This window comes from Notolabrus celidotus, chromosome 19 (genome assembly GCF_009762535.1).
Source record: "Notolabrus celidotus isolate fNotCel1 chromosome 19, fNotCel1.pri, whole genome shotgun sequence".
Lineage (NCBI taxonomy): Eukaryota > Metazoa > Chordata > Actinopteri > Labriformes > Labridae > Notolabrus > Notolabrus celidotus.
In genome coordinates, this window is record NC_048290.1 from 3,152,278 (window position 1) to 3,213,225 (window position 60,948).

The 60,948-nt window shown below is 40.3% G+C and overlaps 4 protein-coding genes and 1 long non-coding RNA gene across 8 annotated transcripts in view; 2 read left to right on the plus strand and 3 right to left on the minus strand.

The window, feature by feature from the left end:
• Window positions 1-2,074, plus strand: part of pde8b (phosphodiesterase 8B) — a 39,673-nt gene extending 37,599 nt beyond the window's left edge. The window contains exon 23 of the mRNA XM_034710052.1: window positions 1,891-2,074. The gene's annotated coding sequence lies outside the window, so the exon portion shown is untranslated. The remainder of the gene's footprint in view (window positions 1-1,890) is intronic.
• A 2,639-nt stretch (window positions 2,075-4,713) lies between these two features.
• Window positions 4,714-13,782, minus strand: wdr41 (WD repeat domain 41). Of its 3 annotated transcripts, none has more exons than XM_034710322.1 (14): window positions 13,586-13,782; window positions 13,353-13,406; window positions 10,635-10,750; window positions 9,787-9,835; window positions 9,571-9,699; window positions 9,420-9,482; window positions 7,346-7,457; window positions 7,181-7,243; window positions 6,998-7,102; window positions 6,724-6,908; window positions 6,502-6,623; window positions 5,817-5,902; window positions 5,124-5,257; window positions 4,714-5,040 (listed from the first exon to the last, which is right to left on the minus strand). In XM_034710322.1, exons 2-14 carry the CDS (start codon window positions 13,398-13,400, stop codon window positions 4,900-4,902), a joined length of 1,353 nt encoding a protein of 450 aa, XP_034566213.1. In that variant the 5' UTR covers window positions 13,401-13,406; window positions 13,586-13,782; the 3' UTR covers window positions 4,714-4,899. The 3 variants fall into 3 exon arrangements, with proteins under 3 accessions (XP_034566213.1, XP_034566212.1, XP_034566211.1); XM_034710321.1 differs by having other exon boundaries at window positions 13,353-13,409; XM_034710320.1 differs by having other exon boundaries at window positions 13,353-13,461.
• Window positions 13,783-29,622: 15,840 nt separating this feature from the next.
• On the minus strand, window positions 29,623-42,815 carry otpa (orthopedia homeobox a). Of its 2 annotated transcripts, none has more exons than XM_034709340.1 (3): window positions 42,313-42,815; window positions 34,573-35,021; window positions 29,623-30,892 (listed from the first exon to the last, which is right to left on the minus strand). In XM_034709340.1, the coding sequence occupies exons 1-3, from the start codon at window positions 42,401-42,403 to the stop codon at window positions 30,392-30,394; spliced, it is 1,041 nt and encodes a 346-aa protein (XP_034565231.1). In that variant the 5' UTR covers window positions 42,404-42,815; the 3' UTR covers window positions 29,623-30,391. The 2 variants fall into 2 exon arrangements, with proteins under 2 accessions (XP_034565231.1, XP_034565232.1); XM_034709341.1 differs by lacking the exon at window positions 42,313-42,815 and adding an exon at window positions 35,486-35,604.
• On the plus strand, window positions 40,614-43,491 carry LOC117830965. Its single transcript, XR_004634873.1, has 3 exons — window positions 40,614-40,810; window positions 40,913-41,011; window positions 42,352-43,491. It is a non-coding gene; the product is annotated as an uncharacterized LOC117830965 (long non-coding RNA).
• Window positions 42,930-60,398, minus strand: tbca (tubulin cofactor a). Its single transcript, XM_034709342.1, has 4 exons — window positions 60,159-60,398; window positions 52,919-53,024; window positions 49,271-49,357; window positions 42,930-43,311 (listed from the first exon to the last, which is right to left on the minus strand). The coding sequence occupies exons 1-4, from the start codon at window positions 60,209-60,211 to the stop codon at window positions 43,231-43,233; spliced, it is 327 nt and encodes a 108-aa protein (XP_034565233.1). The 5' UTR covers window positions 60,212-60,398; the 3' UTR covers window positions 42,930-43,230.
• Between the last annotated feature and the right edge of the window lie 550 nt (window positions 60,399-60,948).

Below are 60,948 nucleotides of genomic sequence, written 5' to 3' on the forward strand. Positions count from 1 at the left end.
TATGGTCTGTGGGTTTTGAGTCCGTCCCAATATTTCCTGTGTTTGACTGAGATACTTTGAGATGTCTACAGCGCCCCCTGGTGTCAGCTGAGAGCGGAAGAGATGTGTGAATCTGTGGGGACGTATTTAAAGCTCATATGAGGGGATTTTATCTGGTGATGAAACTGATTGAAACTTTGATCTAAAAGGCAAAGAGGACCATTAGCATGAAGGGTGATGTTTCTTTAAGGCTGTTTTGAATGTCTGAAACCTCTGAGGGGGGAGGCATCAGTCTGAGTGATTAATCAATCAATCAATCAATCTTTATTTGTATAGCGCCAAATCACAACAAACGTTATCTCAAGACGCTTTTACAAACATAGAAGGTCTAGACCACTCTATGTCAAATTATGAACAGAGACCCAACACCAAGACAGGGTAAGACTCAGTCTGACCCCACCTAAATCCACCATGAGCATTGCACATCGCAGTATTTAGCTAGTTACAGCAGCGAGGAAAAACTTCCTTTTAACAGGCAGAAACCTCGAGCAGAACCAGACTCATCAGAGCCATCATGCCTCGTCTGGAAAGAGGGATAGAGGGGAGTAAGAGAGAGAGGTAATAGTGATGAGACGAGTAGTAGAAGCTGTTCCCGCTGGAGTCCAGAACGTCTGCAGCAGGAGGATGTCTACGGCAGCTCAGACGGACCTACGAGACAAGGGAGCTCAGTGACTCCAGAAAGGTCTATGGTTAGTAACTTTAATGGGACAGGGAGAGTTAAAGTAAGTGATGAGGGGGTTGGGGGGAAGGGGGTGAGCTAGGATCCCAGTGTGTCAGTGAGCCAGTTCCCCCGGCAGTCTTTTTACAAGCTGCAGAAACAGACTTAATTTAAACTTTCCACAACAGAGAACAAAAATCTGTGATATATTTAAGTGTTAGAATAAAGCTAGATATTTTTATGGTAAAAAAAAAAATAGACTTACAAGCACTACAAGCACGGGACGAAATCAGGAAATATGGACAACCTCTTTGTCCACAGGGGGGCGCCAGAGTTGACAGTCGAAACACGAAAAACAAGTTCTCAATTGAGCACCGGTTCCGAACCGGCCCTGAAAGTGCCTTGGTCGAAAAGGGGTAACAGCAGCTTCAATGTAGATTTTACACTGTCGTGTTTTGGATTAGACTTCCCACAGCTTTAAATATTTAAATACAGATAAATTGGACGAACTCTCCATAAGAAACGCATCATTCTTTGTTTCCTGAAGTAAGAAATCGTAACAAAGTCGTACCCACATATTGAAACTAAGCGGGCACAAAGATCGTAACGGTCTGCACGACTCTCTCAGCTGACACCACCGTCTCTCTGAAGACGTCCTATGTGAGCTCAGTTTTCGTCACTGTTTCCGTTCAGTCCCCTGTAAAGAGTCAGAGCGGGTCACGTACACGTTCAGTGTTTTCACGGTGACACATGGTCGTCTTATTGTCGACCGAGGTCTTAATCCAAGCCTTAAATCTCGTCATGTCTCAGTGTTTGTCTTCTGTTGTTGCAGTACACTGTAAGCTTCCTGCTGTTGTTGTAAATCTTTGCTTTGTTTACGCTGCGCTTGTGTAACTTTACTTTCAGCTGTTTTCTCAGATTATATTCCTTTTTTTTTTTACAGCGTTTCCAAATCTGAGTGTTTCCTCTGAACATGAGAGGAGGATATTTTTGCTAAATTTTATCCATAGAGAGAATTTAAATATTTGAACCATGCCTTCTGTGTGAGCAGCACTGACAGGATGTGATGATAAAAGATGGCCGCCCTGTAACGCCTCTCTCTCTCTCTCTGAGTCGTTCCACTCTTTGATGGCCGTGGCTGCAGCAGACAACGTGCCAATAAATACTTCTCACACAGTTTAAATGTTTTTCAGAGAGAGGAGAAGACGGCAGATAAAAACTGAAGGATTTCACTGCCTCCTGCATCGTAGTGAACGAAGCTCTTCATCACTTCTGATGTTTGTGTGTATATTTAGTTTGCTCTTCGGGTTCTGACGTTTAATTTAATGTTCTGTCAAAGAAATGTGTTGTTGGAAATAAAACATTCTTATAATAAAATTTCAGTTTGTTGTGTTGATTGCAGGAACACATTTTTGGTCACAATCGCTCTTATTGGTCTGAGTTGGAGTCCCTGAAGAACTACAGGCTGGTTGAGCTTGGATTTTCTAGTCTACACCTCCTCACTTCTGCTGCAAACGTGCATCAAACTCCACTTTTAGAGAGTAGGAACAGCATCACAGAGTACTGGTGAAGTAAAGCTTTGTTGATGGAGTAGGAGCCACATGCACAGAGGCTGCAAACCCCTTGTTGCACATGATTGATTCCCCTCTCTCTCTGTCTACATATCCTGTCTCTCTTGAGCCGTCCTTTCAAAATAAAGCCCTCAAAAATAAGTATCTTAAAAAAAACAAGAGTGTGCGATTCTCGATTCTCCTAAAGTACAGACGCTACAGATTCATGCATCAGCTGCTGGTTTGGCTCTTAGATGCATCTCTCTCTCTCTCTCTCTCTCTCTCTCTCTCTCTCTCTCTCTCTCTCTCTCTCTCTCTCTCTCTCTCTCTCTCTCCCTCTCTCTCTCTCTCTCACTCTCTCTCTCTCTCTCTCTCTCTCTCTCTCTCTCTCTCTCTCTCTCTCTCAGTCTCTCAGTCTCTCAGTCTCTCTCTCACTCTCTCACTGTCTCTCTCACTCACGGTCTCACTGTCTCTCTCTCACTCTCTCACTGTCTCTCTCTCTCACTCACTCACTGTCTCACTGTCTCTCTCTCTCTCTCTCTCTCTCACTGTCTCTCTCTCACTCTCTCACTGTCTCTCTCTCTCTCTCTCACTCTCTCACTGTCTCTCTCTCTCTCTCTCTCAGTCTCAGTCTCTCAGTCTCTCAGTCTCTCTCTCACTCTCTCACTGTCTCTCTCACTCACGGTCTCACTGTCTCTCTCTCTCTCTCACTCTCTCACTCTCTCACTGTCTCTCTCTCTCTCTCTCTCTCTCTCTCTCTCTCTCTCTCTCTGTCTCTCTCTCACTCTCTCACTGTCTCACTGTCTCTCTCTCTCTCACTCTCTCACTGTCTCACTGTCTCTCTCTCTCTCTCTCACTCTCTCACTGTCTCTCTCTCTCTCTCTCTCTCTCACTGTCTCTCTCTCACTGTCTCACTGTCTCTCTCTCTCTCTCTCTCTCACTCTCTCACTGTCTCTCTCTCTCTCTCTCTCTCTCTCACTGTCTCTCTCTCACTCTCTCACTGTCTCACTCTCTCACTCTCTCTCACTCTCTCTCTCTCATTCTAACTGTCTCTCTCTCTTACTCTCTCACTGTCTCACTGTCTCTCTCTCTTACTCTCTCACTCTCTCTCACTCTCTCTCACTCTCTCACTCTCTCACTCTAACTCTCACTCTCTCACTGTCTCTCTCTCTTACTCTCTCACACTCTCTCACTCTAACTCTCACTGTCTCTCTCTCTCACTGTCTCTCTCACTCACTGTCTCACTGTCTCTCTCTCTCTCACTTTCTCACTCTAACTCTCACTCTCTCACTCTCACTGTATCTCTCACTCTCTCTCTCTCACTGTCTCACTCTCTCTCTCACTCTCTCACTCTCTCTCTCACTCTAACTCTCACTCTCTCACTGTATCTCTCACTCTCTCTCTCTCACTGTCTCTCTCACTCTAACTCTCACTCTCTCTCACTCTAACTCTCTCACTCTCTCTCTCTCTCTCTCTCTCACTCTCTCTCTCACTCTAACTCTCACTCTCTCACTCTCTCACTGTATCTCTCACTCTCTCTCTCACTGTCTCTCACTCTCTCCCTCTCTCTCTCTCTCTTTCTCACTGTCTCTCCTTCTCACTCTCTCTCTCACTCTCTCCCTCTCTCTCTGTCTCTCGAGCTGCCCGATCCAAGACGGCATAAAGCCCAGATAAGAATCTTTAAGAGCTACAAAAACAAGGCATAACACTGGACTTCCACCAGATCTGTGTCCAGTCCATCTCCGATCAGTTGCGGTCCGGCTTCGTTCTCTCTCCTCCGTCTGCAACCTGCCAGATCAGAGACGCCGCCGGAACGCAACGGAGTGGATCCAGTGGAAGTTAATATTGACTAGAATAGAAACCTATCAGATCCAGTGCCGTGACAGATCGGAGACGAACCGGACACAGATCTGGTGGAATTTGGCCGTAAGTGTTCGTATTGAGTTGGTGTAAGTTCAGCAAGAAATCTTAGATTAGCTATTGCAGCTCCTCCCTGGTTAAACTGGCTGTGACTATGACGTGAGGTTTGGCAGACCTTTTAAAGAGCAGCATTAAAATAACTCTCGTCAAGAAGGCCAGAAAGCATTCTTCCTGCAACGTCTCACCTTTCTTATAAACCTGAACAGACCCACAGAGATGATTACAGCTTGGAGTAGAGATCTCTCCTGAGTCTAACTGGTCAGATGTTGGTAGGAGCAAATCTAAGCCGGGCAACTGGTGCTCAGGAATCACAGCCATGATGCTGAAAATAAACAGACAAATCTCCTAAAAAAGAGCTGTGAAAAACGATTACACCAAACATGAAGAGGCCAAAAATCAAGGAGGTGCTCACACAGCAGAGTCTGACAAAATACCTTCTAATCCCAGAGAATCCTCCAGAGTATGACCCTCCATCACAGGGGGGAGCTGCACCAGACTTCAGACTCTAATCTGGAATAAAAGGCTGCAAAGGTTTTGTTTTTTTTGTTGAGGTATTTACTGAGTGTAAGTTAAACACTTGTTTTCAGTCATAAGGCAAAACAACAACCAATCACATCATCACAAAGTGCAGACAACGATCATTACAGCAAGTTCAAATCATCGACCCACAACCTTACATCTCCTGTTGTTCTTAAGGCAGTAACTCAAGGGGTTCAAAGGTCAGAGGTCGGGTCAGAGTCCTCCGTTCTCCTCCAGTTTCTGGAAAAGTGCCAGACTGCGCAGGTGGGACTGTCTCTCTCCGTTCTTCCACAGAATGAGCAGGTGGTCTGTGGAGCAGGTGACCAGGCCGTTCTCCTTGAAGTTCACGAACATCTGACACGAGAGCAAGAACAGGAAGACGATCAGAAGAACTGTTTTTACATCATATTAAAATCAGTTTATTTAAAATGATCTACCTGCACTGCTCCAGAGTGTCCGATCAGATCCCCGGTCAGCTCCAGAGTCCGGATGTGCGGGACCTCCAGGACTTTCTTTGATGAAGGACCAGACTGTTTGTTAGACCGACCGAAAGTCCACATCCCAAAGAAGCCTGGTCACATGAGTTATAAAAACAGAGAGAGTACAGTTTGTTATGTGCTGAATTCTTCTTATTCTGCAGCTGTTAATGCATGAACAAAATATATTAGTGCACGTTCAAATGTTGTTGGAAGCCAGTTTGGATTTCCATAAAACAGCAGTTGCATCACTAAAGAAGGTGCTGCATTACTACACATCCACATCACAAACACAAAGGCTCTGCGACACAGAAAAGTAGAGTTCGGGCAGACTCCTTCTGAGATCTTGCTACAAATGTATGCATTTTTCTCTCAGGTTAGCAGATCCACAGGAGGAAATGAGACGGTAGCCTTCTTTCTGGAGCATTTCACCCTTTTGTATGTGATTTGTGAATCAGAGAACGTCTCTTTGGCCTGTTTTCACAGATTTAGCAGGGGCAAAAGCTGCAGAATCCTTTAGTGAATCGGGCCCTCACTGTGTACTAAAATATTAACAGTTCGATATAAAAGTCTGCCTCAAATAAAGGCCCGGTACCTTCTGGAGTTAAGACAAAGATTGACTGTGTATCAGATATTTGTGTGTGCATGTGTCACCTGGAGAGGTTGGTTCAGCAGGTAAAGGCAGGTCCTGGATCTCCCACATCCTCACGCTGCCGTCTTCAGAGCAGGACATGAGCTCGCTGAAAGAGAGAGTCAAATCAAATCAAGCTTTATTGTCATTTTGTTCATACCAGTGTAAAAACAAAACGAAAGAGCGTTTCCAGGAGATCATTGTTAGAATATAGTAATAAAAAAATATGTCAGTAACACAGCATCACACACACTCATTCATCAGAACTTAAAGTGCAGGAGGCAGTATATTAAATATAATAAAGATGCAGCAGTGTATTTTAATTTAACAGTCACACAAACGTCTCATCTCACATCCAAACTGATGAGGCAGACTTATCTGTTGAGGTTTTATGTTGAATTAAGCTCTGAAAACTTATAGTTTGGAGGGTTTTATAGAAAGTTCTCTGCTAACAAAGACAGAGGAGACCGAATCCATCATGACTTGAATTAAATCTTATGACGTGTTTCTTTCTGAATTTAGTTTTAGAAAGAAATGAAACTGAGGGTGAGAGCTCAGATTAGGGATTTATTTTATCTAAGTAGAACTCAAGCCCAGAAACTTTGAACCCTTAAGTTTGGACTGCTTTAAAATGTCTTAAAGACGGGCTAGAAAATTCTACGCATGCTCAGATCACTCATAGAAGCAATCAATGGAAAGTCTCTGTACCTGTCAGATAACAGCATGGTGTGTAAAACATTAGAGTCATGAGCGACCTTCCTGTAGGCCACCACCATCTTCGTCACGATGCTGTAGACGTACAGACCGCTGCCCACCGCCGCCAGGATGAGCTACAGAACACACACACACCAGAGTGACTCATCACATCACAACAACAACAACAACAACAACAACAACATCAACAGGTACGTCCACTCATCCTGCGCTCACCTTCCCGTTGGTGGTCAGGTGCTGGATGGACATCTCGCTGGGTTTGGGAGCGGCCAATCGTATTTCAGCCTGAGTGGGGGACTGTGACTCCTCCCACAGGATGTGCTCATAGGCCAGGATGTTCCAGTCAATCGCATCCCATAATATTAACTCGCCTGCGTGGGAACCGCTGGCAAAGAGTCCGTCTGAGAAGGAGAGGAAAAAGTGTTTAAAGGTTGGTGGAAATGAGGGAAATAAAGAGTCATGGACTGAATCTGATTTATCACAGACAGACCGTTGACGTTGATCAGAGCTCGGATCTGGTCCTGGTGGTCTGACAGACAGCGGACCTCAGACATGGACATGGAGGAGTCAGTGGAGACCGTCAGCCTGTAGATGACTGAAATGAAGAAAGCAATTATCCTCTATTGCATAAACTCAACTTATCAAACAGTATGTATTAAAATGTGTCTCCTACCGATCGTTTTGTCCATGGCAGCAGCCATGCAGTTCTTGGGAAGCTCAATCAAAGCAGTGACTCCTTCAAAACGACAACATGTGTTCAAACAGAGAGGTCAAAGGTCGGCTCGTGTTGGTGCAACAACAAACAGTAGAGCTTTCGTCTCCTCGTGTTCGCTCTCACCTGTGTCGCTGTGGTTCTCTCTCTGACACTGCAGCTGGAAGTCTTTGTTCCACACACACAGCTCTCCCCCGCCGGACACACACACACACAGCCGCTCCAGCACCAGCAGACACTGAGAACACACACAGATTCATGAGAGACACACACAGATTCATGAGAACACACACAGATTCATGAGAGACACACACAGATTCATGAGAACACACACAGATTCATGAGAGACACACACATGAAGAAAATAAAGCCAAGAAGAGAAATCAGACTTAATTAGCCTTTAGATGCTGTAATTAACCTTCAGGAGGAGGCTGTCAGTGTTTTTATCTGAAGTCAGAACTGGCAGAAGATTCTCAGAGTCAAACCTTTTAATTAAGACCTTTTAGATCCAGACCACACAGAGCTAATTACCCTGAGCTGAATGATATGAAGGAGGATCCAAGGAGATATCATCAAGAAGCAACAAGTGCAGAGGAGAGATTTCTCACACGATTAACTTTGAGAGATGTAATGTTTGAGTCTTTATATTTCCTTTACATATATCATTGGATTGGAGGATCATTTTGTAGTCAGGAAACACTTCTTCACACAGAAACCAGATGTGGTTTGAGGTTGTAAATTGCACTGGGCAGAAATGTATGAAGTAGAGAACCATTTTTCTTTTTAACCCTGGACTGCATTCTTATCATTACCACTGTTCTTAATTTTATTATATCTTATTTAAATTAATTTTCATTTATTTAATTTTTCTGGTATTTATCTGATTTTATTTTGTTGACTTTATTGTTATAATTTATTCATTTTTAATTCTGGTATATATCTGATTGTATTTTATTGTATTTTTAAGTAAGTCACATCACTTTCCTCTATCTTGTTTCAGCCTTGTATCATTTTACCTATTGCTGTTGTTTTCTGTCTCTGTTCTTTTGTGAAGCACTTCATGCTGCCTGCCTGAATGTATGAAAGGAGCTTCATAAATAAAAATGAGTTGAGTTTAGAACTACAGTTTGATGTTAAACAGCTCCTGAAGTGAAACCGGCATGAATGAGGACTTCCTCTGCACAGGTGAAGCACCATATATGGACATAACATCACCTCAGTCCCTCATTGGATGCTAAACCTGCAGCAACAATCGTTTTGAAGCCACATGAGAAGTGACTGATGAGTAAGAGGATGCATGTGATTGGATGGTTATGATTTTTTCTGTCTTAAATCTACATTATTTAAATGTGAGAGTAAGAATGAGCGTTAGCTGCCTGAGTGAAAGCTTCAAACCTGATGTCAGGGGTTTAGGGTCAGGAGCAAACATTTGACCTACAAGTGAATAGGAATTGCGTCCACATCTGTTAGGAAACTAGGATCCTCCTCCTGGAAATTTTTAGCTTAAAAACTGAATTTTGTGTATTTTGGTGAATTCTAATGCAGCAGGTTTGATGCTTTGAACATCAGTGACATCTAGTGGCTGCAAACCTTAAGGCAGCTCTCTGAATGATGGTCTTACGCAGCAGTACACCTCTCTCTCATCTTCATCTTTTTAGTCTGATGTTTAAGAAATAAAAGTCAGAGAAATCTGTGCATCATAAAACAAAACTTTCAGGATATCTGCCCACCATGTTTGATTCTTTCTTCCTTTTAAAGATCACACATTTCACCTAAGAGACTTTCTAAACCGTGGAGCTGAATGAAGAGATTTTGAAGCACTGGTGACGTTTGAAGCATCAAACTTATCAGGAAATAATAACTCAAGTTTGGACCTCAGGGACTTCAAATCTAGCAGCCGTCTTTAATAAAGTGTCCTCATGTTTTCACCCCTCCAGGATATCTGTGTCGTTAACTATCGGCTAACAGACGCTTGTTTTGTTACTTTGCAGCACAGACATGAACACAGTCTGCTCAAACGGCTCACAGCTGTCCTTTAAATCTGCAGGTTGACTTCGAGCATGGATTTTTTTAATTTCATGGGTTGACTTTTAAAGTCTGAACATCAAGAATTCCAGATAAATCCAGAAGAATCCCATCCCTGATGAGTGTTTTGTTCTGTCTCATGTGTAAAACTCCTTGAGTGGTGTTCATGTTTTACCTTTACAGAAGACTGGAGGTCTGAGATGGTCTGGACTCTGTTTCCTGTATCAGGATCCCACAGCTGACAGATAATGTTAAAGAAAATGAAAGACACATTTATACAAGTGTTTGAATGAAGCTGTGATGTCTGTGTTTTGTTTGGAGGATACACTCAGACTCTTGTCCGAGGACGCTGTGATGAGCGAGGTGTGCGACAGGACGCCGTTGTTGCTGGTGAAGGTGGTCATGGCTGTGATTTGCTGGGAGTGTCCCCTCAGCTCCTGCAGCCGCTCTCCGGTCTAACAGACGCAGAGAAGCAAACAGAGGAGCTGTAGTGTGAGGAATATCACAACACACTGAAATAATGAACCTGCATTAAGCATTACCTCCACGTTCCACACCAACACAAGGCCGTCATCTCCCGCCGAGGCACACCTGCACGGGAACAGACGAGAGACATGAGATGAGATGTGGAAGTGGCAGCGAATTCACCCGGTTAATCTCTATCTGTGTGAGAAATGACTTCCCGTGGGTTCATCTCCACCCGAGAAACCTTAAAAAATAACATCTGTCCTGCTGGTTTTACACCTTCACTTGCCCTCTGACCCCCCCAGCCATCCACGCTCCCCGCTCCCAAAATCAACAGACAGGATGAGCGGATAAAAAAGAGAGATAAAATGAGAAGAGAGGAACTGTCGAGGATACATTTTTTCGGACTTCAAAAGCAATCTGGAGAGAATTTTCTGGCCTTTGCCCCCGACTGTGGACCTGTGCGCTGAGAGGACCAGACCCAGAGGAGGGGGTGATTACTGGAGGAGACCAGGCGTGAAGCAAACCCCCACCTCCTCGAACACACACACACACACACACACACACACACACACACACACACATACTTAGATCTGTTATAAATCCCAATCTGAGCACTTATGCAGACGCACTGTAGCATGCCGATGTGCAGCAAGCTTCCACAAAGGAGAGCAGGTGCAAAGAGCTTTGAGTGTGTGCGTGCATGTGTGGACAGACAGCAATAAGAGGCTTTGGCTCTACTGTACTGTGCACACACAATCACACCGCGGTGATGATTGGGCTCTTGTCATGCTCTGTAAGTTTGCAGTAGGTGAGGATCTCCTGTCAATCACAGAGGGGATAGAGGCCAGCCAAGGGTAGAGAGGAGAGGGGTTAGAGGGGGGGAGAGAGAGAGAGGAGGTGGGGGGGAATGTGGTCTGCTTACCTGAAGTCATCAATCTGCACCAGAAATCGAACAATGTCAAAATGTCCTTTCAGCACCTGCAGCTCAGTGAACCAGTTTTTGGGCTGTTCCTCTCCGATGCACAACACAGGGCTTTTCTGCAGACGTGAGAGAGAGGAGTGAGACAAACAGGCCGCGCTGCAGAGGGAGGATGGAGGACTTAGGTATCTCCTTTTTCTACTACTTTACACTTCTACTGTACGACACACGAAGGGAATGAGGAACTTTAACTGCACTGCATTCACAACACTCTTTATGAATCTTACAAACCCAGCTTTTTTTTCAGAGCTGCTGACGTCAATTTAGGGCAGAAATGTAGAAAATGCTGCTTTCAGTTTGTCACATTTGAGGATTTAGTGACTGCTTTGTCATTTCAGATACAACATGCAGAGTTTTTTGTCCTAAAAGGTGATTTAAAGATGTAACACTGCTCTCTAAGAAACACCTCAAAGCTTTGCTACGTTTTTATTTGAAACACTGCAGCATTAATCAGCTGTCCATAAAGAAATCATTGTTATTGCAGCTCTAACAGGCTTACTGAATACTGTACCACACATTTTTGAAGCTTAAGGCATTGCTCCCAAACTTTTCTGTTTGCTGCCTTGTTTTAAAAACGAGTTTGGCTCTACATAGACGTGTTGCAGATATCTCTACCTGCAAACTCCTCAGGTTACTTTATTTCAGATGCACGAAAAGGCACTAAATCACTAAAAGAATATCACATCAGGGAGATTTTGAAAACAGACTTTCAGCAACCTGGAATGGAGTCTAAATTAAAGATCCCAGTGAGGACGATGTCTTTAGAATATAGATTACAGAATGAGCCAAAAGATGACGGCAGAGCACGTGGAAAGAACCTCTCTTATGATGAAGATTTATATCTATTATATTTTATCCTAACATGAAGACAGAGACCTTCTTAAAGCTGCTGTGAGGGTTTATAACTTGTTGTCAAACAGGCTGCTGCTTCACTATGAGCTCAATGACCACCACTGTGCCTTCTGAGTTTTAATAGTTATTTATTACTGCCTCACTTATTCTGTTTTATCTATTGACTCATTGTCCATATTCAGTTTATCCAACATAGTCAGCCAATGTTCTAGTCTGTCCTCATGTTGTTGTTTTGTTTTTCTTTTGTTTTGTTTTTGTTGTCCGTTGTATTCTTTGTCTGTCGTTTAATTGCACTTGCACCGCTTTGCATCTACCATGTGGGAAACGCAGTTTTGCTCAGTTGTATACAAGCTATTCAGATGAATTAGAATAAAGTTCGAGTTGAGTTGAGCTATAAAAGTAAACAAGACCATCAGAAACAAGACGAATGATTTCTATGTTATCATTTAAAAGCTAAGGGCCGCTTTGAGGGGTCGGTGTCAGAATAGACGATTGACAGTGCTCTGAAACAGCCTTTCTTTACATTTTCAACAACAAATATTCACAACAAGTGACAAATTTGATTGTTCAAAGAAAGAAAGATGTTGTTTTTTAAAGAAGCTACTACCTTGGTATGTACAAAGACAAAAACTCTGATTCACTACCCCTCTTCAAATCAAAACTCAAAACCCATCTGTTTCAAACTGCATTCCCTGCTTAATTTCCACTGCTTCATTTTTAACTTGGTGTTACTTTGCTTGTTGTTTTTATTTATTTTATCGTGTTGTTTTATTTACTGTGTTTTTTATCTGTCTGTAAAGCGACCTTGAGTGCTTTGAAAGGCGCTTCTAAATAAAATGTATTATTATTATTATTATTATTATTATTATTATTATTATTAAAGAGGTGTAAATCTTTGCCTTCATGGAGCGCCAACATCTACACAAACCTAAAGTTCCTTACTGTAGCTTTAAGCGTTTAACACCCAAAAATAAAAGCAGAGATTTAAATTTAGTAAAATGATTATTATCACTTATGTGTAAGGGAGGTTGTGTCTACACTATGCAACATGCAAGGTAAAGCTCACATTTCCTACACTTCACTGTCTGGTGTCTACATTTTCTGCACAATGCATACTATAGACACCCTAAACTGACATTCATATTTTATTTACTCCATTTTCCTGTCATAACAAGTTCATTTCAGTTATTTCCTCCAGATTTTGCCCCGTCATCTCATCGCTCATATCTCACAGAAACAAAACAACAGGCTGCTAAGACCTCAACATGTCATTCTGCCACACTGATAATGCAAGTTTAACCTATTTCTGTGTTGGTTTGGTGCTTTTGATGCTCTGGGGTTTGAGTTATGGTCTTCTGGGATCTCAAGAAACAAATGGAATCACATGATAAGGGATTAATGTCCACTTTGGGCTTCCGTAGAATTCAATACAAGATGATACAATGCATTTTATGGGACTATTATGGGATTTTAAGATCCCAAGCTGCAAAAGAGACACTCTGATAGCTAAATAAGAAGATTGTTTCACTAACAGGATGATGCACAAGTTCAAATATATATATTTAAGAGGCATTGGCTTCATTTTATTTGTCCTACTGATCACATATTGCTTTGCAGAGGTGGTAAAAGCTCAATGAAGTGATAACACCTGTTTGTATCACCTGTTTCTGCAGACACATGCAGCTACAGACAGTTTGAGTGGTGCAGTAAATGCACTTTAAATATATAAGGATTAATAATGTAAACACAGAGGTAAAGGCATGTACAGCTAACACATATATAAGGGTTTTATACACAGTTCCACCTTACCTCCACTGAACCCTGAGCCTCCCGACCTCCAAGAATCCACCGAAACATGGCTCCCTTCTTTAGTGATGCACGTGAGGACAAATAAATAAAACCTGTTTACATATTTCTCCTAAAATTAAACAACAACAAACAAGCTAACGTTACAGGCGCGAGCTCTTCATTTCACCCAGTCATTGGCGTAAACAGAGAAACGCGAAACGCTTCCGCTTACTGAGATATCCTCAAATAATCACCTTAAAGGACCGTTTTAAAATTTGTTCTTCACTGAGATGAATTAAACACGGCTGAGGAGTCTATAGTTGAGAATACACGCGGATGTGAGGAAGCTACATGTTTTTAAATCGCGTATTTCAGTCAGGAGGATCACAACAAATCATTCATGTGACTCGGACTACGGAAGCCGTGGTGGGACAAAATTCATCCAGGACGAGAAGTGAGCAGCTGTGAGTACAACAGCTGTAGGACCAGATATTTAGATGATTTGGGACTCAATGAGATACATTTGTGTTTATAAATCTATTAATCTGTATTTTGTAGATTCCTTTATTTATTGGACTCTTTTTATACATTTTACAGCACAGTATATTTATTTTACCTCAACACCTGCTACCGTATTGTGTTTAAAGGCACTATGAGGAGTTTTTAACTGGCTGAGAAACAGACTGAAACTGATACTGATGCCTCTTTATGACCTTCAAAAGCAAAGAAGACCATCTACAACAACACTGATAGCTTCTCTGTTGTCATTTTAATGTCTAAAACTGCTCTGAGGGGGTAGGTGTCAGAACAGATTATTGACATCTTGCTTTAGAAACACCCTTTTTTGGCTGTTTTCATTGCAAATAATCACATTGTGTGATACATCTAAATGTTAAAAGACAACAGGAGGAGGTTATTGTCTGAGGACACTAATTTTGCTTGTACAGGGCAAGAGATAAGAGGTATCACTTTGTCCACAAGGGGGCGCCAGAATCTATACAAGCTAAAAGTTCCTCACAGCAGCTTTAATGCCTTTTTAATGTATTTAATTTTATGTCTGATTTGTGGGGCACAATATTACGCCTCCATGTTTAACCAATGTGTGTACTTTCAAATGAGTCTTAGAATCAGAATCAGTTTAATGTCATTTCAAATACTTGAAGATATTCCTCTCTGATCATGTGTTGCCTTCAACAACATATGTTCAATTTAAAATATCTGATTATTTGCAGACAAAGTTGCTAGTTAACAATAAAATCAGACCAATGTCAAATATTATAATCTTACATTAGATAAAATATCACAATCTATAAGAGTACATGTGAGGTTTTAGAGGCTTCATATCACACAGCTGAGATAGAATACCATTTTAAAATAAAATAAGTTTCAATACTCAAAAATCAAGTGGCATTGAGTTTGTATGAGTTATAGGTTACTGTGTTCAAAGCCAAATCTACTGAGCTTTGGTGCACAGCTGATATTTTTTTATACAACTTGGAGGAGAAAAGAAGCCGAGGTAAGAGCATGGACTGGAGCCAATGAAATAAAACAAAAGGAGATTAAAGAAAGTAGAAGAATCAGATTTATTGCCTAGCACATGTTTTATCTTTAAGGGTTAATATTTAAAATGTGCTCAATTAAAATCACAACAAAAAGATGAAACCAAAGCTCTGCAAAAATCCCCAAAAATTACTGACCAAAAGTTAGGGTAAATGTTAAAACAAATATGTACAATTACATTTTTTTTAATGATTGAGCTGTTTATTTTTGTGCACAAATATGCACCGAGGAGTTAGCTATGATTAAAGTTCATGTCACTAATTTTTGTACACATATATTATATTATGCATGGAGTCAAATGTGTAGACCTGACAGTTTTATAAAGTGTTGTTTGTACTGTATAATATAAAGAAAGAGCTGAACCCTAGTGATCAATTCTTTATGAAATACAGGGGTTAAGCAGAGTCCACATCATAAAGTCAAAGATGTTTGTTTTTGACATTTATGGGTCAGATATGTAGACTTGACAGTAGTGCTGTGCGATATTACGATATAAATCGTAGTGCAATATAAAAACGTCCACCGTACGATATAACCCTCTGTCGTTTATATCGTTATTTTGATGTGTAGGGTATTGGTCTAGCTCTGTTGCTTCACTGACATTGTATGAACGATGATGAATGCAGGTTAATGTAAGCTGCAGCACCGCTACTACTTTGCGGTAGCATTTTTACGTCACTCACAACTACTAGTTTACGGCACTGATAGAGCATGGATGTCACAACATGGCAGAAGCGGAGAGCTTAGCGGAAAACAAAGTGGAAACAGAACCGAAAGAGGAGTTGGTGCCGAAAAGAGGGAACCGCAATTCCATGGTTTGGCTTTGGTTTGGTTTTAAAAAGTCGGACACCGACCAGAAAACGGTAATCTGCAAAACATGTCGCCAACAAGTCGTTACGACCGACTCGAACACATCTAATCTTTTCTACCACTTACAGAGGCGACACGAAGAACAGTACAGAGACAGCGTGAAGCTGCGACAAAGCACTAACGTGACATCAAAACCACCCAGTGATGAAAAGAAAAAAACACACCAAACGAGTCTGAAACAATCGTTGGTCAACGGCATCCCGTACGACAAGCAGTCCCGCAGACACCGCGAAATTACAGATGCCATCGCTAAATTCATATGTCAAGACATGGTTCCAGTATATACTGTCGTTGTATATACTGTATTTTATTATGTTTTTATACATAAAATATGTGTTTCATAAATAAATTGAAAAATATGAGAGAAAACTGCCATTCATTTCATGTAATTTTAAGGAAAAATACTATATCGGGATATATATCGTTATCAGGATATAAAATCACCTATATCGGGATATAAAATTTTGTCCATATCGCACAGCACTACTTGACAGCAGTTTCATGTTTCATGTAGTTATCAGATTAAAACTCATATATGAAACACACACCCACATCAGGTTTGTGTTATATATTGGACCATGAAAGTCCTTCAGATTAGCTGTGATAGAAAGATCAGAGTCAGAGTCAGGTATTCCTCACTGTGTATCCTCTTTAAATGTGTGTCATACTCCTTTCTGCAGCTAGATGGCAGTGTGTAACAATCCCATGAGATCAGAGGGCGTTCAAACCTTCATTAACCATGAAATAACACAGATTTACAAATGTTTCCCCTTTATTTGTATATTTGTATCACTGTGAGAACAATGAATGATAATATATGTTTAATTCTCTGATGTGATTTTAACCCCTCTGCTCTATATTTGTTTTATTCCCCACCTCTTCCCTTCCACTTCTGTCTTCATGTTCTTCCTCTATATCATCCTCCTCTGTTTTTCATTCTCCTCTTCTCTGTGTCTCCCCCCCCCTGTTAACACACAGATACACACTCACCAGACTCACACAGTCACACATCACCCTAGCTGTGTCTACTCCTGCTCCCCCGATTGAGACGACACGCAGTGTAGGGCCTGTGACCTTCATGGTGGCTCAGATCTGCGGCTGGCACTGATTTCTGATTTAGTGTCGATCCGCCGCGCTTGTCAGGGGCTGCGAGGTGCTTTCCATGCGGTAATAGAAAAGCTCAAGGGCAGCTGGAGAAAGGAGGAGGGTTAGAGAGAGGGATTGGTGGAGGTGCTGTGAATGGGTTTTAGATTTGGGGATGGGTGATGCTCTGTTTGTTTAACTATGTGTCAGACAGCTGAAGGCACAGGTCAAATATGTAGACAAAGAGAAGTGTTTTGGGTCAGTGGATGAATATTTTAAAGATCTGGAGGAATGTAATTCAGGTACAGGAGCTGTGAGACTACAGTCATGGTCGCAGCTCTGTGAGGCTGCATTTAAGAACATGCTGCTTTGAGCTGAAGCTAATTTGTTAAAATGCTCACACTGATTAGTCATACACCAGATTCAAAACAAGTTCTAAGTATAATCTATCAGCTGTTCAACACGTATAAGCTCATGACTCTGGAGTCACTGAAGAATAAATGGGAGGATGATTTAGGTCAACAAAAGTCAGAAGAACTGTGGCAGAAAATAATTGACAGAATCTGTTTTTCTTCTATTTGTTGTTGTTTAAAATTGTGCACCGTCTGCACCGGACTAAAGCAAGACTCTGCATAAGACAGACCTTGATCCTGCATGTGACAGACGTCTACAAGAACCTGCCCCTCTCATGCACATGTTCTGGACTAGTTTTTGGGAGTCCATCTTTAACACCTTGTCAAACATTTGTAACACCTCATTAGAACCATGTCCCTTTCTAGCCCTGTTTGGAGAAACTCCAAGGATCATTAGTTTGACTAAACAACAGACCAACATGATAGCTTTTTGTACTCTCTTAGCCAGAAGGATGATATTACAAAAATGGAATATGTATGTGGACACTGGGTAAGAGAGGTCATGTACTATGTTCAACTATAAAAGATTAGATACACTATAAAGGGGTCAATTAAGAGTTTCTTAACTTACTTTGAAACTCTAAATGCTGAAGAAATTGATCTTAGTGTGTAATATGTAGATGTATGTGCGTATATATTGTGTAGGTATGTATGTATATATATATATGTACTTGTACTGTATATGTAGGAGTGTTTATTTTTATTATTATTATTATTATTATTACATGTATATATGTTTTGTCTTTTAATTTCTGGCATTCTGGTGCTGGAAATGAGACATTGAGAGGAAGGGAGAAAAAAGAAAAAAGTTTGTACGATGAAAATGAATGTATGTTGAGAAGAGAGAGGGAAGGAGCATGGGAACAGTTACTTATTCTCATTACAGATAAGGATAAAGGTGTATCTTTCATTTTTCATTTTTGGTTACAAGCCAGAACATCGGACAACTTAAAACCCTAACCTGAAGGTTGCATCACAAAAAAATCAAAGCAACATCAATTTCATAAAGATGCATCCTCTGGGAACCATGAATTAAAATACTCATGCACCTGTTAAAAGTTGTGCCTTTGCATTTCAAGATATTTCACTTTATAAGTCATGTTTTATCAGGAAGTGATGATGGATGAAAAGTAAAGGTAGAACCAAATTTGTCAAACCATAAGATGGTTAACCCTTAAAGACCTAAACCATTTTTGAGGGTGCCAGCCTCTCCTGAATTTATTTTGAATATACTGAATGAGATAAATGTTGTATCAATGGAAAACTGAGAATGTGGATGACAACTACTCTACTTAAACTCAACAGTAAAAAGACAGAGCTCATGGTTGTGGCCCCCAGGTTGGAGATCTCCTCCTCCATGTGGATGACTCTTCCATTTCCCCATCTCCTGAAGTCTGCAACCTGGGTGTCATTCTTGACTCCACCCTCACACATCAAATCTGTCACCAAGTCTGCCTTCTACCACCTGAAGAACATCTTCCGTCTGCGTCCATCTCTTTCTGATTCAGTTGCAGAGACCCTCGTCCATGCATTCATTACCTCCCGGCTGGATTACTGCAATGGAGTCCTGTTCGGGGTACCCAGCAATGCTCTGGGCAGGCTCCAATATGTGCAGAACTCAGCTGCCAGGGTAAAGCTTGTTGATAGGATTAGTGGTTCAAAAATGATCAAACCTTTAAGAACAAGTAGCCGCCGCCGGGTATCTTGGTCTTTGCGGGCTACATTTACACACTTTAAGTCACTGTTTTCAACTCCTCATGACTTGGATTGAAAGTCAAAGTGTTTTGCAAAATGTCATATTAATCCAGGGAACAGTTGTTGAAGTATTCCTGTGCAGAGACATGTGGCTATCATGGATAAAGATGATGTGGAAGCTGCAGTGAGGTTGAGATTTGTCCCAAGAAATGAGGTGGAAAGCAATTTGTGCAAACACAGAGAGAGAGGGTTTATACTTAAAAAAGGTGAGCACAGAAATTCAAGACTCACAGGTTTACTGGAGAGAAACAGGAAATAAAAAAGTAGTCTTCCTGAGTGTTGCAGCCTCAGTCTGGTGCAGACGAGGTGTCACATTTGACCAATGGCAGGAATCAGCCGAGAGGTGAAGTCATGATGTGATGGCCGCCATAAACACTCCCCTCACTAAACACCGAGTCAGAGCGAAGAAACAACTCCGCCTCCACAGAGCCTGATCTCATCCCCACCGTCTCCTCCCTGTAAGGAAAACAAATGGTTATGATGATGGAAAAGGAATTAAGCTGTGATTTAACAACGGACCAACAACAGTATTCAATAACAGGCTCCCTCCACCGCCGCTCAGAGGGGTCTGTAGAGGAGAGAGTCTCATTCTTGACCAACACACTTCACTGTCCCTCTTCATCAGGATTTCACTGTGTTCTGTTTTACCTACGGTGGCCTCTGCATCACACGGGTCTGTGCTCAGACCTCAACACACAGTTCAGTACTCAGATCAGGAGGAGGAGGATTCGTCCTTTATCTGTGTTTGTCTTCTTGTGGTCCACAACATTTCAAAACCAGTTCTTTTTTTTCAACTCTGAACTCTAAATTTATTGGGACTATAAATCTCTTTGGTTAAATGATGCACAGCCCAGTCTCACCACTATCATCTCACTCTCTTCATCTCCCTCTCTCCAACCCAAACACAGCTTTAGCAGATGTGTGTCCAACATGAGTCTGGTCCTGCTGGAGGTTTCTGCCTGTTAAAGGAAGTTTGTCCTTGCCCCTGTAACTTCCTTTTTGATAAAGCTTATAGTTAGAGCTGGATCAGGCTTGGACAAGCTCTTAGTTATGCTGCTATAGGCTTAGACTGACACACTGGGATCCTGTCTTTCCCTCTACTCCTCTCTCTGCCTGTCTCTTACTTTAACTCTTCCTGTCCCATTAAAGTTACTAACCATAGACCTTTCTGGAGTCCCTGAGCTCCCTTGTCTCGTAGGTTCCTCTGGATCTCTGCTGCTGTGGACGTGCCAGACTCCAGCTGCTACAACTACTACTATCCGTCTCACCACTATCATCTCTCTCTCTCTTCATCTCCCTCTATCCCTCTCTCCAACACGGTAGGTCTCAGCAGATGTGTGTCTAACATGAGTCTGGTCCTGCTGGAGGTTTCTGCCTGTTAAAGGAAGTTTGTCCTTGCCACTGTAACTTGCTAAATGCTGCAAAGTGCTCTGCTCATGGTGGATTAAGATTAGATCAGACTGAGTCCTATATGTAAGATGGGACTGGATCTGATCCTGCCTTGATGTTGGGTCTTTGTTAATAATGGAACATAGAGTACGGTCTAGACCTGCTCTGTTTAGAGTCTTTAGATCCTGTAGACACAGTATTGGGAGGCACTCTTGCTTTAAGCCTCCGCCCTATGTACTGAGGCCTCATCAGAGGGGTCACTGGTCCAGGTTTAGGACCAAGCTCAAAAAGGTCTGAACTTAATGCTTTCCAAAAGTGGCATTAATATTTTGAATGTACACAAAAGTGAAGTGCATGGACTAAATGATGATGTTCACACACAAAGCTAGGAATAGAAATGAGAAGAAATCAACCCTTGTATGAGAACTGTCCTCAAAACAGCATGAAAGCTCTCCCTGAGACTTCAGGTGATGACACTTACACCACCTGAGCTAATGAAACAAAGTGGATGTGGCTCTGATTCAAATATACGTGGTACATATACCAAAGAGGATCATGGTCTAACGCTGACCAGGGAGGATGGCTGGGAGCATTCAAGCTTGTCACTTTGATTTGTCACATGAGTCTGACTGTAATTGGTGTGTTTCAGTCATCATGGGTTAATTATCAGCCCTGACCTATTACACACACACACACACACACTCACACACACACTTTACACATGAGGATAAGAGGATTATTTTGCACAGATTCAAAAAGTTAAAAGCAAGCAGCTCAGTGATTTTAGAGCTGCCGTCTCTCTTTTACTCTGTATCATCTTCCTCTCTCTCTCTCTCTCTCTCATCACTGTCTGTCTCCCCCTCCTCCCCTCCTCCCCTCCTCCCCTCCTCCCCTCCTCCTCCTCCCTCCCTCATTTAGTGACCCACTAATGTTCTGTTCATTTTCTCTTATGAATAGATAATGGGCAAAAATCAAATCTCTTCATTTGCATGTAATACAATTAAGACCTTTTCAAACAATGACAAATGGAGGGAGCAGCGAGGTGTCAGTCAGCGGCGTCAGAGAGAGAGAGCACAGACACAGACGGGCCGACCGCTCCGTTTTAAACTAAATTAATAAAACCTTCAAATGGGATTTTCTCACCGCCATCTGGAATAACAATCTCCAAGACACTCCTCGACTCTGCCTGTCAAATAAAATTAAACTTCTCATGAATTTAGGATTCATAACTCTGGTGTGAAGCCACCAATATACCTCTTAAACCTCAAGACAGAAGACTGTATCCTTTCTTCCATTAATTAAAACTGAGTTTAAGGCCAAAAATAATGTCCTATTTTCTACAGAGCCCCTAAATCCCCATAAGGTAATATTATTTTATCATGTTTACACAATATTTGTCAGTATTGCCTTTCTATTCTGATTATTTATCATGTATTTTGATGAGCGTTACACTGTGACTGCTGTTTTTAGTGTAGCATAAGCGCCCTCTGCTGGACAGAGTTGAGGGGTGCGCCCCATGTTGTGTTGATATGTGATAAACACTTCTGAAATACATTAACTTAAGTCTGGTTTTTGGGTGAAACTGATATTAATCCATGTGATATGTTTGAGAGAACCTCTTCATTTAATATCAAACACTTGTGTGATGATGTGGATGTACTGTGGATTAACTTGGCTAACCATGTTCTGCTTTTTTAGCTTATTGTGACTACAAATGTGTCTGTAAGAGATCTAATATGCTGCCGGCTGATTTATCCATCTATCCTAAGCTGAGACTAATACATTGTATCTAGATCACCAGAAAATGATCCTTTCATTAGGAGAAAACAAGCTTTTTATCCTAAGGTATTGAGATAATCAAGTTGAGATCCCCAGAAAAATAGTCAAATTAATTCAGTATCACAAAAACCCAGAGCTGCTTAAGGCTTCAAAAACATTTAGCTAACGCCGCTAACCCACTATCATTTTCCACTGGGTCTCATTGCTCCTGAACTATATGTGTCCTGTGACCATTATCATTATTGGTTTTTTTTAAGTTATATTTTTTGGGCTTTTTGCCTTTATTTGACAGGACAGCCGAAGGAAGACTGGAAATGTGGGGAGAAGAGAAGGGGGAGGACATGCAGGAAATGTTTGCGGCAGGGAGTCGAGCCAGCAACCCCTGCAACGAGGACTGCAGCCCCTGTATGTGGGGCGCTTAGACTGCTACCAGCGCCCCAAACTGTGACCATTATCACTCCACATCCTGTGTTGTTCCCGTTGACTTCTAACAGGCACGTAGTTAAAAAATTGAGGTCTGTCGTATGCAGATGTCGAAGCTGAACGTTTATTTATTCAATTTATTTGTAAAGGGACCATGTACAATATTTAACATAAATGTCACCATCTGATGCATTGTACCAGAGTTAGCTTAAAGCTAATTTACATCTGCAGTCCCTTTGCAGGTCACAATTAAAACATCACATTGTAAAAACACTTGCTTGCACACACACAAGCGCACGCGCGCACACACACACACACACACACACACACACACACACACACACACACACACACACACACACACACAATTAAACAAACAAACAAACAGTATGTATGTCAAGTTAAAAGTATCAAATCAGTGGTTGCAGTGTTGAGTGTCCTTTAGCAGACTTTTCAGTTTGGTTTTGAAGCTGCTGAGAGATTCACTGTTCTTAATGTTAGCTTAACCAGCAGAACTTCCTTACGCTATGTTGTCTGTTTTTAACGTGGGAGTAAAATAAAACTTGCAAAAATGACACTAGTAACTACTGTTGTGTATACATTTATACAGTTCATTGAAAAAAAACTTTAAATCTCAGCAGAGTTGAAGAAATGTAAGAAAACACTTTGTTTACCTTGTCAGCTATCTCAGGGGTTCCCAAAGTGTGGGTTGGGACACCCTGGGGGATCGCAAGACACAAATGGGGGGTCGTGAGATATCTTCCAGAATGGTTTTTTAAAAGTTATCTAAAAATATTACATTTTACCCGTTATAGTAAAAAATATCAACAAAAATAGTAGCTATACTTGAAATAAAACCTTGAAAATAGAAAATGTAATGAGTTTTCTGCCTTTCTTTGTTTCCTGATGACTCCTAAGTTTAGTGTTAGTGAACAGTTATGATCAAAAGCATCAGTAGCAGCAGGTTCATTCATAACAGCACAGGAAACACAGACACATGCTCATATAGGTAGGGTCATTTTCTGCAGACCAGCTAAATGAAGACACATTAAATCACTTCAGAGGACAGTGGGGGTCATGAGTCTTTGGCATCTATATTTTGGGGGTCGCAGGCTGAAAAGTTTGGGAACCCCTGATCTATCTGATTTGAATGAAGGAAGTTACAGTTTCTGTGTTAGTAATAGTTCAAACAAATTAATTCACATGTTTCTCTCGAAGGCCAAGCTAAGTGACTGACTTCATACCTGACCAATAAGTGTATTTCTTATTATAGAGCAAAAACTTCAGCCTTACTGCAGCTAATTATTAGATTTTTACATGAAGGAGGTTTCACATTATCATATAAATTATATAAAAATAATGTAAATGCTTGTTATTCATTTAGACCAAGACAAAACACGAAATTCATGAACAAACACATGTACATGCACACAAACACACATATTGCTTTTTTATCCTACACACACACACACACACACACACACACACACACACACACACACACACACACACACACACACACACACACACACACACACACACACACACACACAGAGGGAAATTAATGAGCTCTCATTCATAATCCAGGAGAGAGAGAGAGAGAGCCATATTCACCCTTGGATGGTTTATTGACTGATTTCATTTATTTGTGTGGAATAAATCGGAGGTAAACATTGGCTCGCTCTCACATTTTCTGCGACACACTCGCTGCACAGCATTCTGGGAGAAATGATCCCACCAACAGCAGGGTCACTGATTGGCTACCTCGTCAGTGTGTGACAAATTACCCAATGAGAAATAGGTTACACATTTCCACAAACTAATTAACCTGGGTGATAGTGAAACAAATTATTACATTTATGTAATATTATTTCACATCTGTCTCATGACTACAAAAATCTTTATCCTGGAGCTTCCTCCGCCTCCTGATCGCGTCTTCTTTGTGGTTAAAAACCTGCAGATATTAAACACAATGTCTGCATGGAGACTTTAAACCTCAATGAAATTTAAAATGAGTCTGATACTGATGCTCATTTCTGACAATTACAGCAGGTTAACAAGCACTGACAGCAGTGTGATCCAACATGGGGATCAAGACTGTATCTAAGGTCACAACATCACAGGAAATATGAGAATCATTCATGCTCTTTTTGTCTTGAGGCATCAATTACTTTATAGAAATTCAAGCTTTATCTTAATCTTCACTTTTGACAAGTCAGGACTGCAGGGAGGCCAGATTAACACCAGGACTCTTCTACTACAGAGCCACGATGTTGCAAAACGTGCAGAATGTTGCCTTGCTGAAATCAAGGCCTTTATTGATAAAGCATAAAATACAATATTTTTTAAAAAAGATGCCTTTACTGGAAAATATGTTATCTACTTGGCAGCTCTAAATATGTTGCTCTAAAACCCCTCCACTTTAAAGCAGAGGATGCAGCGTCCATGACTACAAAAATCTTTATGGAGCTTCCTCCGCCTCCTGATCGCGTCTTCTTTGTGGTTAAAAACCTGCAGATATCACACACAGTGCCTGCATGGAGACTTTAAACCTCAATGAAGTGCTTCAAATTTAAAATGAGTCTGATACTGATGCTCATTTCTGACAATTACAGCAGGTTAACAAGCACTGACAGCAGTGTGATCCAACATGGGGATCAAGACTGTATCTAAGGTAACATCATCACAGGAAATATGAGAATCATTCGTGCTCTTTTTGTCTTGATGCATCAATTACTTTATAGAAATTCAAGCTTTATCTAAATCTTCACTTTTGACAAGTCAGAACTGCAGGGAGGCCAGATTAACACCAGGACTCTTCTACTACAGAGCCATGATGTTGCAAAACGTGCAGAATGTTGCCTTGCTGAAATCAAGGCCTTTATTGATAAAGCATAAAATACAATATTTAAAAAAAAGATGCCTTTACTGGAAAATATGTTATCTACTTGGCAGCTCTAAATATGTTGCTCTAAAACCCCTCCACTTTAAAGCAGAGGATGCAGCGTCCATGACTACAAAAATCTTTATCCTGGAGCTTCCTCCGCCTCCTGATCGTGTCTTCTTTGTGGTTAAAAACCTGCAGATATCACACACAGTGTCTGCATGGAGACTTTAAACCTCAATGAAGTGCTTCAAATTTAAAATGAGTCTGATACTGATGCTCATTTCTGACAATTACAGCAGGTTAACAAGCACTGACAGCAGTGTGATCCAACATGGGGATCAAGACTGTATCTAAGGTCACAACATCACAGGAAATATGAGAATCATTCGTGCTCTTTTTGTCTTGATGCATCAATTACTTTATAGAAATTCAAGCTTTATCTAAATCTTCACTTTTGACAAGTCAGGACTGCAGGGAGGCCAGATTAACACCAGGACTCTTCTACTACAGAGCTATGATGTTGCAAAACGTGCAGAATGTTGCCTTGCTGAAATCAAGGCCTTTATGGATAAAGCATAAAATACAATATTTTTAAAAAGATGCCTTTACTGGAAAATATGTTATCTACTTGGCAGCTCTAAATATGTTGCTCTAAATCCACTCCATTTTAAAGCAGAGGATGCAGCGTCCATGACTACAAAAATCTTTATGGAGCTTCCTCTGCCTCCTGATCGCGTCTTCTTTGTGGTTAAAAACCTGCAGATATTAAACACACAGTGTCTGCATGGAGACTTTAAACCTCAATGAAGTGCTTCAAATTTAAAATGAGTCTGATACTGATGCTCATTTCTGACAATTACAGCAGGTTAACAAGCACTGACAGCAGTGTGATCCAACATGGGGATCAAGACTCTCTCTAAGGTCACAACATCACAGGAAATATGAGAATCATTCGTGCTCTTTTTGTCTTGATGCATCAATTACTTTATAGAAATTCAAGCTTTATCTTAATCTTCACTTTTGACAAGTCAGAACTGCAGGGAGGCCAGATTAACACCAGGACTCTTCTACTACAGAGACATGATGTTGCAAAACGTGCAGAATGTTGCCTTGCTGAAATCAAGGCCTTTATTGATAAAGCATAAAATACAATATTTAAAAAAAAGATGCCTTTACTGGAAAATATGCTATCTACTTGGCAGCTCTAAATATGTTGCTCTAAAACCACTCCACTTTAAAGCAGAGGATGCAGCGTCCATGATTTCCAAAAAGAATGTCAGATTCTGATTCCTCAGATTTCCGGACAGTTTTCCACTTCCCTTCAGTCCATCTAATCTGGACTAGATCTGGTTTTTGCATGGTTCTCTGTTTGCATGGGCTCAATTGAACCTGAATTTGTGGATGCAAATAAAAACACAGAAACATTTTGTTATGCTGTTATGGCCTGCTGACATGTAGACATTTTTTTTTTTTTTTTTTAAACATATCTTTATTGATCATTGTAAAGTCAATATGCATACAGAGATATAGAAAATTTTTCCATTTTTATCACCCTCCCAACCACACAAAACACAAACACTCCCAACCAGGTTGAAGGTCACAGCACAGTCCCAGTTAACAGGCAGGATGAGACATCATAAGTAACAAGAGAAAAAAACCCCAAAAAAAACCCATCAATTTAGCAGATATACAAATGAGATGGAGGAATAAACACAAACACAATAATATAAATATTAGAAAGAGAAAGAAGAGAGAAAAAAATAAAATAATAATAATAATAAAATAAAATCAATAATAATAAAAAACACAGACAACAAGACCATCTAGCGGCACTCAGAGACTATTTCTTGGTCTGGGGAGGACCTTCCAGAATATGTTAGCTATCCTTGGTCCCACGTATTCAAGGAATGGAGTCCATACAAGATAAAAAACACCAATTTTGCCCCTCGACCAATAAGTCAGATACTCCATGGGTAGAAGATCAAATACAACTTTATGCCACTCTAAAATAGTTGGTGGTTTATTTGAGATCCATTTCAGCAGTATGCTCTTACGTGCAGCGTAAGTTAACACGTTCAGCAATTTTTTACTATGAATCCCCTTGACTTGAGGGTGTGGTGTTCCCAATAGGAAACAGGCAGGGTCAGAATCCAGCTCTTTGTTGAAGACCAAACTTAGTTTCAAGACTATATTCGCCCAGAAATCCTGTATATGTACACAAGTCAAAATCATGTGTAAAAAACTTCCAACCTCTTTGTTACACTTTATACACAATGCCGACTTATCAGGGTTCATCTTATGTCTGAGTTGAGGTGAAATCTGAAGGCGATGGACATGTAGACATTTGCAAAGAACCTTCCTTTCTGCAGCAGTTTTAAACACCTTAAGACATTATTCTACAGCTGAGACTGCATGACGCTTAAGAAGTATAAAACAAAACATTAAATATCAAGCTTTTACCTCCCTATTTGGTTAGAATCCTTGAAATATGTCTAGGAGTTCTCAACTTTTTAAAACTGTAAGTGTTTAAGAGGCATTTTCAGTTAAAAATATCTCCATATTGACACCTTAGGTCCATGATGTGTGCATATCTGATATATTACGGGAGTAAATCAGAAGAAATAAATTCATGAATTCCTGAAATAAAGGAGTCTCATGGTGGGTTGCATACTCCCGGCATTCTGTGGATCCACCCAGAATGGAAGAACTCAGCAATAAGACTTTCTTAAAATGTATGCTTTTTTCTTTCATATACTGTATATCTTTTTCTATTACTGGATTTATCTCATTATTCTGAAGTGTAAGAATTGTAAAGCTGCACATTTGTGTTTCCAGCTGATGCTTCAACTCACTAGAGATGCTGTTTTCAGTTTGTTTAAGGTTTCATATTTGTTTCAAGGTTCCTAATTTTGTTTGTTGGATTAAAATATCCCAAGACGAAAGAGGAAGAATAACATCTGATATATGATCATTTATATTGTGTGTATTTTTATAAGGATACACTCCAGCCAAACTTGGATTATTAGATATGTATGGATATGATCCAGTCCAGTCATTTGGAGGATGACTTCTCATAATCATCATTCATAAATGTCGAAGCACAGTGGGACTCGGGGCAGGAGTGGATTACAGGTATGAGTCTCAGTAACTTAAATAAACAGTAGTGCGTTTGTCGTTCAGTCACAATTAAAATTGTGGAGTTAATATTCGTTCAGTACAATTCAATCTAGAAAGTATGAAGTGTTGTAAAAAGACGGTAAACGTAAGTATTAAAGCTCCAATGAGGAAGTCTTTGTTTGTGTTGATTCTGGCGCCCCCTGTGGACAAATTGGTACCTCTTACATCTTTGTTTATTTATTCCTGTACATGAGTAAGTTGTATTTTCTGACAAAAAATCTCATCTTGCTCATTTTGAATAATAAGATGTGACACTTACTTTCAATATTTGCTGTTTCTTCAGCGTGCTGTCAATCATCTGGTCTGACACTTACCCCCACGCTGTGTTTTCAGGCGTTAGAAATGACAAATAGAAATGAACAGTCTTGTTCCTGATGGTCTTGTTTGCTTTTATAGTTCATAAAGAAGCATCAGTGTTCATTTCAACCTGTTTGAAGAACTCCTCACAGGAGCTTTAAGCAGCATAAAATATTAATACACTGCACATACAGTTTGCAGCTCCGACCAAATTACTAATTTTCTGCTTAAACAAAAAGGGATGACTGCACTGAATCCTCATGTCACCAGGTGAGGTCATACATTGTGCAGAAATGGTGATTCACTTTAAAGCGGTAAACACTGAGGAGTTGGTACATGCATGTGTTGGATTCAATTCAAGTGACATATTTTGATTTGAATGATGTGCAACTGCAAAAACAAGTGAATGAGAAAAGTTCCTTTATGCTGCAAGGAAATCTTGTGCACAAATAATATTAAATAAAACATTGCTGAAAAGGATGAATTTCCTGAAACACAGTGCATGGTCACATGACTGAACACTGGGTTTTTGTCTTCAACCATAATAACTTGATTTAAGGAGGAACAAGGTTTTTAAAGGAAGGGAAAGATGGTGCCGTGTTCAGTGCTGACTTCAAACCCTGAAACCGTTTGAATAAAGGAGGTTTGATTCGTGATGTGACATAATTGAAAATGATTTTTATTTGATCATTTACACTGAATCCATATTATAAACATGTCCATGAAACAAAATGGTTCAAACATTTAAAAAGTCAGATTTGATCATAAGCACAGACAGAATCTTCAAACTGAAGTTTTTCACAAACTGACCAAAATGGGAACAAGAGTGTTTCCGCTACACAAAACATCCTATAGAACAGATTATAGTTAAGTCAGTGTCCAGGTCTTCATTTAGAGTATTTCCCTTATTTTTATTTTCATTTTTCTTGGGTAGCACATGCAGTCAAGTCCTCTTCTTTATCCTCCAGATTCTGTCAATCCCTACAGTCTCCTGGTGTTTGTTTTGCATGTGTCTGCATGTCCACTGTGCATCCCTTTAGGCCCCTTCAGAGTGGAAAAAGGGGATCTTCAAGCTTCTTTTTTCTTTATATCCACACAATTTGTCCTCAAAAAACCGACAGTCAGTCACCAAGCAAATGTCAGTGAAGCCCCACCACATAAGGGCTGCATGTGCCAAACAATAAATAAATAAATACAGAACAAATCCATAAGTTAATTTAAATAGACAAATAAATAGCTGTCATATGCTACATGCCAAATCATAAAATAGAGCTCAAACAGACCCAGTCTATGCAAGATCAGCAGCTTCAGTTTCCCTCTGCTTTGGAGCAAAAAAACACCAGGTGTAATATGAACAAGAATCCTGGTTGTGTCTCCTGGTGCACCGTGGATGGATGAAGAAGAACCAAATAGAAAGATGTGGTTTACTAAGTGAAGCTCATGGACACTGTGTGCTCCAGCGCTTTGCGGCGCAGCGACGCGATGCTTGTCCCTCTCCAGACGTCACTGTCCGGGGAGCTACACAGCTGAGGAGAGCCCGTCACGTTGTTCACCATCCCGGGGAAGGTGGGCTGGTAGAGGTGAGACTGCAGCCCGGAGCCGTTGGACGACATGTTGGACAGACCCATGGAGTTGGGTGGAGGTCCGGCTCCGAGGGCGCACTGAGACAGGGACTGCGCCATGGCCTGCTGGCGGCCCAGAGACGGCGGGAGCTGCAGCTGAGACACGCCGGGCATCCCCGCCGTGGCCCAGCGGGTGTCGTTGGCGTGGAAGGAGCAGAGGCTGTCGCCCATGGCCGCTGCAGCTGCGGCGGCGGAGGGGAACTGAGGCAGACCGTGGTGCGTGGGCAGAAGGGTCCCCGGAGCCCGGAACACGTTGGTGGTCTTCTTGCGCTTCTTCCACTTGGCGCGTCGGTTCTGGAACCAGACCTGCAGACAAGAGAGCGAGGGGTCAGGGGGGCTGATGGTGCACTGACAGGGCCGTGTTTTCAGGGCAGGAAGAATGATCTCACACAAGACTGTCATCCACCAACAATAAATCAGTGCCAACAGACACTGACACACTTCCATGACGTATCAGCACAAAACATGCAGGATGTATTTTAGCCTACATATTAGTCATGCCTATTTGTTGTTGTTTTGTATTTATAGCTGATGTTATTATTATTTTTATTTTATTTTTATTTGTATGTCTTATTCTTATGCCTTGTACAAAGAGAGCACAGTTTACCAAAGTCAAATTCCTTGTGTGTTCAAGCATACCTGGACAATAAAGCTGATTCTGATTCTGATTCTGATACACGTTTTTCATGGACTGTTTATTTGTAGAACAGTCTCTATCAATAATAATCAAATGAAAATTAGCCTAGTTTCTGTTTTAATTATAACCTCTATTACCTAGCTTGACATTAAACAATATATAATTTAAAGATATAACATCAGTTATGACTCATAAAATATTTTTATTTTGAAGGCCAGATTGTGGAACAGTTTTTTTTAAATGTCATATTCACTCTGATTACACCACTTCACTGCACTGTTTCTTATCCTGTTAATTGTATTTGTATTTATTAATTACACTGTATAATGCTTTTTTGGTTTTATCAGCCTAATTTTTATATTGTTCCTTTTTATATCTCTGCCCTGTATGATGACCTTGAGTGCTAAGAAAGGCGCCTTCAAATTAAATGCATTATTATTGTTATTATTATTATTATTAACATGAAGGTGACATTTTAGGGGGAAAAAATCAACAATACATTTAAAGAGTTCACCAAAAAAATAACAAAAGACATCTCTATTTTGACTTTTAACACTAAAATGCTTGGAACTCATTACAGAGTAAAATCAGAGAGTGCTGCAGCTTTACTGAATTTAAGTTGAGGATAGAATCATGGCTAAAATTAATGCAATCTTGTACTCATCACACTTAAATATATCAATTTTATGGTGTAGTGCTTTTAGCTATTCAGGCTATATTTTATTATTGTGTTGATAGTTTGGATGTTAATGCATTCATGTTGTTTCATAGTGGTAATGTATTATTGTGTAGCTGTTTAAATATTGTGCTGTTTGCTTTTAACAGAGGCTTTCTCTCTGTCTCTGGTATAACTAAATGACTGAACACTGTCCCTGTTGAAATAAACAATAAAATAAATAAATAAAATAATCCACGTGTTTCAACATAATGTGTTTAGACAAAAACTTTGATTTTGAGGTCTAATTTTTAGCTGAATTTAAGGATATATTACCTGATAAATCTGTTGTAATACTATAAGAATGCACAGTTCTCATGTGTGTTTTTTTCAGCATGTGATAATCTGTTTTTTTTTCAGAGGTGCAGAATAATTTTTTGCATTTTTCTGAATTATTTGAGCTCTAAATAATCAGTTTTCTCTGTATTTCAGGCTCCAGTTTTTCAGCCTGCTCCTGGATAATAAAGATAATGCTGCTGCTGTGACAAACGGACTTTATTCCGGAAGTCCTTGAGCCCTCTCGAGGTGTGGCTGTGCGCGTGCCTCTATGATTAATGTGCAGATTTGCTTGAGAAAGTGGCGCGCGGTAATAAGAACCTCTCTCTCTCTCTCTCTCTCCGTGTATCCAGCCGTGAAATCCGGCCTGAAATGCATTAACACTTCACAGGAAAGAAAATGTAATTTCTCATTCCGTTTAAAAAAGACAGAGTGCACCCTCAGCAGCGCGCGCGGCATTAAGACGTGCAGGGCTCTGACAGGCGGATCCTGGATCTGTTCCTCCTTCTTTCAGTCATTCCACTAATTCTTATTTTATGTTAATGCAGACTGAATGGACCCCAGCAATAATAATAATCATGATTATTATTACTCCATAATTCCGAGTGCGCATGCCATGGCTGAGGTTAATAAGGCGCAGTGGTCATATTTCCTCACGTGGATGATGTGTTGTATTTGTGCAGACTGGAGGTCGGTGAGGACAGCGAGATCACGGGGAAGGATAACCACAGTGTGTGGTGAACCTATCGGAGGTAACTCAGGTGTGTTAGATCACAGCGTCAGCTCAATCTGGGGACATTAGAAGCTGGTGATAAAGCTGACAGCATCATTTGGATCCCTTTGGATTCATCAGTCATCAACGAGGACAGCTTCTCAATCAGAAAGTAGACTAAATAATAAAAACATGAAACCTTCATTTGTTTCATAGAATAAAATAAAATATGTTTGTTTGACTTTCCATTAAATGCTCAGATAGTGATTTATATGTATTGTGTTTGCTTTTTGTATATCTTTACTAAATAACGACCTGCTCTAATAATCTCTGGTGTCATGTTGGAGACTGACCAGATGAAGCTCGTGTGAATTCCACGGGTTGTATGTGAATAAGACACACACCTTATAAATATCATGACCTTGATAAACAAACAAAATTCCCTTTCTTTTACTGTGTATTTCTTTTAACTTGCATTTATTTTATTTTATTTGGAAATATAAATTACATTTTGGAATATATTTTTAAATATGTCTTTTTAAAACGTGTAAATAATTTTAATGTGAGAAAAAATAAGAAATGAATGGTTGGAGATTTGTGCACCACTGAAATATTTTTTTTAAAGCCACATTAGTCACAGATTAAAAATGTATATTCTTGCACACACACCATCCGTTTTGTGTAATCAGCTCTTTATAATTATCATCCACAGGTGCAATGATTACTGGCAGGATATTCACTGTTTAACATGCTGCACACTGTGTTTGTGCAACTTTCTAATGAAGAAGCAAGTGAATGTGGACATAGAGTACATATTTATTATTATTGTTGTTATTGTTATTATTACACCATTATAATTACTGTCTTTTCATCCTCTACTTTGAGCTGTTTAAGAACTAAATGTTCCCCAAAGGAGATCAATATATTATTTTATCTTATCTTATCTTACATGCTTTTCTACTTAAGAGTTCAAATTTACTTTGAGTTTGAATTTCAGATTCTGAAGCAGGTGAAATCACAACATTTAAATCCAAGTACTTCATTTTTATTTTATTTGATATAAGGATGCATTTTAGATTAGAAGTCACATTTTAAAGTGCACAATTATTTCTTATTTGATCTGTCCTCTTCTTGCATTTTCAATATCCTTTTTTCATTTTTGTCTTTTCTTTTATTTGATCTTAATAATCATGTAATTTGGTTTTCTTTTTACAGTAATTCACCAAATTTGGAGCATCCTTGATCCTTATTTTTAAAGGTGTCCTGTTGTTTTGTTCGCATATTAAAATATTAATAAACAGAAATGATAATTCAGGGTGAATAGAGGATGAGAAGGCTGCTGGATTTAATCTCATTGAATGATATTTTGTATTAGTTTGTTTGATCCTGAGTCCTGTTTGTTATCGGGTTGTTATTTTGAATTTTAGGATTCAGTTTTTAAATTCAGCCCTGGCTTCTTTCTGTCCTCCTTTTAGCGCGTGCTGTATGTTTAATGCTGCATGTTTAAAATAACCTGAAGGATGCATCCTGCAGGTATGAAACCGCACGTGAGTCTTTGTGTCTCCTCTCTGCCTCTGACTGGTCTCGCGCTCTGTTATTTCTCCTCCATGTTGATTAAAAACACAGATCAGTCTCGAGCCTCCTACCTGCACTCTGGATTCCGTCAGGCCGATCCTCAGCGCCAGCTCCTCGCGCATGAAGATGTCCGGGTAGTGCGTTTTGGCGAAGCTCCTCTCCAGCTCGTTGAGCTGCGCAGGCGTGAAGCGGGTCCGGTGCCGCTTCTGTTTCTGGCTCTGGCTCTGGCTCTGCTGCGACCCGGACTGGTTCTGGTTGTTGTTGTTGTTGTTCTGCTGCTTCTCCTGCTCTTTGCTGTTCACCTGCACCGTGTTGGGTCCCCCTCCTCCTCCTCCTCCTCCTCCACCTCCACCGCCGCTGCTGATATCATCACCGGGGAGCATCGTGGTTCCTTCCACGCCGTCCGGACCTGGACCGAGCTCCCCGGAGTGTCCCCCCGGGTCAGGTCCTCCTCCACCGCCTAGCCTGCACTTTAAAGCCTCCCTGTGGCCCAGGAGCTCCGCCGCGGCATCCTTCATCCCTGCACACACAACAAGCACAGCTGGTAAGAATAAAAAGTGAGAGTGTTTGCTCTGCAGGAGGAAGAAAAGACATGTTAGATTTGAAAAACAGCACATGCAGAATACTTGACAGGCAGATATTGTGAATTATAAAAAGCAGAAAGATGATTTCTCTGCAGTGAAGAAAAGCTTTGCATGCATTAGAAATACAAATGCAGAATCTAAAAGTACTGCAGCTCTTTAAGAGAGAGACACAATCACAGCATGCACACCACAATCTGCTCCTTAAATACTCTTAATTCAATTCGATCCAACGATATCTTAGGAAATTGTTAAATCAAATTACGCAGTAATATAATAATAATAATTACTTTTCCAATGAATTAAGCGAGTTTAGCTCACTTCAGTCACATTAAGACCATCTAAGAAGCAAATTGACAATTTTCACAGCTTGATTTAAGATTAGAAGTCGCCTCCAGCTTACAGTAGAGTTGAAGACCGGAGTTTGGTGATGATAACTCACCGAGGCGAGCATCCAGGAGGTCGGCATGAGATAGCATTGCGCACCGCTCCAGGGCGAAGTGCTATTCCCACAAAAAATAAAAAATCTCTATGACTTTAACCTATTTAAGAAATATATATGGCCTAAATGAAAGCAAATTCGGTTTGTGGTTAAAAGGGAGGTTCGTTGCATTATAATGTAGTTTAGAGAAATGGGGAGGCGCTTAACAACGGAATGAACCCATGAGCTTCTCCAAACGAGGACCAATCAGAGCTGAAGCCTGAGGTATGTCAGCCCTGGACCCCCTCCACCACCCCCTCCTCCACCTCCTCCATCCTCTCACATCCACAAGTTCATTCCTCCTCATTCCTGTAATTGGCTTTGATTTCTCCTCCAAATTACATCCAATAAAATAACCTGATTTAATATCTGTGTGAAAGCTTCGACCCGTTCAAGAAGTGTTGGATCACTGCAATATTTGTTTAATTGCGCGTGCTGTTTTTGAGCAGGAAGAGGAGGAAAAAAACATGGCTGCATTAACACCAAACACATAATAAAGTCTGTGTAATCATAACATAAAAGTGCATTTACTTTTAGTGCATTCTCACCTCCATTATGACCTCTTTAACGCCTCCTGGAGACCAAGTGAACCTCCTCTAATATCTCTGATTCCCCTCTCAGCCCAACAACAAACTTTATATAATTCTAACCACACTCATTTTCAAGGCCATTAGGCTTTTATGTAATTAGAGCCAAATCCATACACGCCTTTATTGCAAATATCAGAGTAAGATCAGTATAAATTAGTGCTAATTTACTACTGTTTAGGCCCGACTGTCAGGAAGGGAGGGACTTGTTTTAAATGATGTGTGAGCAAATTAATTCGGCGGAAAGTGGAGGGAGTTTAACACGAGCTCGCCTTTGATAAAAGGGGGACACAGTGAGTGCACGTGAATAACTGACACCTGCGTGGAAACACAAAAGCATGTTTGGATCATTTAGAAAAAAGGGGGGGGCTTTTATTTGGGATTTTTCACAATCTATCCAAATTAAGGTTCTTCTTGTGCCAAATGAGACAAGACGGGAAAAAAAGCAGCTATATGTGATGAATTTAAAGCAATACTCTGTTAAACAAGCACATTTCAAATACACACACACACACACACACACACACACGCACTCGAGTCTGTCAAATATTTGAGGAGCAAAATAAAATCAGACATGTTTTATGGACAGCTGTCAGGACGTTTTTTGAGGGAGCAGCTTTTAGTTATTCTGTGCGTAAAAATGTGGCACAAAGGAGGCGTCCGAGCGTGAACCCAGGGCTCGTTTGGCTTTCTTTTCTTCCACCGTCCAGGCTTCTGTTGCTGCTGCTGCTGCTGCTCATCCTTTATATGTCTGCAATCTGGTGGCAGGAGAGAGGGACCGACACAGACACAGAGGGACCGGCAGGGAGAGGAGAAGTCTGCGGGTGTCGCATTCGGACGCACACGGAGGAGAGTCTGTGGAGAAGAAGACGCGCGCTTGGAGATATTTCTTGTCCTTTTTTTATTCTAATTCTGAATCCGAGCTGTTTGTATTTTAAGAGCTGAATTAAAGGTGGACTTTAAGGATTTAGAACAGAAACAAAAGGCTCTAAATTCAGAGTGATTTGTGTTTTTATCACATTGTTCGTTTTTTTGTTTCCTCTAGAATTATAAAGACATTATTCACCATTACGCACGCGTCTTAATAATCCTGTACAAACTTGGTGTGTTTACTCTCTCCACCGTCTGCTTTACAAGCTCCTCTCTGCGCGCTGAGAGCCTCTAAGCATCATTTAAAATCATCACATTGCAGGATGATGGATCGCGCTCTTCATTTTACGACTTTTCAATAGCTCAGTGCTTTTATAGCTGAACAAACACACAGTGGATGAGTCCTCTGGTGGCAGCAGGTCATATTTTAACCCAAACAACGAGAGAGGGGATGATGAGGCGTCAGGACGCGACGGGGATATTTACTGCTGAGGGGCCTAAACACGAGAAATAAGAAAAATTTGATCAAATAATATCTCAAAATTTAATTTGATTTAATATTTACCAGGAATAAAAAGCCCATTTATGTAGTTTTAAAAGGCGATTTTGTAGTTTTTCATTCTGATTGCACATATATAATTGCTGCAAACGAAAATTGGCTGTTTATGAAGCTTGTCTGTTATTTATAGATCATTCATTGTAAGATTAAATGCTCTATTATGAAATGATGGATCATAAAACACAATGGTATATATATTTAATGCATATATAATCATTATTATTAGTCTATTTATTCTATAGGCTGTAGAGCAAATGTGTTAGATGAATTATTCTTGATGCTGTTGTTTCTGTTTGATGCAATGTGTTCACTCCAGCTAATTTAAAGGCATATTTCGCTTAATGGTGTCAACAGTGTGCGTGTGTGTGTGAGAGAGAGAGAGAGAGTGTGTGTTGGAGTGTGTTATGCTGACTTGATAAGGCTGTAATTAGGGTAAACAAGCACCAAAGCTACAGAGAAGTTGCATCTTTCCCCTACAGACTCATACAAACACTAACAAGCTCCCATCAATCTCATCCATGACAGAAATATTAAAAATAGCAGAGAAAAAAAATAAACACCCCACACGTGAAAGTTAATGCGGTGCATCTGAGTGGAAAGTAGACATTTTCACGCGCTGTGGAGATGAGGAGTGACTTTTAATAAAAACAGAAAATAATGTAATGTAATAAAGTAAATGTGGTGTTGGAGTGAAGCCTGGAAATGTGGTGCTCATTGCGGGGCTGGATCACGTGACCTTGTCCATATACAGTACAAACATCCAAACCTCTCCAGGCCCGCAGGTGATTTTTGCCCCCTCCTCTCCTCCTCTCCTCCCCTCCTTTCCTCTCCTCTCTCTGCAGTCTGTATTCACTCAATTAGAGATTTCTGAGGAGAAAAACAATCGATCTTCAATCTGCACGAGCCCCAGTTTAACAAATGAGATTCTTGTTTCATGCAGCTGATTTGGTGACAGTCTGCGGGGGATTAGGGGGAATAAGTTACTGTGTTCAGAGAAGAAAAGGAGGAGGGGGAGATCGAGGGGATGTTGGAAAGGGTTGTTACAAACACAGAACTGTCTGCTCTTGCAGCATCCAGCTGCAAAACAAAAAAAAAGTTGACAAGGACTAAGTTTAACTGATACAAATTAGAGAATAAGAGTTGAGTGAGGGGATGATGAGGGACTTCTGTTTACCGCTTCAGCGTCAGCGCAGAGGCGGTAACGCGTCGCTTCAGCGTCAACGCAAGGACACCTTTTGTGAATATATTCTCTCAGCTTATTTTTAATATATTGACTTTAAAATGTAAATTATCAATCACCAGTAAAAAGAGGCATTCAGTTTCTTATGAAATAGAAGGACTAAAAAAAATCAAAGACAAGAATATAACCACAAAATATTAAAATTCACCCACAGCATCACTTTTGGATAACCAGCTATCGATTATATGCAAATTAAAGTAAGTTAACCCTTATGAGGGCAAAGCCTCTCTTTATATACTATGTACAGTATGAGTTATCTTTTACACTATATGTTGTAAAACTGTATAATATATGTTGTAATGTAAAATTGATGCAGTGACATGTAGCCTAGCTTTGTTGGTTGTTGGTGTAATTTGAATATACAATCAATATCTAGGTTATAGCATAACCACATGTTAAATATGGTTATTATACATTATATCTCTGGTAAAATATGTAATATTTCATCTGTAATGTAGCTGAACTGTAGAGGTAAAAAATATGATACTGCTCTATATTATAAGCATTTTAGCTAACAATACAAAAAAGCTTAATTTTAATAGGCTATTGGACTTAATTTGCAAATTCAGTTACAAAGTCTCTATTACCATATCCTTGGATTGTACTGGCCTATATCAAGGTTAAATGTTCATTTAGTGTTAATGTATGTGTGTTTTCTGATAATTCACAGGAAATGGGTCAGGTAATCATGGTGATAAAGCTGTTGCAATTACTGTGAATAACGACAAAGCATCATTCAGTGTCAAGTAGTCTATGTTAGAGAATTAAGAGCATAGCCTGCAATTGTAAACAGAAATTTAACCCTCCTGTTATGTTTGTTTCTCAGGGACAGCAATAATGTTCCTGGGTCAACTTGACCCAGGGCATATTTAATTATCCCAAAGTGTCAAAATCCAAATAAACATTTTTTAAATCTCATTCTTAACTCCATTACTAACCATTTAAATCAACATTTAGTGCACAGGTGTTCTTTAATTCTCACAGATCATGGTTCAATGAGGATAACTTACTCGGTTCTTTTTCATGAACAGTTGCAAAGAAACATTTAGTATTTGACACTTCTGACCCCTTTTAGCCTCCACTGTGACTGCAGGGTCAAATTGACCCAAGACCACACTGTCTATGTAATATAAACACACAGGGTGGTTGCAAAGGTATGAAATGAACCATTTTCATTTCAATATTTAAGCTAATTAAGCCAACAGAAGAAGTTTCATAACAAAAAAATACTTCTAATATTTCTTTTAGATATTTGAACTTTAAAAAGGGTCAATTTGACCCGCAACATAACAGGAGGGGTTAAAGTAGGCTACTTGCCTTTAAGTATTTACAATTTTTCTTATGATTTAAAAAAGTAGATATGTTACTTTTTGCTTCATTACATGCAACTTTCACCTGGTTCACATTTTTCCTTTAATATGTTGCAACCAGAAGAATTAATCTATGTATAAAACATGATTTGTTTCAGTAGATTCAACTGTGCATCAACATATTTAAATGCTGCTTCTAAGTGAGACAATATATTTATGATATTATATAATGAATAACTCCCAGATGAGGCCCATAATGCTGCCACATGTACTGCCTATACACATTTTTCATGAATCAGGTGGATCAGGACTTTCTAACACTCTTAAAGTCACTTTAATTCAGGGGATGTCAACATTCCTTATTCCCCAGCCCGCGCATGCTCAGATGAGTCCTCCGCCTGGTCCTGTGGTCATATAAACCCAGATGTAAGCGCCCATCCGCCGCATCTCATGCCTCAATTAGCGCCGCTGCCCTCTGCACGGACTCGATTAGGCCGTGATTTATCCGAAAGAAATATAATTATAGCTCCAAATAAAATAATCAGCATTGAAGAGCGATTTCCTTAACGAGATGGAGCGGGGTGGAAGCCACGGAGTAGCAGCGCCTCATTAGGGCCCTAATGAGACTTTGGGGTGATCCCGATAATTATCGAAATGTGTAAAATAAGGATCAAGTCAAATGTAACCTTAATTTGTCTGCCAATTGAGTTCATTTATTAGTGGGACTATTTAGGAAGGACTCTGTCAGCCTTTAATACGAGGTGTGTTTTTTCTGTGTAATAGATGTGACCGCAGCACGAGCTGTTTTATCATTCATAACCAGAACCAACATTAGTCACGTGACTGACAGGGCGTCCCAAAGTGATGCTGTCTTTACTGCAGGTGAGGACAGAACACAATCACTGCTCTGATAACAGGAACACCATGATGATACACTTTACTATTAAACTATCAGGGTTACTGATTCACCAATGATGTTTTACTTCTGATGCCAATAAGGAGAAAATTAAAATACATTAATTTTAGATAATCAAAAAAACTGCTACTTCAGCTGTATTTTATATGGATTTAAGGTCATTTTCAGGCTTCAACTATTAGTCAATGTATTAATAAGTTGAGCTGCAAAAATGGATATTAACTATTAAATCTAATTGACCAAAATCTTTTGTTTTTCAAAACGTTAATCAGCCTCTATAACAGTTTTTTCAAGGTTTGCAAATGTCAAAACTGCAAGTTATGTTTAATGAAAATATTAAGAAATTCTCTTTTCACATGTATATTAAATACCAATAAATACATGGATTTGAAGTCCTTTTCAGGCTTCATCTATTAGTCAACGTTAATTAGTTGAGCTGCAGAAAATGGATATAAATTATTAAATTTAATTGACTAAAATGTTTTGTTTTATAAAGAGAAGATATTTAACACTGATTTCAGCCAGTTCTACAGCTTTTCAAGTTTGGCGAATCACAAAACTGCAAGTTATGTGTATAGAAAATATGAAGAAATGCTCTTTTTATATATATATTAAATACCAATAAATACCTTTTCATATATATATTAAATATCAAAAAAATACCTGGATTTTAAGTCATTTTCAGGCTTCAACTATTAGTCAACATATTAATTAGTTGGGTGGCAGGAAATGGATAGAAACTATTAAATGTAATTGTTTAATTTGTTTTTAATAGGTAAGACATTTAACATCGATTTCAGCCAGTTTTACAGCTTTGTAAGTTTTGCAAATCACAAAACTGCAAGATATGTTTAAAAACAATATGAAGAAATGCTCTTTTCATATGTATATTAAATACCAATAAATACCTGGATTTTAAGTCATTTACAGGCTTCATCTATTAGTCGACATATTAATTGGATGGGTGGCAGAAAATGGATAGAAATAATTCAATCTAATTGACCAATTTTTTTTTTCAAAGGGAAGATATTTTACACCGATTTCAGCCAGTCCTTTTCATGTTTTGCTAATCCCAAAACTGCAAGTTTTTGTAAAGAAAATATGAAGAAATGCTCTTTTTAGTGTCTTTAGAACAGATATTTTCCACTTTTCTCCATTTAATCTGAAATTAAACTGAATATATTCGTTTTTTAGGACATACAAAAGCAACACCGACCATTTAAACCATTTAAATAGTTGATTAATTATCACCCAACAATATACTGACTTGTTATAAAGAGAACGCTGCCTCTCTCTCCAACTCCAGGCTGCTCTTGAAGAAATACATCATGGATTTCTGGCTCAAAGGTTGGCTGCATTTGGTTCCTTCAATAGGACATCATGACAGAGGGAGAGGAGACTGGACATCGGTGCACAGGACAAAGTGACACAGCAAAAATAAAGGTTTCCTCAGTTTGCTTACACTCAAATGTGACGCCTCATTTCTCTCAGGGATCAAGCCACTGTGGGAATGTAGTCCTAGAAACATCCACTGAAAGAGGACTTTACGGATGCAGATTCCAAATGGGTTGTTCAAGGAACTAGTTCTTATCACTTCGACTTTAATTACAAACTTGAGCAATCTATGTACATTATAAGAAACAGATTTAGGGACAGGCACAAGAAGAAAAGTGGAAGATCTTAGTTTGCATTTAAATAATTGATTGAAATGTTGAGAATAAAATGAGAGTAAAAGATCTTCCTCTGTTGATTGTCTTTTACACGTCCCTCATACGTTTCTGTAAAAATAGAAAGCACTGTAATGTCATCTTACTTCAATTCAACCAAGCATTGTACAAACAGCTGGTAAGTGATGTGTAATTGGAGAAAAGACAGCAGACAGAGTACGTTTGTGTTTGTTTAATCGTGTCTATGAAGTCATGAAGACTATGTTTTAGTAAGAAGAGTAAAGCCTGGAGAAATAACTGATCTAAACCGAATGTTTTCAAGTCTTCTTCTTGGATTTTACACATGCGAGAGGATCGATCAGATGTGGTGACACGTTAACAGTAAACAGTAGAAATAATCACATCAAGAAAAGAGAACAGACTCAGTTCGGCTCCACGGTTGCAAACAGGGCCTGACGAAAGGAATGGACATTTAAAGCAAGTGAAATCTCACAGTGAGAACAGAAACAGAGCAGAAATCATCCTTCAAGCTTCACTGAGTCCAATATGTTTCGAGCCTCTTTGAACTCCTCTGATTCGTTTAAATCCTCTTCTGTTTCCTGGGAAGACACAAACACACACACACAAGGGTTTTCTGTTATTGCCATTTCAGAAAAATACAGCCACCTCCTGCACACGAGATAAGGAGGAACAGCGAGGTACTTACAAAAAAATCCACAACTTTATCTTTATCCACCTTTTTTGTGCCGCGGTTAGAAAAGCTTGAGGTCATATTTCAGAGTGAAGATGATCGGAGTCTGGAGCGTGTGCACAACATATTTCAATAAACTGAAGTAAATAAACTTGTTTCTCCACCTCTCTCTTCTTCTCTGCTCCAAAAACAGTAGCTAACACAGCAAGCTTCTACTACAGCAGCCACCAGTCTGATTTACATGACCCCTTTCCCTCACAACAACAACGATGGTGGACAACGGCAGCTTGTCTCCTCAGGCGACCGCTGCTTTGCCTTGGAACCCATTAGTCCCTTTTATTTTTTCGCTGCAGGACAATGGAGGAAACACGTTTGGTTTGTGTTTTGATCACGGCAACCCCACCCCCTGCCCCTCGCCCCTGCATAAGCGGTTTGCGGTTCTAGACCAAGCAGCAACCTCCGGTCTAAAAAAATGAGTCCAATGTGGAAATGCTAAAAACTGCAGTTCATGGAGGATCCGCTTGAGGCTGGCTCCGGAAGTACCGGAAACCACACACACACCAATTCATAAAAGCCGATCAGGGTTCCCACTCTTTTCCAGAGATCATTTTCCAGAGATCATTTTCCAGGACATTTCCAGTGATGATCAAGCTGGTATGACAGTCTAAATTGAGTTCCTAATTTAGTTCCTAAATAGTCTAATGTGTTCCTCTCAGTGGAAGTCTACATTGAAGACATGCAGTCTATGGCTATCCATGAAATCATCTCTTACATGCTTAAAAATTAAGGCAAATTGGTTATAGAATAATGCAACCACAGATGTACAGAATTTACTTTATTAGTGCAACCAAGTAACAATGATGGGCAACTCTCATCTCAGCTTTCTCTTTTCTCAAAATATATAAATCTAGCTAAGTAAAAAACAAAAGAGCCAGCAAAGGACTCTGGAAGCTGCCTTACTGAAATAAATATATAATAATAATAATCAGAGGATCTGAGCATAAATTGACCTAAATAGATCTGAATGACAAAAATGGTCACAAATGTTGAATGGGGATGTGTTTTTTTAACCTTGTTAGATCGCACACAGTCATGTTGGAAACATTTTCCAGGTGTTTTCCAGAACTGGAAAACTGGTCAACTGTTTTCCAGGTTTTCCAGGAAGTGTGGGAACCCTGCCGATCTTTACAGCAGAAATAAACATGTTTACAGCCTGGTACAAAAGACGAGTGTAGTCTGGATAGCTCATTTCTCGATCGGCACACACTGTACGGGCGGTGAATTTTATTCTATCGTGGCAATTTCAAAGATATTAAGATTACAAGTTTTCCAATGAGAGGGACTGCTGCCTGCGGGAACACTGTAGCTGTTGGCTAGGAGGCTCAAAGCCCGCCTCTTTATGTCACTATCACTCCACAGCAGTAATATGGCTCCCGCCGACAATTGGCCTCAAAACAGCTCTTCAGAAACAGATGGGTGACGTCACGGATACTACGTCCATATTTTATACGGTCTATGTTCTAGATCAGCAAAGAGTTGGAGCCGCTCTGGAACCGATTTTCCTGTCCTTGAGCCGGTTCACTCGCAGTCAAAACCAGGGGTGCATCTCGCTCGGCTGGAAGTGACGCTTCCAGCAAAGTGTCTGCCCCCTAGTGGCTGGCTGCAGTATAGGTCAAAAACTCTGTCTCCCCCATTCATTTGAATGGGGCTGCAGTCAAACTTTAAAAAATAAATACACGTCGTACGAATGTTTCTCACATCCGTATGCTGTGGTGATAGGTAGTTAGTATTTGACTGTTTTGTGTTCAAGTCCTCTTTTTCATCCGGGCTTTGCTTTGATTCACAGCCGCCGTAGAGGGAAACTTAAATGGACACACAGCGTCTTGTGACGCTACGCTGTAGGACTGAGCTCTTTACAGAGGCAACCACAGAAATTCAGTGGCTTCACAGGCTCTGGCTGCACAATGGCTGCGCCCAGGAGAGGGATTTTTTGGCTTCAGAACTGAACAGAATTGAGCAAAGGCTCCGAACCGACCCTGAAACTGCCTCAGTCAAAAAGGGGTAATACAGAGTCCTTACTCATCCTTTGATTGGTATTATCTCTCAGTTTTAAATGTCTGTCAAAGTGATAGACAGATAGACAGCCAGGTAATGCTAAACTGGCAACAATAACATCTGAACTAAGAGAGTACACACAGCTACTTCTGAGTCCTCCACAGGTTTAGGATTGGTACCATACGACGGCTGCATGTATTGCATTGGAAGTGAATGTGGGTTTCAGATTATGTAGAAGGACAGACATCAGAACATCTTAACTTCAGTCACTCATGTCCTCGGATCTAAATTTAGCAGCTAAAGGCTGGATGGAGGAGTAACGTCACAGTTTGGTGTCCGTGCCCTTTAATCAAGAGTGTGCGAGTTCCTGCGGTGGTCACCCCGGTGACAGCGCTGCTAATGAACTGTGATGAGCGTGTGCATATGTGCATGTCTGTTTAAGAGGAAGAAAGAAGAAGAAGAAGAAGAGGAGGCTGAGTGATAAGGAAAGGGACATGCTGCTAATTCCAGGTCAGCTCTCATGTGAGTGACTCACAGCAGCAGCTGCCTGACTGCTGCTCTGCATTAATTGAGATGACCCTGAGACATGCATGCTTATGTTTGCTTCGCACCATATCAACTTCAGTCCTGAAAGGATAAGCACACCATTGCTAATTGGTGTAACGTGTGGTACTTCAGTGGATTTAAATTCAAGATGGCGAGAATCACAAACAAACAAGTATTGTGTCGTCGGGCAGAAAGTTTATTTCAATCTGCTGGGCGAGATTTTTACACCACATTGTTTCAACTCACAACATTTAGTGTGCAGTTTTCTCTGATTTTCAGAGGTAGGGATGCAAAATGGTCAGAGAGCATGTTTTTGTGTCCTGCATGAAACTAGGAGAACACCAAAAACCAAAACCTTCACCAGATAGTCCTGCAGGAACCGTGGACACCAGAACCTCTTGGTCGAGATTGGGGGAATGTTTAGTGTTCATCATCTGACTTCATCCTGTTAGTGTTTTAAATTTTCAGACTAGTTCTACAAAAATTAAACTCAGCTGTGAGCCTTTAGAGCAACCTGAGTCTGTAGGGTTTAGGGACGGGCAATGATTTTCCAATATTCGTTCACTAAGTAAAAATCTAAGAGTTATTTTGAATATTTACTCATTTTAAAAAGTATAATTTTTCATTGTTTTCACCGGTGCCTGGTTGTAATACAGCATTCCCACCAGACGGGGGCCACACAGCGTCTTAAAGCTGTTTGCTAACCGCATTAAATAACAGAAGAAGAAGAATGCTAACTGCATTAAACAGCAAAAGAAGAATAGAAGCCAATGATTATCGAATAGTATATGCCCGTCCCTGGTAGGGTTCATCCTCTGGGAACAATGAACGTCCAAACAAAACTTCATAAAGAGAATAACTTCAGAGCACTCACTGTTATTCCTCTGTGAGGACATTCTTGCAGTTAAAAGTCACATCTCCTTCACCTCTAATATTCTGATAGGTTTTTAAATATTCATGTTTCTAGATGGAGTTTAGTCACCCAGTGTTTGAAGTTATCAGAGACACAAGCCGAGCTAAGAGTAGCTCAGAGACAGCAGAGCGTCAGAGACACGGCCTTTAATATCAATCTGCTTTTTTTTTTTAAAACTTTCTTCTGAAACATTTTCTTCGGGGTGCGTTCGCTTCAAAGACGAGGAGAACTTTAAAGATTGTTTGACTTTGCATTAAAAGCTTTGAGAGAGATGAACCCTGGTTTTATAGAGGGTTTCTATTTTTAGAACGCCACTGGATGCAACAGTGGAAACTGTTTATATTTTGGATTTGAGCTAGAAACAGACGGTGAAGGACACAAACTAAATTTATAACTATATATATATACTATATAAATATAATAAATACATTTCCAGGCCTAAATAAAATCAGTTTACATTTTTTTCATTTTCCTTTTTTTCATTCTTTTTTAATTCCATTCTTCTCCTTGTTGTAGCTCTTTTTCTTTGTAGATTTTCTTTTAGGTTTGTTTCTGCATAAGTTATCAAATCCTATGATCATATGCCGTAGACAGACGTCCTCCTGCTGTGGACGTTCCAGACTCCAGCTGATACGGACGTGCTGGACTCCAGCGGCAACAGCTACTACGACTCGTCTCATCACTATCACCGCTCCCTCTCTCTCTTATTCTCCTCTATCCCTCTTTCCAGACCCAACTAGGTCTCAGCAGATGTGTGTCTAACATGAGTCTGGTCCTGCTCGAGGTTTCTGCCTGTTAGAGGAAGTTTTTCCTCGCCACTGTACCTAGCTAAACACTGCAAGGTGCAATGCTCATAGTGGATTAAGGTGGGGTCAGAGAAGCGTCTTGAGATAACGTTTGTTGTGATTTGGCGCTATACAAATAAAGATTGATTGATTGACTCATGGATGAGTTAAAAATGAATTGTTTATTTACAGAAGGTAGTCTTATACAAATTATAAGCAAACTCATCCATGCTAAGGCTGACATGCTGTAACGTCTTTGTTTTGTCTTGTTTTGTGTGTGTGTGTGTGTGTGTGTGTGTGTGTGTGTGTGTGTGTGTGTGTGTGTGTGTGTGTGTGTGTGTGTGTGTGTGTGTGTGTGTGAGGATTTTCACTCTACTTTATCTATTAAAACTATTAACTGAGTACTTAAAGGTGCTGTGAGGAACTTTTGTTTTGTATCGATTCTGGCGCCCCCCTTGTGGACAAAGTGATACCTCTTATCTCTTGTCCTATACATGCAAAAGTAGTGTTTTCAACAAAAACCTCATCCTGTTGTCTTTTAACAGTCAACTTTATCAGGCAATGTGATTCTTTTCCATGAAAACAGTCAAATAAAGGCTGTTTCTGAAGCGAGATGTCCATCAGCTGGTCTGACACCTACCCCCTCAGGGCGGTTTCAGGCACTCAAAATGACAACAGAGAAGGTGTCAGTGTTGTTGCTGATGGTCTTGTTTGCTATTGAAGGTTATAAAGAGGCATCGGTATCATTTTCAGTGTGTTTCTCAGACAGTTCAAAACTCCTCACAGGGCCTTTAAGCGAGTGTCTAAAAATGTATGTCCCCAACTGCTGCCTGAGATCCTCAGGAGGTGACCGGGCCTTTGCAGTCAGGGCCCCGTCACTCTGGAGTGACCTGCCGGAGGAGATCAGGCAAGCCACATCTTTGTCCTCTTTTAGAAACACACTTTTTAAAATGTGCTTTTACTTCTTAACTCATCACTGACTTTTTAATTTCTGTACGGTTTTTATTATTGTCTTTTTACTCATTTTAGTTCTCCTAACCATTGTCATGTGTTTTTGTGTTTTCACTCGCTATGGTTTGTACTCTGTAAACCTGTTTTTAAAAAGGTGCTATATAAATAAATGTATTATTATCATATTTATTAAATAAAAAGTATAAAAAAAGAGAACGGCACTGGATGCAACAGTTGAAACAGTTATATTTTCCTGAGAAATATATTTTAATGTTCTTTAAATTTGAAAACTGAGGCATGAAGATGTGTGTCATCACCGCTTTTACACTTTAAACTGGTCAAACGTTAAACTGTGCACACACTCTCTCGACCGTCGCTCCTTTATAAAGTTATTTACAGGAACAATAAGGAACTTTCGGCTCACGACAGATACTTGTTTCTGTCACAATGAGCCTTTAGCGTCTGACAAATACAATTACTGCGTGTCATTTATCAACAAGGCAATAAATTAGTCACAGTGGAAGCATAAAAATAAACAGATCAGCAGTGTATTCATGGTGTGATATAAAGACAGTGTTCAAACACCTTCGTTTTACAGTGTTTGAAGTGATACTCACTAATAACTGGAGCAGATCTGCGTGTGCGATGGCCAGACGGCGTTGGCAGTCTGGGATCATCATTCTGGACTCCTGCAAGACCTCCATCTGAAAGCACACAGAGACAACATCAGTGTTTGTTATTAAAACGTACCCCCGCACAGCGCCGCTTCTCATTCTTCATCACACAAACAAAACATTATCGAGCACCCGACTACTGACGAGGAATTTAAAAAGGCACACATATTGGCTGGCTGTGTTTCTCTGCAGCCGTGTTCCTGACAGCAGCGTGCAGGGTGTCCCACACACACACACTCTCTGTGTGGTTAACATCTCCCAACAAGCCGGCGCTATGAAAAATGTTATTGAGTTATCGATCGGGCAGGGAGTTGGGCAGCAGGGGAGCACCTCGATCTGACTGCACACCTGGATAAATGAAGCAACCCTGAGCCGAGGGCGCCGTGATCAGGCGTAAAGAGGTTTTACTACGCCTGGAGTGAAAGTGTGTTACAGCTGGGGGGGGAGAACTTTCACAGCCGCGGCTAATGTGGAATTCCCCCAGCTGGCACCCTAAAGAGCAGAGAGGAGCTGGCTAACGCTGTCAGACACACTCACTCATGACAGATGCTTCCTCACCTGGCCCTCTGTCGGGCTGGAAAAGTCAAAACATGGATGCATTTACACGGCTCTGCACACTAACAGGCTCTCAGATGAACTCATACCGCCGGCAGGCTGGCAGGAGAACTGACACGCCGAACAAAAACAGCGGACAACTAGTGGAGTTTGTTGCCATCCAGATGTGACAAGGTGAGGCAGAGTAAGCAGAGTGGTGCAGAAACAGAGAAAAGTCACGGTGCCCTCTCGGTGCAGTGGAATGATCCCATCAGTGCGGGATAAAGACGACACTTACTGCGTATTGATTCCATTAAAATAAAAACCTCTAATCCATCCTGCCTCAGACCTCTCATCTCCAACCATAATCCATCTGGCCTCCCAATCTCCCCGTTTAACACCAGCCAAGCCCGCAGCTCAGCCGGAGCAGCCGCACTATGAATGAACAAACAAAACAAAGCACACGCTGAATTTTAATGCTACCAGTAAACATTATGAGAGCCGCGGCCAGCTCTGTAGTTCCTCCCGGCCAGGAATACACACATTCAAAATCTAAATTAGCCGGGAGCACGAGCTGGAGCGCCGTGACCGCCACATATTTAGGTACCGTCCGGTTAATATGGAGCTAAAGAACGGCGTTTGAAGGGAAATTTGCCTCATTTTCAATCATTTCTCGTCTGCCTTCTATCACAGTGATCCTGAAACTGTGCTGCAAACAGCTGATCAAAAACAGAAGCATGCAGAGGAGGTTATGGACAAGGTCATGTTTGACAGTGTTTCTGTAGATCTGGATATTCAGAAAAATAACTGGATGAGTAAATGGAAGAAGGAGGGCCCAAACTTTTCAGCCTGACCCCCAAAATATAGGTGCCAAACACTTACAACCCCCCACTGTCCCTCACAGTGATTTAATGTGGCTTCATTTAGCTGGTCTGCAGAAAATGATCCTACCTATATGAGCATGTGTCTGTGTTTCCTGTGCTGTTATGAATTAATCTGCTGCTACTGATGCTTATGATAATCAACTGTTCACTAACCCTAAACTTAGGAGTCATCTGGAAACAAAGAAAGGCAGAAAACTCATTACATTTTCTATTTTCAAGGTTTTATTTCAAGTGTAGCTACTATTTTTGTCCATATTCTTTTCTATAACGGGTAAAATGTACTTTTAGATAACTTAAAAAAGGACATCTCACAACCCTCCATTTGTGTCTTGCGACCCCCCACGGGGTCCCGACCCACACTTTGGGAACCCCTGGCCTAGACTGTTGGTGGTTCCTTGAACTCTGTCTGAGTGCTGATGTCTTGGTGGACAGTTTGTTGAGCCTGCAGTGTATGTTCTATGTTTGTCTATGTCTGTGGAAATGCAGGAAGGTGCTGTGGAAAAGAATTTCCCCAAGGGGACAATAAAGTCTAAAGTCTAAAGTTGCAGTGCATCCTGGTACATGTAGGCAATGCCAACAAGGCAGGAAGCTAATTTTTTTCCAGAGTGGCTGTACACAGATCTGGGTAAAACAGTGTAAAGAGTGAACAATATTTCATTATATCAGTCAGGTATGTTGGCTTCTAAGACTTTCTATTTGGCATGAAATACAAGCCTGAGCCTGATGGGGATGGCAGTAGTTTTGCAAGAATTTGGTCACAGACTAAACATTGTTCAAATCGAATATTTCACCTGGTGATGACTTCTGTACAACAAAGTTTATAGCAACAGCTCAAATGGTTGTGATGCTACCAAAATCCATGGATGTGAACATCAAGGAAGAGTATGTCGACGTGTGTCTTGGTACACAGCTACAGCTATGAACATGTGGCTATGTAGCTATGCTAACTAGCGCTAGCACTTATCCATGATAAATAAAAATCATCCACTAGATCTTCAAATCTGCAGACGTGGGGAGTAAAACCGACCTTTGTGTTTATTAAGACAGCCTACAACTAGCATGCCTCCCTCCTAAGCTCCTTGTTAGCACACGTGTGTGCAGGTAATGAAAAACGGAGGAGGGATTCAGTATTATTTTATACAGTCTATGGGCTGAACAAGCTCCGAGCTCTGACTCCGTGACAGACTGGATATTGTTGTTACGTAACAAAAACACGGAAGTCTGAAACGGCTGGTTTCAGCACACATTTACAGAAAGGTGGAGAAATCAGAACAGGGGCAGAATGGATTCTTTTCATTCTCGGGGGGTTTGTAGACAGGGACACATATTTCAGGTAGAGAACCATTAAAAAGTCCGTTTTGCATGATATGTCACCTTTAAGATACAAACTAACTAGTTTCAACGTGTGGTTTAGGGAGGACTTTACACCCTAACTTAGGACTCAACTTATGCACAGCTGGTGCAACAGGCTGCAGATATCTTTCTTTAATGTAGCTTTGGTGCGTCTGTTTGTATTATGAATATGTTGTGTTTTTTAAGTGTGGTTTAAAATGTGTCTTCTTGTGTAATGTTGTGTTTTAAAGACACATTTCTGTCTGTTTCATGCATAAAGTAGATAATAAAGTAAGTTCTATATTCTACAAGCTGTACCCATGTTTCTGTCTGTCTTTGTTTGACTTTCCTGTGCAAACAATCCTTACACATCCTGCAAAAACACAACATATACATAAAAAAGCATCATGTACATTTCTCTATAAACAGAGGAAGTTAGTCTTGAAGATGCTGCACTGCTTTTTCCAGTGTGCAGATAAATGATGGAGGGCCAGCAGGCATAGTGACAGATAATGGAAAGTAGGTTAGGGACACTAAATCACCAGCATGTGTCAGTAATTATCAAAGTCCTCTAAAGTAACATGATATAATTACATCTGCATGAGGCGGATTACAAAATCACTAATGATTCTCCTCTCAAAACCTAATTCTTCATTATCACTGTGGACCGACCTCATTACATGACTGAGGGGCGGCTCAAATCAGCGAGATAGAATCCACTTCCTGATTGAGATCAACGGGAAAACCGCCGGTGATAAATGCTTCGAGTAAAGATGTTCAAATTAAGACGCATGATTGTGGCACAGATTAAAAGAAGAAGCTGAACACGGGAGATTCATACCTGCTTCTTGATGACATACTCGTCTTCTCCCTCAGTTTTCAGGCGCTCCACCTTCGCCTCCTGCTGCTTCGCCTCGGTCTTGTACGAGATCTTCTCTTTGGCCAGCCTGCAGACGACGACGACGGGAAGAGAGGAAAAGACGGTTCACAGTCAGAGGCAGTGACACAGTGTTGTTCCATCAAACGTGAAACATAAACGCACAGCCGCTCAGACACATAATATACGAAGAGCCGTGAAAAGGCAGGCTGTGATGGTCACCTTTTACAGACAAGGCCATCCATTCTCATTCTCTCCAACGCTCCTCTGACTGAGGGGGACACGCCGAGATCATCTCCCGCAGGATGGGAAGATACACACATTCAATAACAACAAGGGGACGCATCATTCCTCCTCACAGAGCAGAATATCAGCGTGGGTTTTGATCTAAAGACGCTCAGGATGGGACGAGCATGCAGATCATAAAAATGTCCCTGAACAGCTGAGGGAAATGTGCAACATAAATTGCACTTTGATGCTGATCTGACGAGAGAAAGGATTCATATCTGGAACAAACCTCGACTTTTACACTGAAATGTAAAGGAGGAGACGTTGGTGTTTGTTCAGGATCACACTCTTAGCTATTAGAGAGCCTACTGTCGAACACCGGATCTCACAAAGTCTTCTCTTTCATGCCATGTTTATAAAAGTAAATGCTTGATATAATCAGAATAACGTATTAGTGAAGAGGGTTTGTATTGGCGCAAAAATTAGACTCAGTATTCCTTGATTTTGTGCTGCTGGGTAGACAATGCTTGATAATATCTTCTGAAGGTGCCAAAATCCTGTCTTTGTTGCTCAGTCGCTTGCACCATTCTAATGTATATTTAATAACATATTATAAACACCCCAGCATTTAATACAACTATATCTAATGATATAGCTTAGAGCTATAAAGAGCTGTAAAAACCAAATTGAAAAAAATGGAAAAATGTTCACAGTTATTACCCTGCATTGTTAAATACTTGATTCTGATTGGTCAAAACCCCATGACTAGGGTGATTCATTCTCAATAGCAAAAATGAAGCCAGAGACAACTTGATCACATGTCACGTCATGTCATATCAATCCACAGCCTGTTGGCACTGTGGCAAAAGTGTTATTTTCAGGCTGATATTAAGAATCAGGAAACAATGAAATCAACCAGAGACAAAGGCTGTTGTCGAAAGTAACCGCCTGCTACATACTACATACTTGATGCAGTGTGCAGTATGTACTGCATACTGCGTTTGAAGGTAGTATGTAGTATGACTGCTCTGTTGGATCTGTTCTGCAGGGTGTTGGGTCAGGTGCCGCTCGATTTTGGTTTCAGAAAGTGGAAGTAAACAACGGCCAAGCTGATAGAGAAACTGCTTCTTTAGCATCACTTATGATTTAAAAAATTAAGACATGGGGCACCGTTGGCCTAGTGGTCTAAGCGCGCGCCCCACACAAAGAGGCTATAGCCCTTGTCGCAGAGGTTGCAGGTTCGGTTCCAGCCTCGACCATTTACTGCATGTCCTCCCCTCTTCTCTACTCCCCACATTTCCTGTCTCTCTTCAGCTGTCCTATCCCATAAAGGCAAAAATGTCTATAAAACATATCTTAAAAAAATAAATAATTAAGAAGTAATTTATATGGAATTTAGTAATCACAGTACTTAAAAACTGAGTGCCTCTGTCATATATGAAAAAGAAGAAGTGTAACTTTAGCGCTGTGCATTGTGGGAAACAGTACATGAGGGAGACTCAGTACGCTGCATTCTCTGATATTTTCCCGAATCAGTACGATGCCCGGGTAGTTTTGGCATACTGCAGATTTTGCTCATTCACATACTACATACTGGATTTTGGGCAAATCAGTAGAAACTACTAGTATAATAGAGGGTTTCAAAAACAGCCAAAAACACTCCTCCTCACATCAGAGTCTGGCTCAACCTGTCTGGATTCCAATCTGCATAACCACCTGTTCACTATACATTATCCCTTACTAGTTTTTCATTAACATTAAATACTTAGTGAAAGCTTTATTGCATCTGAACTCTCTCTGTGTTGAATCACAGCAGCAGCTAAACCAACGAAAGACAAACGCTTGTTAAGTGTATCGTAGACCTTATCACTGGGCTTATCTGACTCCTCTATCCATCTTTAAACACACACACACACACACACACACACACACCTACACACACAGGGACACACACACACCCATTTTTAGAGATTAATTGATCATCAATTCAGTCCCTAATTCAGACCAAGTCAGGTGGTAAATGGGCCTCTTTTCCTTGATTGTTAGTGAAAATGGGGCCTGAGTACATTGATAAATTTTGATTATTTATCAATTACGGACCAAATGGAACTAAATCTATTAAACAGACTCTGACCCTGATTGGCATAATGGAGTTTGAAAATATCGCTATTGATAATGATTCCCTGCTAATAGTCTTTTTCCGGCTGTGCTCCTGCTTGTCGGAATGACAACACAAATTTAATTTTTCATAAAATCAGCTGCTTGTGTGTGTGTGTGTGTATGCGTGTGTGTGTGTGTGTGTAAGTGAGTGATCCTTCATTAATCAGTCACATTACCGGAGACCCTTCCCTCCGTGTTGCTGCTCCTTGCTTTGCCGAGGAAGCCAACGGCACTCTGTCATATTTTACATCAATTACCACTCATTCTGATCCGCCTCCATCAAGAAGCTTTTAAACAGGCGGCGTCTGCACTCTCGGGCTTGATGCAGGATGAGTGATGTCACCTGTTTGGAGTCAAAGAAGGTGCCAAAGAGAGAGAGAGGGGAAAGATGGAGGAACGAGGCTGGAATCATTTGAATAAAACTGAAGGACAGTCTAATAACAAAATGTCCATTCCTCCCTTCCACTCCTGATGTTAATTTCTTATTTCTCCCAGACTTGGAGCGCCGTGTGAATGAGGGGTGGGGTCGTGGCTGGTTTTAAATAGACCTGCCACCTCAGGCTTAATGGAAAAGGCAGCTCTCTGGAAAATAGAAAAAAAAAAAGGGAATTAGAGCCAGCCGACACACACACACACACTCGGCCGCCCGCCTCCTCCAGCACTGTATTTTTGAGCCGCGGTGTAAGTCTGTGCTGGGACCGGAATGACAAAGGCAAATTACTGTTGTCATTTTATTAAGGGCATCCGCCTCGCTAGGGCAGAAAAGGCACTGACTGGAATGTGTAGAAGCCACTGGAAATAGGCCCGGCTAAAAGAGCAGGCAGGTTTCCTCTAAACTCCAATATAGAGAGAGGGAGGAGGGCGGGAGGAGAGACGGAGGAGAAGGAGACTGAACGAGGGAGGGACGCAAGATTATAAAGAGACAAAAAGCATCGACAGTCCTTACATTTAAAGTGTTACAGCTTAATTAAAAAGGTCCATGACAGGGGGGGCAATGAAATGTCTTTAAGTGGATGTGTATAAAACCTATCACACGCAGGAACAGCAACAAAAGACAGCTATCCTTCAGTTTTTTGCTGAACATGAAGGACATTTCAGAGCGCTTTTGTAAAAGAAAATCAAAAAGGAAGAGTGAAAGTGATCTCTATTATGTTCCAAAGAGGAAGAAAGTATGGAAAGAAATATCATCATTATGAAGTTTATTTTGTAGACATGAGCAGCAGCTCAGCTAGCAGTAATAATACTGAACCTGAAGCTGCTACATTGAGTGGTTTCAACTTTGGATTTATCTGCTCACGTTAAAAATCGGGTTTGGTTCACCCCACCCCCTCACATGGGGAGTGGTTCCTCGATCTAGGTAGGGTGGCCTCATATGATCAACTTTTCTTCAGACAGACTAACAGGTGGAATGATTATCTTTTAAAGTGGAAGAGTTACCAGATCTTTATTATCAACTAACGAGGAAGATTGTGGGTAAGGTGTTCGTCCATACATGTCCAAAGGTTAGGTTTAGGAATAAGGTCCACTGACGAAGCTCGAAGGTTAGGATTAGGCAAGGAACCCGAGTGGTTAGGGTAAGGGTTGGGTTAGGCAATAAGTTGTGAAAGTTTGTGGTTTTTTAAAAATCTATTTGTGTTTATTGTCATTATCATTATTTTGTTGCAATTTCATTTGTTTGTTTATTCATTTTTTTCTATTTCCTGTTTGATTGAAGCAGATGCACCATTTTTTTCTGTTTTATGAGTTTATAAATTTCTGTAAATTTGTATGAATGTTGCAAAAAAATGAAAAGGGCAATAAAATTGTAAATCATAAAAAAAACGGTATTCCTGCCAGACGGTGGCGATGGAGCGCCTTAAAGCTGTTTGCAACCGCATTAAGTAACAGAAGAAGAAGAATGCTAACAGCATTAAAGAGTGAAAGAGATCGAAAACATAAGCAACAGTCACTGGAAATACATATGTAGTTGTATGAAATTCAGAAACCGAGATAATCAACATTGAGGTCCAGACAGACGCTACGAGTATCCACTACTAGCATTTTGGCTTGAAATGTACATCCCTAGTTAAAAACCTTATAAAAAATAACACTACAGATCTCCTCACATATGATCCCACCTCAGCTCCTAGACTACTGAAATACTGTCTCCGTTTTCACTTGTTTTAATTAGCAGGTGTGTTTGTTTAGAGGGCGATATATAGATAATTAGTCTCTCTGTTTCAAAGTGATGAACACTTATAAGTCAACTTTACTTGAAAACAATCTACTCGAAACAAGAATAGTCCATGTTGGTCCTGGTTGTTACAGAAGACTCTTTAAGATGATAAGATGATGCTCTTTGGGAAATCCAGCCTCCGTCATCACCGCCTCACTCAGCCTGTTTGTAATGTGAGCCTCATCAAAACTCAATCGATAGCACATTACACTGTCTCCATCGACAGGAGGGAATTAGAGGTCTGTCTGATGGACGAGAGATCCTCACACACCATCACACACACACACACACACACACTACCATTCAGAGCCCATTATCCCACCAGGCCTCATGTCTGCACTGCTTTCCATTCCAGCATGGTAAATCTGGCTATTGTGCAAATTTGGGCGCTGGTTCAAAGTCTATGAATAGGCTGGCTTAGAGTGGATGGTGAACCAGACAGGTCCTTCATCAGATAGATGTTGTTTTGTCCCATTTCAAATGTGTCTGGACATAATGTACAAAATATATATTAAAAAAGATGTGTTAGGGATTTATGTTCATGATCTGTCCTGGTGTAGGAGTCCATTTCACCATACCGACAAATCTTTAGGCTACACAAAGACAACCAAGAAAGAAGCAACAAGGCCAAATAAAGAGAAAATAAAAGCATCAAAACAAGGAATAAAAATGAATATTTGACTTATAACTCTTATTTGATCAATTTCATATTGCTATGAATGTTCTTCTTACTCACTATCTTTGTTCTACAGTCAGCCCACAAATTTTCTTTTTTCTAAAATCTGATTTGAAAGATGATAAGATGTGTTCATTTAAGGATTCAAGGTTTTTTATTGTCATACCAACACAAGCTGTCGCGTGAGGTGGAACGAGATTATGTTTCTCAGGTCCTGTTTCAAAGCCACTATAGGAAGACACAATTAAATCAGAATACAAGCAAGAGCATTTCGACTGCAAGGAGCAGCATACATAAACAATAATAACTATAAAAATATGAATATAAGTATTGTGCGTATATGAGGAGAATAGACTGATTTGAGTTTGGTATGTGAATAGTACAATTGAATGTGCAAATGTACAACGTGCCAATTCCTGTTCAAGACGCTGTTGTGGACTTGGTCCAAGTGGTGTTGTCGTACCTGTACCTTACACGTGTCCATGGTTTACTCTAGTAGAAGCACAAAGGAAACGTCACTCAGATCAGGCAGTTTGTTTAGTGGTGGTTATGATGGGTACAGTGGAGAAGGATTACCATTCTCCACCTGAGAACTCATGGCCAGGTTTTTAAAGTAAGAATGATTCATATCGCTTTAAATGTTTACTGCACAAACTTCCCAAGAAATCACGTAGAGGTATGCTGCTAACTATTTGTTTTACTCCAGATGAACATTTCAAACAAAGTTTTGCTTGTTGAAACTTAGCTGCTATTTTTATTCAATGGCTTGATGTTCAAATTACACTTTAAAGATGGACGAGTGATTGAGGTGAATTATTGTCACATTGTTGTTTTTACTGTAGCTGTGGATTCATGAGGGGCTTGGTGCAATATGGAAATAATTTGAATGTTGTCTCACTGTATAAAGCCTGGCTGACATTCTTCCTTGTCATCATATATTTTTGATTGTTCCTATTATTCTTACTATTATTTTGGAGTTGCATATGTACACTTATGTATTCTTGACTGCACCGTATTCATAAATGCAAGCACTCCAGTACTTTAACTCAGTTTATCATCTAACTAAGCAACTTCCACTTATACTGGAGTAATATAAGACCAGGAATATGTATACTTTGATTAAAGTAGCAGTAGTTGTGTACTTTGTCCACCTGTTTGCTCCTGGCTTCTGTAGATATGCTGACTCACTATGATTGTGGAATCATGACTGTGCAGATATTCCTTACATCCCCTACGCATTCACATAAACACCATCAGTTCAGGCTGGCTGGGAGAAAGCCTTGTTAAGGATCATTACACATCCACAACCTCAATAAATAATCAGCTAAACAATGCTCTTATAATATAAATACAATAATAAAGTGTCTGTGTAGCAATCTTTCAATCAAAATTAAGGTATTTTATAACGTTAGATGTTGTCTTTTGGATTATTTCGTGTTAATAATCAAACTTTGTAATTAAAAACAACGTTAATGTCATTTTTATTTATGTGTTTGAGGACCAACAAAAGCATCCACACCTTTCAAAGATGCTACTACGCATGTCAAATAGACAGCTAACGAGCATTAGCATTGGACAACATCTGGAAGTTTTAAAGATAAACACAATAAAATATGACTTTTATTAAACACTAAGTTAGTATGTTTAAAATATGTGTTTCCAGTCATAAATAACGTGGAGAAACTGAATGTAAAACAAAAGACAAACTGAGTAGACGCCCATGCATCATTAGGCCGCAGCAAAGCCCCGGCATCGAGTTAGAATGTGTCCGAGAAACATGCTCTCTTCGCGGGGAGGTTTCCTGCCGAGCTAGCCTGTTAGCATGACAGAGCTAGTTAGCTCACAGCCGTTAGCTGACCGTTTGGACCGTTAGTGGCTCTCTGGACAGTAAAAATCCTCCTGACCTGGAGGGATAATCCTCTTACCTCTTCACGATGCCAGTCTTTATCCTGATCTGCCGTATTCTCGGGTCTGCCATGGCCGCAGGGAGTGTTTATTGTCCGGATGAAGAGTACTGCAGCAGCTAACTGTAAACCGTGCTCAGGTGGAAGTCACAAGCCAGGGATGACGAGCTGATTGCAGAGAAATCGATCAGGAGGAGTAGATGATTATCGAGTGAGTGGATCAGGCTGAAACATGCAGAGATAAACGCTTTAGGGAGTGAGTTCTGGTCTTATAGACCTCATTGACTGACAGTGTAACCACAGATCTATTTATCTGCTGTTTTAATTGGTGTTGTTGCTCTGTTAGTTTGTCTCAGACCATCTCTCTCTTTCTGCATCTCCCTCTATCCCACCATTAAAGCCCAACATGGTCAAGAAACATAGACTGTATAAATGTATGTCAAGAAATAGCTGTTTAAGAGCTTGGTTCGGCCTCTACTTGTAAAAAGGGAGTTTTTTCTTGCTACATATTGACAGTTGGTTTGCTAATGTTGGGTCTTTGTGGTGTAGTGGGTGTCTTTAGATATACATGTGCATGTCACAAAATTAGAGCTTTTTTTTTGTCATAAATTAGTTTAAAAAAAACAATAAAAACATTCATATATAAACCACTCATTGCATGTAAATTGAAATATTTCATGTGTTTTGTTTTTATATAGACAAAAACCTTGGAAAAGCTCATGACAATCAGAAAACGGAATATTCCCATTGATCAATTAAAAAAATAGATTTAAACAAAGAAATGTATTGCTGCATTTATACTCTGAAAGCT

Bases quoted from the DNA above. Each gene is read 5' to 3' on its own strand.
- wdr41 (XM_034710322.1), bottom strand. From the start codon at position 13,400: ATGTTTCGGTGGATTCTTGGAGGTCGGGAGGCTCAGGGTTCAGTGGAG. The intron at 7,458-9,419 runs GTAAAACATGAA...GTGTGTTCTCAG, and splicing joins ACCTCCAGTCTTCTGTAAAG to TGTCTGCTGGTGCTGGAGCG. The intron at 7,103-7,180 runs GTAGGAGACACA...TCTTCATTTCAG, and splicing joins TGCCATGGACAAAACGATCG to TCATCTACAGGCTGACGGTC.
- otpa (XM_034709340.1), bottom strand. From the start codon at position 42,403: ATGCAGCCAACCTTTGAGCCAGAAATCCATGATGTATTTCTTCAAGAG. The intron at 35,022-42,312 runs GTCAGTATATTG...TTGTGTGTGCAG, and splicing joins CAGCGTTCTCTTTATAACAA to GGATGAAGGATGCCGCGGCG. The intron at 30,893-34,572 runs GTAGGAGGCTCG...TCTTGTCTGCAG, and splicing joins TGACGGAATCCAGAGTGCAG to GTCTGGTTCCAGAACCGACG.
- tbca (XM_034709342.1), bottom strand. From the start codon at position 60,211: ATGGCAGACCCGAGAATACGGCAGATCAGGATAAAGACTGGCATCGTG. The intron at 53,025-60,158 runs GTAAGAGGATTA...CGTCGTCTGCAG, and splicing joins AAGACTGGCATCGTGAAGAG to GCTGGCCAAAGAGAAGATCT. The intron at 49,358-52,918 runs GTATGAATCTCC...GTGTGCTTTCAG, and splicing joins AGTATGTCATCAAGAAGCAG to ATGGAGGTCTTGCAGGAGTC.